Raw genomic sequence first — 55558 nt, 5'->3', positions numbered from 1 at the left:
TCCTTTCCCAGATCGCTCGCTTCAAGCTCCCACTGAACATTTAACGGCAATTGGGTTAATGTTATTGCATCAAGAGTTGTTAAAGTCTTTAGCGACATTTATATAAGATGTTGATTGTAAATACTAGTAATATTTATTATTGTTGCTAAATATAATATAGCAACAATTGTACTATTGCAGCTAAATCCTTTATTTGTTCTAGTGAGCTGATGAAATATATGTATGGTACATTATAAATGTATCAAATAGGACCAAATAGAAATAAGGGGTTTTACACAGAGTACATAAAATGTAAAGATATAGCACATTGACCTAACTCAACCCAAAATCTAGCTCATGAATGGAGGATTGTCCAAATCATATAAGCAAACCACCAGTCCAATCCTTAACAAATGTGAGGTTCTTACTCACTCTAACACACCATTTACGCTCAAAGGAGAGTCCAAATAGGGATGATCTTGGCTCTAATACCATGTAAAGATATTGTATTTGGGTCTAACTTAACCTCAAAATCTATATCATGAGAGGAGGATTGCTCAAATCTATATAGCAAACCATTTCGTTCCCCATTCAATATGGGACTCTAACGCCCAGTTTCACGCTCAACCCAACTGGAGCGTGGAACAGGAGCCCGAATGAGGAGCCCCATTCCTATATGCATTTTGAATAAAAACTTCTTTTGCTTTTTTGCAACTGCTGCACATTTCAATTGACGAATTCATATAAATGAAATATTATAGCATCGTCCGGGGAAGATGTTTGGCGAATCTTCCATTCAAAATTTGCTTTGTCAATCAAGCATCGTCATGTGTGTTGTTTTTATTTTGTTCCAATTTTTTTTTAACAGGACTGGATTTATGTTAGTTGCATTCTTACTTCACTGCTCTATAATCAAAACCCACAAAATTACAGTTACTCAATATACCTTCAGGCATACTTAGCTTTATAAACTTTCATTGGAGCGATGAAATCCAACTGAGAACCAATTTCAGTTTTTTATTTTTTGGTAGTCCACCTGCTTATTGTTGTGATTCTCTTTATTGGCTGAGAAGCGATACAAAGAGAGAAGAGGCTATACTCATTGACCGTCCTGAGTATTTTGATCACAAGACTAACATAAATCCAGTCCTGTTCAAAAAAATTTGGATTACCTCTTTAAAAATAAAGAGAGCAGAGGCATCAGTCCAATTCGTCCTCACCTAAATCATAGGATTGGGAAATACAAATAGAAATACGAGGAGGCTAGCTAGCATGTTTGGATTACCTCTTTAAAAATAGCTTATAAGTTGAGAGAACCTTTTGTTTGATGATATAAGTATTTTATTTTAATGTAATGGAAAATGTGTTATCTCGTTCTATTACATCTTTCCTAACTCCTAAGACATATAGTCGAGATTAGTGAATGTCGCTATTTGCGGCTTAAATTGAGGAATGACAAGTGCCTAATCTGCAAAAAGAAGTACTAAAATATAACTACGATTACATTTGTTCCAAGAACGGAGGAATTATTAATAAATCTATCTATATATAATAGGAGAAGAAAAAGTGACACGTGNGGATATATATCCATCACCAATCCTCCAAATCATATAAGGTTCACATCTATCTTTAATGCTCATTAGTCTTCTCCAAGTATGGGATTGATCAGGCTTGTCTTTCCTAGCCACAGGATGCATTCTCTTACAATACTTGGCCTCGAGAAATTGTTTAATGAGGGGTTCTTACTCACTCTAACACACCATTTACGCTCAAAGGGGAGTCCAAATAGGGATGATCTTGGCTCTAATACCATGTAAAGATATGGTACTTGGGTCTAACTTAACCTCAAAATCTAGATCATGAGAGGACGATTGCTCAAATCTATATAGCAAACCATTTCGTTCCCCATTCAATATGGTACTCTAACGCCCAGTTTCACGCTCAACCCAACTGGAGCGTGGAACGGGAACCCGAATGAGGAGCCCCATTCCTATATGCATTTTGAATAAAAATTTCTTTTGCTTTTTTCCAACTGCTGCACATTTCAAGTGACGAATTCATATAAATGAAATATTTTAGCATTGTCCGGGGAAGATGTTTGGCAAATCTTCCATTCAAAATTTGCTTTGTCAATCAAGCATCGTCATGTGTGTTGTTTTTATTTTGTTCCAATTTTTTTTTAACAGGACTGGATTTATGTTAGTTGCATTCTTACTTCACTGCTCTATAATCAAAACCCACAAAATTACAGTTACTCAATATACCTTCAGGCATACTTAGCTTTATAAACTTTCATTGGAGCGATGAAATCCAACTGAGAACCAATTTCAGTTTTTTATTTTTTGGTAGTCCACCTGCTTATTGTTGTGATTCTCTTTATTGGCTGAGAAGCGATACAAAGAGAGAAGAGGCTATACTCATTGACCGTCCTGAGTATTTTGATCACAAGACTAACATAAATCCAGTCCTGTTCAAAAAAATTTGGATTACCTCTTTAAAAATAAAGAGAGCAGAGGCATCAGTCCAATTCGTCCTCGATCACCTAAATCCTAGGATTGGGAAATACAAATAGAAATACGAGGCTAGCATGTTTGGATTACCTCGTTAAAAATAGCTTGTAAGTTATAAGTTGAGAGAACCTTTTGTTTGATGATATAAGTATTTTATTTTAATGTAAGGGAAAATGTGTTATCTCGGAGACAAGTTCTATTACATCTTTCCTAACTCCTAAGACATATAGTCGAGATTAGTGAATGTCGCTATTTGCGGCTTAAATTGAGGAATGACAAGTGCCTAATCTGCAAAAAGAAGTACTAAAATATAACTACGATTACATTTGTTCCAAGAACGGAGGAATTATTAATAAATCTATCTATATATAATAGGAGAAGAAAAAGTGACACGTGGTGTCAGTACCACAAAATTTCTCATTTATTTAGTTTTGAAAAATAAAATTTAAAAATAAGTTAAATTTAAAAATGTTTTTTTTGAAAAACTACTACTACGATTTCTTTTTCAAAATAGTTACCATAGTTTTTACATTTAAAAAAGTCTCAGATAAAAAAAATAAATAAATATATATATATAAAGGACGGATGAAACCCCATTATCCCATTTTCATCCACTTCTTTTCATCTTAAAAACTGCAGTTTTTTTTTATCAAAGAAAAAAATTTACTGTTTTAAAAAGACAAGTTGAAGTTTTTTTTTATCTAATTAAAACTGTAAAAAAATTTTGTTTGCTTACGTTTTTTGAATTGGGACTCCTTTTTAATGGGAACTTTCACAATTTTTGAATTGCAAATAACTACCCAAAAACTGCTTCTTTTTTTATTTTTATTTTTATGTTTTTGCTTTATTATTTTTGAAACCGCCTCCTCTTGAAGAGAGTAGATATAAAGGGAAAAATAATTATTTTGCTCTATTATGTTCTTCACAAATTTGCAGAGAAGATATAGAGAGAGCACTTCACTTTTAGATGATGAATTTTCTGATTCTTTTTTTTTTTTTGTACATTATTTGATTTATATCATATATAGACGTATAATACCAATGATACATCAACTTATCGAGAAGTAGATATATTTGATCAAGCATAAGAAAAATCGTCTAACAAAGTATATGCATCAATGTGAATTGATCTCTCTAAACTGACTTTTTGCTATCTACATCAATGCTAATTTCATGTCTATGTTTTTGTAATTTTTCTCACAGCTTTAAGAGGAAGCATAATAAAAATGATTTGTTTAGTAACATGTTTTTATTGAGGAAAAAAAAGGTAAGTATTATTGTTTAATATCTCTTTGGATTTTGTAATATCTTAATCATGTTTTTTGTTTAACTTATTCTCTCCGTTTTTCAAAATTAAAACGATAGTATATATTAAAAAAAAACTTAATGTAACAAGACGAGTAATAAGTGTTTTGGCATAAAGTTTATTAAATGACTTATAACTTTTTTTTCTTCAAAATCATGCAGGTATACTAAATTTGGATATCAAAAATTAGACTAAAGTTATCTAAGATTTTATGTTACCTTGGTAGAGATTAAGAGATAAATTAGGAGACATAACATAATTAATGTGATGCATTTTAAGTAGAGATAGAATAAATGTAAACTCTATTTTTATGAAAATAAGAAACAATTATTATATGCTAAATCATGAAATGTTTGATTTTATTTTGATTACAAATGTGTGCTCAAGGCTCATATCGACAAGAGGTTTAAGATGTCAATCCTTCAAGAAATGGTTTGTAGCAAAGGTGAAGACTAATAACCCCAAAATTACATATGTATAGATTTTTTTTCATATATACAATAAAAATTTAATCAATACATTCCTAATTTTCATCACATGTTATAGTGATGATAATTATTAAGCAATTTTAACTTATTTTGGCTTATGAGAAGCGTGTTATTTCTTTTGTAATAATGTTCACAAATTTAATTCAAAATTTATCAAATAAAGCTATCAAAAAAATGATAGCTATATATTGATAATAATTTGGATTTTCTCAAAAAATAAATTTACTAATTAAAAAAACTAACAAATCACATCAAATTGTTTTTTGAAAATCTGTATCGATAAATAAATTTAAAATTAGAATACATTTAACAAAAAATATCATTTTGAACAAAATTTGAATAATTTAGAACACTATTGATTTAATCAAAATGCCAGAAACTAAAAATATATTTCAAATTTTGTTCTACTTCTTTAATAAAAAAAATAGAACATTACTAAAATGTGGAGCACTTTTAAGTTTGATTTACGGTATTTAAATCATAAAAGAAGGCTTAAAAATTACTATTATTCTCACTTTTTCCATTTACTCTCTTCGCGGATAATTAAATTTTTACTCAATATGATCTTTTATATAAATTTTTTTGATTTATTAAATATGCATTATTTTTATTTTTTGTAGTTCCTAAATATTTCATATTCTTTGATACTAAATATGTATCACGCATATATATATGAGGAGGTTGAACACTACATCCACTATATCGAAACATGTGATTATAAAATATAAAATTATGATATTTAAAAGTGGAAAGAATACTAGTATATATAACAGGAGAATTATTCCATCAAATATTGTGGCTGTTCGCTAATATTAAATACATAACAGGGGTTCTGATTTTCCATCATATATCCTGCTTTATCACTAATAAGTTGACCAATTAAACTCGTGTGTTTTTCCACGGAGTGAACATCAGAAAGTCATCTAACAATGTCATTGTCAATGACCATCTTGGTTGTTTTGACCGAGTGAGTATAAAGGCGCTATATTGCAGCTGCATTTCTTCCTAACAAGCAGTTGAGTTTAAAATAGAAGACAAAGCAACATTTGTGAGAGGCGTCATCTCTTGCTCCTTGACATTTTCCAGAATGGAAATTTTCTCAATGAGTTTTAATTCCCACACCTTACTGGCAACCCATGCTGTGTTTCTATTCTCATCTACTCTCAAATATGCTGCAGCAGCTACTATATACTTGGAAACGAAACTGACGAACTAGCCTTACTTGAATTCAAGTCCCAAATAACTGAGGATCCATCAAGAGTTTTCGCCTCTTGGAACCAATCTGTTCATTTATGTCAGTGGACTGGAGTAAAATGTGGCCTGACACAGGAAAGGGTCATCAGTTTGAATCTAAAAGGGCTGAGTCCGGCAGGTACAATCTCAGATATCTTTCTTTGCTCAATTCTCTTGACCTGGCAGAAAATTCATTCCATGACGAAATTCCTCAACAACTCAGCAGGCTGTCAAGGCATCAAAACCTGAATTTGAGTTTTAACTATCTAACAGGGGAAATTCCAGTTAATCTATCACATTGTGTTAACCTCAAGAGCCTTGTGCTGGACCACAACACTCTTGTGGGACAGATTCCTTACCAAGTTGGATCTTTAACAAAGTTAGTGAGATTGTATCTCAGAAATAACAACCTGACAGGAATCTTTCCAGTGTCTATTGGAAATCTTACATATTTAGAAGAGTTGTATTTATCGTACAACAGTCTAGAGGGAGAAGTGCCAGCTTCTTTTGCTCGATTGACCAAGTTGAGACTGCTTGGATTGTCAGTAAATAGCTTATCCGGGGAGTTCCCTCCTTCGTTGTACAATTTGTCATCCCTGGAATTAATAGCACTTTCCTTCAACCACTTTTCTGGTGATCTCAGATCCGATTTAGGCCACTACTTCCCTAATCTCCAAAGACTTTACTTGGGGAACTGTCAATTCCATGGCTCCATACCATCCTCTTTGGCCAATGCTTCAAAATTGCTACAGCTTGATTTCCCTGTAAACAAATTCACTGGAAATATACCAAAGGGTTTTGATAACTTGCGGAATTTGTTGTGGCTCAATGTTGGGAGTAACCATCTTGGATACGGTAAGAATGACGACCTTGACTTTGTAAATTCTCTTACCAACTGCAGCAGTCTACAAATGCTCCATTTTGGAGACAACCAGTTTGTAGGTACATTATCTCATTCAACAGTCAACCTTTCTAGTCAGTTACAATGCCTACTCTTCTTCGGGAACAGAATTGGTGGAAGCATACCCAGAGAGATCTCAAACCTGGTGAATTTGAATCTACTCGACATGAGCAACAATAATCTTTCAGGTAGCATTCCAGATTCTATTGGAAGACTTGCAAACTTGGGAAGTCTTGACTTGCGTAACAACCTCTTGACAGGGGTAATCCCTTCTTCAATAGGCAACCTCACTGAACTCGTCTATCTTTATTTAGGATTTAACAGGTTAGAGGGTAACATACCTTTAAGGCTTTAACCTTGGGAAATTGTAACCAACTTCTAAGATTGGACATTTCTGAAAACAACCTGACTGGATCTATACCACAACAACTTATTGCTCTCTCATCCCTCACAAAAGTTTATGCATATTATAACTCTTTGACTGGCACGTTACCAGTGCATATTGGGAACTGGAGTCATCTTACTTATCTAGATTTTTCTTTCAACAATTTTTCGGGTATGATTCCACGATCTCTGGGAAAATGCTTTGTCCCTGGGGGAGATCTATATAAAGGGGAACTCCCTCTAGGGACCATTCCCGATTTAGAAGATTTGCAGGATCTCCAGTCCTTGGATCTTTCCCTCAATAACCTATCAGGGCCAATCCCTCACTTCATTGCAAATCTTACTTCCTTACTCTACTTAAACTTATCTTTTAACAATCTAGAGGGTGAGGTTCCTATCACCGGAATATTTTCAAATTTGAGTACAGATGGATTTGTCGGTAATTCCAAGCTTTGTGGTGGGATTCAGGAGCTACATTTACGACCCTGTGTTTATCAAGAAACTCAGAAGACACAGAAGAAGGATGTACTTTCCCTAAAGTTAATTTTGACAATTGTTTTTGCTGCTTCATTTTCAATCCTGGCCTTGTTAATAGTTTTCCTTTGTTGGAGAAGAAATTTGAAATATCAACCAGAACCAGAAGTTAGGTCAGAATCTGCACGTTTCTACCCCAATATTTCTTATGAAGAGCTCCGCATTGCAACTGGTGGATTTTCTTCTGAAAATCTTATTGGCTCTGGCAGTTCCGGAACTGTTTACAAGGGAACTTTTGCCTCTAATGGAATGGTCGTTGCTGTCAAGGTACTCAATCTACTGCATCAAGGTGCTTCAAAAAGCTTCATAGCAGAATGCCAAGCATTGAGAAACATTAGGCACCGGAACCTTGTCAAGGTCATCAGTGCATGCTCAAGTTCTGATTTCAAGGGAAATGAGTTTAAAGCTTTAGTCTTTCGGTTCATGCCAAAAGGGAACTTGGATGAATGGCTACATCCGGAAAGGGAGATACAGAAGAGTAATTTGACCATACTTCAGAGAATGAATATCATAATAGATGTGGCCTCTGCACTTCATTATCTTCACCATCAGTGCCAAACACCCATGATTCACTGTGATATCAAACCACAGAACATTCTTCTTGATGAAGATCTAACAGCTCATCTGGGCGACTATGGTTTGGTGAGACTCGTTCCTGGATTCAGTAGTGGATCGGAACTACATCAGTTTAGTTCACTTGGAGTTATGGGAACCATTGGCTATGCAGCTCCAGGTAAAGTTTCTAGGTGAACAGAAACTGTGAGTACACCATATGATTTCTTCTAACAATAGTGGTTTATTTATAAGCTGAATTTGCTTGTTGCAGAATACGGCATGGGTAGCAAGGTTTCCATTTTAGGAGATGTGTACAGTTTTGGGATTCTCATATTGGAGATATTCACTGGAAGAAGACCCACAGACACTTTGTTTCAAGCAAGCTCTAGTCTCCACCACTTTGTGGAAACAGCATTGCCTGAGAAAGTTATGGAGATTCTAGAAAAAAAGGCTTTTCATGGTGAGATGACAAGTATATCAACCAATGGAGAAGAATACTGGGGGAACATCAAGAAAGAACAGATGGAATGCTTGGTTGGCATACTTGAGATTGGTGTTGCATGTTCAGCTGAATCCCCAAGAGACAGATTGACCATGAGACAAGTTTACAGTAAGTTGACACTAATAAGAGAAAAATTTCTAGGAGCAGAAGACGTATGAAGAGGAGATTGAGGCCACGGGCTACAAGTGAAAGCATTGGATCTGATCTAAGATGTTTTACTAGTCTTACATTCTGTCTATTTGGTAAGAAAACATTGTAGTCTTTCTAAAACTTTGAAGTCGCTGTAATATTTTCAGCATGCAGAAGAACTACGGTAGTATCAAATTTCTTCTTACTTAATGGGTTTAGTTTAAGAACATCAGATGTTAGTTCTTAACTTCTACATTAGATGCATCTAATAAACCACGGAAAGGTAGTTACAGCCGAAGTTGATAAAATTAGTTAACTGAGCCAGAACTCAGCATCTACAGAAAGCTTGATTCAACCATTGTATTGCTTATTGATATTCCTACAAATATTGAAAAAATCAAATCTCTGTTTAGTTAACAATTCCCTCATTAACAAGAGACTGAAGATAAGCAAATTGACTAATGCTGTGTCAAAGAAAATTTTACTTATTGAGAGGGGAGAATTAGGCAGACATCCTTTGAGGTTTGAATTATCGAACGCAACAATACTCAAAGTGATTGTAATCAAATATTAACTACTCTCCAAAATACGATTCTATTGATACAGGCAATAAAAACTGGGGCTAAAAACACTAATGTCAAGTTATAAGTAAGCCCTAGATCACAGAAAACTGAGAATCACATTGAAATTACAAGGATTAACACACAGTACCTAAAAAGCATAGGAATTCATTTACAGTAACGGTCTGCTTTCTTCTTGACCCGGTCATCAAGGGCATCTTCTACGGACTTGGCTTTAGCATTCGGGTCGTACCCGAATTTCTTGGCTTCAACGGGGAACAAATCATCGTATTTCCTCCGCTTAGCGGCGTCAATCGTAAACATATCCTCAGGAGCGTCAGCTTGTTGCTCAGTAGCGGCAAGGGCGGCGTCACCGGTTAAAGGCTCATCGGAAACGACGTCTTCGGCAGACTTGTTCTTCTTTTTCTTCTTCTTCTTATCGATTGCTTTGCTGCGGCTGGCTACTGCGCCTCCTTTGAACATCAACCGACCTCCGGTCACTCTCTCGTATGGGTCCGACATGGATCCTTGCCTTCGATGCTTTGTTCTCTGTTTTATCGCAGCTACGAGCTTGAAGGGGATCTCTAAAGGGTTAATTCCTGCTGATTTTCCTAACTTCACAAGTAATAAGGTTTTGTAACACAAACTTTGAAAAAGGGAATATATTTAATAACTAAAGTTAGCTCAGTTTGTATAGAATTTTGATTTGTTTAGATATCAATTGAAAAAAATTATACATTTAATAATTATGACTTGTAATATTTTTATGAAGTTTTGTGAATTTGTTTTCAATTTTTATTTTTTTTGAATTCACACTAAATAATGATTAATTTGATCTTTATACTTGAATAGAGTTATATAAATTGAAACACGGAAAAGATAATATAATTCTAAAAATATCAAATTAAAAATATTCATAATTGCTGCAATGTTTTGAACCTGTTTTTACTCAAACTATTTTTTTCACATTAAAGTAACTAAATTTTATATGCTATAACAATTTAAGTCATTGGATTTTATCTACTTATTTTATTTGCTATAACAATAAAGTCTCAAATATAATCTTTGTCAAAGTCATCTGTAGCCCCTCAAAGTTGTCCTCATTATTCATTTAGACACCTCAACTACACCTAGTACCTATTGAATACCTCTACCATCCTAGATTTGAACCATCTAAGCATTTTTTATCACTTTTCATAAACTGTGTGGCGCGTGTATTTAAGCTCCCCACGTGTATTCGACGTGTATAGAATGACCATTTAACAATTACCACGTGTATCCGACGTGTATTTGTAAATGTCTTAATTGGGGAAGATTCCTAAATCGTTAAAATTGACAGAACACTTCTCTCTCTCTCTTCGTGATTTTTTCCAAATTGAAGCTCTCCATCTTCGCGATTTCCTCCAGATTGAAGTTGGATTCGTCTTGTTCGTGTTACAATCTTGAAGATTTCCTTGTGTAAGTTAGGATTGTTAATGATTTTTACATGCTTTGTTAAATGAATTCCAAAAAGCTAGGGTTTTGTAAAATTATAGGGTTTGTGATTTTTGCGAATATTCTGTCCCTTCTTTACTATTACCCAGAAAATATGCTTTAAAACTTNNGATTTACCATGGTGGAATCTTATCCGAGATATCTGTCCCTACTTATGTTGGAAACTGTGTGTTTGTACTCAGGTATATTATTAAGGACCACTTTTCCATTTTGGAACTATTGTATTATACTAAAGAATTAGGGTATGAAACTGTTGGAGGCTTTTATGTGAAGGATTTATTGAATAAAAAATGGGTCCTAATTACAACTGACCAACATCTCCTACACCTAATTAAAGACTTAAAACATGAGGACACTTTTGAAGTATTTGTCTGTCATGTATTAGATGAACCCTTACGTGACACTGAGGGACCTAGAGGCTATCTAACTAATGTTGGTGGTGAAGGTGTTGATGTTGACCTTGGTGTAGAGGGTGAGGCTGTTAACTTAGGTGGAGAAGGTGAGGCTGTTAACCTAAGTGGAGAAGGTGAGGCTGTTAACCTTGGTGGTGAGGGTGTTGATGTTAACATTGGTGAAGAGGGTGTGGATGATAACCTAGGTAGAGATGGTGTGGATGATAACCTAGGTGGAGAAGGTGAATCTGATTTCTTGAGTAGTGATTCAGATCTATATATACCTTCAGAAGATGGTTCAAATATTGATGAGGAGTTGAGAGCTTTTAGACAAGAAAAAAGAAACAAAAAACAGAGAAAAAAGGCTACTAAATTTGAAGAAATACCAGTTGGAGAGGCTGGTGGTATAGATAGAGACTTTGAGGATATTGGAAAAAATAAAACTGACAAATATGCAGAAAAATTAGGTGGAGATGAGGATTATATTGATAGCTCAGACTGTTGGAGTGATGAACAACTAGATGTGGATGTTGTTAGGGGAGTAGATATACCTACTAGAAGGAGAAGCAAAAAAAGTTAGGTATGATAAAGATTGTGAAGTTTCAATATTTGAGCTTGGAATGGTCTTTGAAGGTGCAAATCAGTTCAGGAAAGCAGTGGTAGATTATGCTGTAGAGTACAGGAGGCAGATAAAGTTAAGACCTAATGAAAAACATAGAGTGAGGGTGAAGTGCAAAAATGCTAACTGTAAGTGGTTGTTATATGCTTCCATTCACAGGGACTCAGGTGATTTCATTATGAAGAACTATCATCCTGTTCACAAGTGTATTCCATTAAACAGGAACAAGTTGTGTAATTCAAAGTTAATTGCTAGAAAGTTTAAGGATAGAATTGTATCTCAACCATACATAAGGATTTGGGAAATTCAAGATTTGGTTAGAAAGACATTGGGTCTTTATGTTGGTAAGACTCTTTGTTACAGGGCTAAACAGAGGATTATGAAGGAAAACATGGGTGATTGGAAAGTGGAATTTGCCAGATTATGTGACTATGCAGATATGATCAAACAAACCAATCCTGGAAGCTCTTGTTGGGTAAAAATTGATAAGGAAACTGAACCAGGAAAGAACCTTTTTGTGTATTTTTATGTGTGCTTTCATGCATTTAAGCAAGGATGGTTGGAGGGGTGTAGGAATATAATTGGATTTGATGGTTGTTTTCTTAAGGGAGCTTGTAAAGGTGAGCTATTAGTTGCTGTTGGAAAGAATGGGAACAATCAAATGTATCCCATTGCCTGGGCAGTTGTGGATACAGAAACAAAACATAGTTGGAGCTGGTTCATAAGGTATTTAATTGCTGATCTAAACTTGGGAACTGGTGAAGGTTTGACTGTAATGTCAGATATGCAAAAGGTATTGATTATACAATTTTTTATATTTTAGTTTTAATTTGATCTTTACTTCTTCAATTACTTATTTTGTACATATTTTTTGTTAGGGACTTATTCCTGTCTTGTCAGAGTTGTTACCAAATGCTGAGAAAAGGATGTGTGCTAGACATATATGGAGTAACTGGCATGTGAACTGGAAAGGAGAAGAAAGAAGGAAACAGTTTTGGAGATGCTCAAAGGCCTCATTTGAAGTCAAGTTTGGAGAAGAAGTTCATGCAATGTCCAAGCTAGGTAAGAAGGAAATAGCAGAGGACTTGCTACATTATGATCCCAGAAATTGGTCTAGGGCCTTTTTCCAAACTAACTCCAAGTGTGATGTTGTAGAAAATAACATGTGTGAGACTTTCAATTCTTGGATCTTAGCTGCTAGACATAAATCAATTATTACCATGTTAGAGGATATTAGGCATAAAATGATGAACAGACATATAGACATGATCAAATTTGCTGAAACATGGATATCAGACATTGCACCTATGACAAGGGCAATACTAGAAAGAAACAAGGAGTATTCAAATAATTGTAATGTTCAATGGAATGGGTTGAATGGTTTTGAGATTAGTGAGGGGGAATATTCATTTGTTGTTGACTTGGAGAAGAAACATTGTGACTGTAGGTTGTGGATGTTGAGAGGTATTCCTTGCCCTCATGCTATTTGTGCTTATTATTACTTGAATCAAGATCCTGATCAACATGTAGAGCATTGGTATAAGAAGGAAACATTTCTCAAGGCTTACATCCATTTTATCCAACCTATTCCCAATATGAGGATGTGGCCTAAAACTACAAATCCATCAATAGAGCCTCCAAAACCAAGAAAAATGCCAGGCAGACCTGGCAAGAAGAGAAGAAAGAGTAAGGATGAGCCAAAAAAATGGGGGAAACTTTCAAGAAAAGGAGTAAAGATGACATGTACCATATGCAAGAAAACTGGTCATAACAAAGATGTGTGTGCAAGAGTAAGTAATACTTCATATTCACATTTGTAAATTGCTTAAAAGTTTATATATATTATAATCATATATTTTATTTTGTGGTGATATAGTATACGAGGGGGAGCACTTCTCAACCTACAAGTCAAGGAAATTCAAGCCAACAAAGTTATTCTCAAATATGAGTAAGATTTGATTTACATATTCATTTGCATTAATTTTCATTGTATAAGTTATTCATATCTCCCTATTTTTGTTCAATAGGTTAGAACACAATCAAGTCAACAAAGTTCTATTTGTGCTGATACCACTGTTGTGCCAAGAACTACTCAAACAACAGTAAGATTAGATTTAATAATTCATTTACATTTTCTGATTGATCTACAAGTTATTCATATATCCTTATTTATGTTATATAGTCTACAATGGGAGGTCCATCGCATTCTACTTTCAGAACCACATATGCAACTACACAATCAAGTCAACCAAGTTCTATTTGTGCTGACACAGAATCTGTGCCAAGACGTCCTCAAAATAGGGTTCAAGTTGGGACTGGAAGAGGATTGGGAAGAAAAAAAGCTAATGTAAGAGGGACCCCAATTGTTACTGAAAGTGATAGTTCTTCTAGTCAACTGCCACCTTTATCAGGTCACAAAAGACCGTACAATTCTGCCTCATTTGCTGCTGCTACTGGAGGTAACAGAAGGCCTGCAACTGGTTTTGGTGTTTACTCTAATCCTACAACTGGAGCCCAAGTATTTAATGTATGTTTACTCTGTTTTGGTGTATATTCTGATAGCTATATTATGATCTTACCTTATCTTACACTTTCTTTCTTATATTACAGCCTGGTACATCAAGTGAGAAGATTCTACATGGGCCAACAAAATTGAAGAGTGCTTCACCAACCAATATAGACATTGGCTTTAAACCTCGTGGCCTAAAATGGAAGGGAAAAGATGCAGTCAGCACCTCACAGTTGCAACAAATGAAAGCAAACAGGAAAAACTAAAAGTAGTTCATTTAGAAAGTTGTTATGATTTTGGCCCATGTTAAAAGGGTCTTCAACAAGCTACTCTTTAGTTTATTTTGGACACTCGTGTGGTGTATTTTTGAACCATGCCTTTGTGTTAGCAAGACTATGTATTTTTGAACCATGCAAGACAATGGTTGTTTATTACCTCTCAATGCATTTGTGTTATGTATTTTTCAACCATGACTTTGTGTTATGTATTTTCAGCCATGCATTTGTGTTATTAGCTCAGTTTTTGAACAACAATTACACAGGGCAAGTCGATCCCAGAATTAATTTCATAACACAGAGCAAGTTAGAACACAGGGCAAGTTAACAAACAGAGGCAAGTTATAGGCAAGTTATAAAACAGAGGCAAGTTATAAAAGAGAAACTGATCAATTCACACTAGAAGTTACAAAAGAGACACTGATCAATTCACATTCAAACTTCCAATTTGATATAAAATATGAACTTAACAGACCAATTAAGTACAACACTAATTACGTGAAATAGCCTCCTAACTACTGCAAAACTAAACAATTAAGTACTACAATTTTGAACTACACAATATTAAAGAACCATTTTATAGTTAGCAGACAAAGAAAAACAATCACAACTCGGTTAAATTTGACATTTTCCCAATCCCTTTGGCGTTTAACTTCCTTGAGCTTCTTGTTCAATACCATCATCTTCTCTTCATTTTCATTCAATTGAAATTTCAAAGAATCCCTTTCTTCTTCAAGCTCTTTCACTTTTCTCTTTAGTCGATCAATCGGATTATGACCATCTATGAATCTATTCATTAAGGATGATTCATCAACATTTTCAAGTGACGGATCAATCCATCTAAAATAGACACATCCACCATTTTCCTACAAATCACATAACAGTAATAAATATACAAAAATGTTGATTTTTCAAATAATACAATAATAGTAGTCTTTGTTCAAATAACTACAGACCTTTGATGCTTTGCATCCAAAAAATCGACGACCTGGGTTCAATGGAGTCCTCGAAGTTTTCAGTCGACAATAATAACCACACTTACATACATCGACTTCCTCGATATTCACTGAACTTTGTGACATTTGATAAAACACAACTGATTTAGAAGAGAGAAACGTTGGATATTTAGAGGAAGAAGAGAGAATTGAGGATTAGGGTTCTAAAATGTATTTGGGGGAAGAAGAAGATTTTAATGTTAAAATATCCAAGTTAACGTTGGATGTCTTAAGTGCAGGGTAAAAAATGGGAGAAAAAACAATTCACGCGCCCGATTTGCGTGAATCACAAACGATTTGCCATGTAGGCAAAAAATGCTTAGATGGTTCAAATCTGGGGTGGTAGAGGTGTTCAATAGGTACTAGGTGTAGTTGAGGTGTCTAAATGAATAATGAGGACAACTTTGAGTGGCTACAGATGACTTTGGCCTATAATCTTCGTACTCCATATACATTTACATGAAGTTAGACAAAATATACCAGTAATTTTTTTAAAAAAAAACTTTCAAACTATATATTTTCTAAAAAGTTAAACTTATATATTATGATCACATGAAGATGGTTTTTAATAGTAAAGTAATAGGTCACTTTTACCTGGGATGATTTGTCATGTTTACAAAGGCTACTAATGTTATCCAAGGTACTGTACATAAGCACACTTAAACATTGTTGATCACTTTTTGTGTTAATTAAATAGTACAACTAAATTTTCTGCTTACTACACTTTTTTTTCCTTGCCAACAAGTTGGGTTTCTGTCCTCTTGGTTCTTGAACTTCTAAAAATTTAATCTTTTTTGTTATCCTTGCACCACAATGGGAAGTTCAAGAGCTAAAAATCCATGGGGTGTAATTAGAATCTTCTCCAAGAGATTCTACTGTGGCTTCAGGTTTTTTTTCTTTCTTTCTTGTTATTACTATTTTTTTCATTGTATTTTGGTTTATGGAACATTTCTAATTAAATGTTGATTATGAAATGTAGTGAACGAATTGTTGATGTTCCAGTAGATGCCCGCATTGTTAAAACGGGTTTTGACCCAGAAATCTCTCGTTTTAACTTCAAACTGAAGGATTTAGTAAGAGCAAATCAAATAGCAAAGGCACGTCAACTGTTTGATGAAATGCCTTACAGAAACACTAGCTCTGTGAACATGATGGTTTCGGGTTATGTGAAGTCTCGCAATCTTTTTCGTGCTAGGGAGTTATTTGATAGCATGTTCTCTCGTAATGAAGTTTCATGGACTATAATGATTGGTGGTTACTCTCAGAACAATCAGCCCAAAGAAGCTTTTAATCTTTACACTGAGATGTGTAGGTCGGGGGTTAAGCCGGATCATATCACCTTTGCAACTCTATTATCAGGTTTTGATGATACAACTACTTTAAAAGAAGTACTTCAGATTCATTCCCATATCATTAGATTTGGATTTAGTGCAAGTCTTATTGTTTTCAACAGTCTGGTAGATTCGTACTGCAAAACTTGCTGCCTCGATATAGCGTCTCAGCTCTTCAGTGAAATGCCAACTAAAGATTCAGTAAGCTTCAATGTGATGATAACAGGGTACACAAAATACGGTTTTCGTGAAGTAGCGTTGAAACTTTTTATGCAAATGCGGAATATGGATTTTCAGCCTTCAGGTTTTACTTTTGCAGCAATGCTAGGTATGAGTGTTGGATCAGAGGATGTTATTTTTGGCCAACAAATTCATGGACTTGCCATCAAGACAAGCTATGTCTGGGACATATTTGTTGCAAATGCATTGCTTGATTTCTACTCTAAGCATGACTATATAGATTTAGCAAAGAATCTCTTTGATGAGATGCCCGAGTTAGATGGTGTTTCGTATAACATAATTATCACAGGTTATGCATGGAATGGGCAGTATGAGAAATCGTTTGATCTCTTCAAAAGGCTACAAGGTACATCATTTGACAGAAAGAATTTTCCGTTTGCCACGATGTTGAGTGTAGCTGCGATAGAACTAAATTTATCAATGGGAAGACAAACCCATGCACAGGCAGTGGTGACAACAGCTGTTTCAGAAGTACAAGTAGGAAATGCCCTTGTTGACATGTATGCAAAGTGTGAAAAATTTGAGGATGCCAACAGAATATTTGCAAATCTGGCCTACAGAAATTCTGTTCCATGGACAGCCATAATCTCAATATATGTTCAGAAGGGTTTTCATGAGGAGGCACTGAAAATGTTCAGGGAGATGAATAGAGAAAATGTTCACGGTGACCAGGCAACTTTTGCTAGCACTTTAAAAGCTTCAGCTAATTTGGCTTCAGTTTCTCTTGGGAAGCAATTACACTCATCTGTGATCAGATTGGGATTGTTGTCTAGTGTTTTTTCTGGCAGTGTTCTTGTAGACATGTATGCAAATTGTGGGTCCATGAAAGATGCAATTGAAGTTTTCAAAGAGATGCCTGATAGGAATATAGTATGTTGGAATGCACTGATTTCGGCATATGCTCAGAATGGTGATGCTGAGGCCACATTTAGCTCCTTCGCGGATATGATTGAATCAGGTCTCTACCCTGATTCTGTTAGTTTCCTCAGTGTCCTAACTGCCTGCAGCCACCGTGGGCTTGTTGAAAAGGCATTATGGTATTTTAATTCCATGACTCAAGTATATAAACTTGATCCAAGGAGAAAACATTATGCAACGATGATTGACGTGTTATGTAGAAGTGGACGATTCAATGAAGCAGAGAATCTGATTTCTGAAATGCCATTTGAACCGGATGAGGTCATGTGGTCCTCAGTTTTAAACTCATGCAGAATTCATAAGAATCAAGACCTTGCCAAAAAGGCTGCAGACCAACTTTTCAAGATGGATGCTCTTAGAGATGCCGCTGCTTATGTCAACATGTCTAACATCTATGCAGAAGCAGGCAAGTGGGAAAATGCGGCAAAAGTCAAGAAGGCTATGAGGGAACGGGGAGTTAAAAAGGTCACTGCCTATAGCTGGGTTGAGATTGACCACAGAGTTCATGTATTCACAGCAAACGATAGGACCCATCCACAAACTGTGCAGATTAGAAGAAAAATTAACTCATTGGTTGAGCTAATGGACAAGGAAGGATACAAGCCTGATACAAGTTGTACCCTTCAAAATGTGGATGAAGAAATGAAAATAGAATCACTCAAATATCACAGTGAGAGGTTGGCCATTGCGTTTGCATTGATTAATACTCCAGAAGGATCACCCATTATCATTATGAAAAACTTGCGAGCTTGTGTGGATTGTCATGCTGCAATTAAAGTTATCTCAAAAATTGTTGGAAGGGAGATCACCGTGCGAGATTCAAGTAGGTTCCATCACTTTAGAGATGGATCATGTTCATGTGGGGATTACTGGTGAGATATGGATGGATGATTTTCAGATCATTTCATTCGGTTTGTGCTTTCCATAGTCTATAACCGGAAGTCATAAACATTTGGGGACTTCAGCAATTTATTCCTTGGATGATGATGCTAATCAAAATTTACTTTAAGGGATGGGCGTAGCCTAATTGCAGCTCTGATCCAAAGCTTGTGGTCGTGAACTGTTGCAATTATGGTCTCTCTAAGTTGGGCTTTTGAACTTCTGTAATGAAATGCATGAAGAACCAAGTTCTACTTTTTCTTGAAGAACATTCCATCTCTTTTCAAGAGCTCACTGGTTTTCTCCCTAAACCACAAATTATTCTTTCAACAATAAGAACAGGATTTCTGTTTGGAGATGAAGGTGTTCTGGGGAATACAAACATGAATTGCCAAGTCTACATCTTTCTCATCTCCAAGAGGGAGCTTGTTGGAAGAGCCTGATTCTAAAAGAGAAGCTGGCAAAGAATATATAATGTATATTATTACCATTTTTTGTTCATCAAAGACGTCATAAGAGGTGGTCAGTAGACACCTATATTTTATGCAGGTAACTCACTAATTGTTTACTCCCTCATTTCTATCATTTGACGAGAGTTGACAACAGTAAGATGTATCTATTCTAGTTTATATGTAGTAGACAACAAACTTCTCGTCTAAGGGTTCCAATGTTCGAGTAATTGAAAAGCTACCATTTAATCTGCCTGGAAATTAGGCTTCCTTTCTCTCTTTCTTTTTTTACCCCAAAAGAGGAAAGATAACAAGATTGGTTGACAATTACCTTACCTGCTGTCCCTATTTGGTCTTTAAAGGCAAATTGTTTTTTGGATGCATCTGGCTTGTCTGCGAACTTATGCGGTTATGCCTATAGTGGCGTGTATGCTATGTCTAACTATGTCATTGTTTTCCTTCCTGCATGGAGAGTTTTCTAAATAACTTGTACGATGGTTCTAATCAGATTTTTTTTAATCCACCACTTCAGGTGTTATTACAAGTCAATGTAGGTCCTGTTTCCTGTATTTGTCGTAAAAAGTAGGTTGTTCTTTGGTTCTTTTTTCTTTTTCTGCTTAAACTCCTTTTTGTGCAGTACTTTATGGATCAAAGAAAGATGCCCTTGATTATGTTAAATGGGTGAAGGATGACAAGCTTTTTCATTTGCTGGTCCAGAGATTGTTGTCATCATGGGGGCATACTTTTCCAAGATTGAAGCTGCAGTACAAGCCCTCTTTTTAGCGTCAGGTCACACAAAATGATTCACGTTGTCCCTGCATGTTGTAGTTGGTGTTTTCTGCATTGCCGGCTACTTCAGGGATAGTTACTTGAAAGGATCCCTTTTCTTCAGTGCGCGGATGTGTTAAAGAACTTCATTCTCAATTTTTAACTCAAGAGACTGATTACTCTTCAGCTTTTGCCAAAGGACTTCATGGATAGTTACTTAAAAGGCTGATTACTGTCAGTCTGTTTGCCATAGTAGCCTTTTATGCCCAGGATATGCCTTCTTCTACATCGACTTCAAACGGATAGAATTGGGTGTTTTTACAAGTCATTACAAGAGTGAGCTGACTGTGGCAAAATCACCTTGTATTGTTGGTTCTTTACTTCTCCATATAACTTGATACTTTGTCCTAGAGATCACCTTGTTTGATTTTCCCTCTTAGTTTTGACCAGTTATAGAACGCTCACAATTCGGTCAAAAAGCAACCTCTACTTGCTTCTGGTTTTGATCTGCTAGTATCTGATAAGATTCCTCAGAGTGTTTCATCCATGCGATTCTATATCTCGTAATTTTAATAGTTTCATTCTGTTTAGTTCTTTGCCAGATGCATCCTTCCATTTGTATCATTTTTGGAGCTTGAACAGTGGCTACTAGCATTACTCTCCAGGTGGTGGAGGAGGGATGTCTACTGTCTACTAATCTCAACTGTGCCTGGTACATACGGCCCGGCAGCTTAACTCATTCCCTCTTCCTATGGACAGTGAGTTGCCGCCAGGGATTAACTCTAGTATGTGTAACACGAGGTATATTGATTGGGTGAGTCATATGAAGAGATTGCAGATCTATTCAAATGTCGCAGAATTTCAGATTTTTGTTTTGACTTAGCACTTATCACCATGATATGTTTGACAGTTAACCTGAATTTTCTATAACAAAGAATTCAAAGGTGATTTCATCTTCTCACCCTGTAATCAGTACTTTCCATGACTATGTTAAGGATAGAGGGGTCCTGTCATCTTCAAATCCTGGATCCACCTTTACTTGGACCTGTAATGTGCTTGCCCATTTGACTTTGGCTATTCTTGAAGATACTTCATCTAGTTTCTCACTTTCAACTAATGGAATTACTCATTGCAATTCAGCCGATTTGAAATCCCCCTAAATTTTGTATATGTAATATAATGAACAAGTGCTTATTATCCTACTACTCTTCTGGGGATTTGTATTGCAGGTTGGAATAATCTATTCTTGTTTATTCCCTTCTTCATTCAGTCACAAAATCATAGTGCGTTTTCTGATACTTTAGTGGATGGGTTGTTGCCATGCATAACTTTTGGCAGTATATATACTGTATGGTTTGCTTCACTCTACTACCTAATAACTAACTTCCCACTTGTTCCTCCCTCCCATAATGTCTTCTAATAAATACTGTCATTGAAGTTTCCATTGTAGAATATTTACTATAAAAACTTGTAGTTAGTGCCTTAGTGGAGTGCAGCAAAGAATCAGTTCATTTGGTAAAGGAAGAATATATATAGTAAACAAGAGAAGAAAAAGGCTGTCTTGCTGACAAACAGTCCACTGTACCATGGCTGCCACTAAAACATATTCTCTTGCTTTTTGTACTCCATGATACTAATATAAAAAATATAAAGTCTAGTAGTACTATGTTAATACAACTTCTATATAAATAAAACTAGAGTGGCTCCAAAGTTCTTGATTGGCGCTTTTCCTAACAGACCGATAGACTTGAACCTTTTTCTTCTGGACTCTGAAATTAATCATCTTCAAGTTCCAGACAGCAATGTCATCCTTTGTGATTGTCTTTTTGATCCTGTCTATGCTACTAAACACAGGGGTTGGTGTCAACTTCACCGATGTTTTCGAGTCCAGCTGGGCACCAGACCATATTGCTGTTGTAGGAGACCAAGTTACTCTCTCCCTTGACAGTGCTTCTGGTAAGACTTCATTAATTCACTTCATATCTTATATTTTTGCCTATTCAAGGCAGTATAATTACATAGCCATTTGACTAATTATGTTCATATTCACAAAGGCTGCGGATTTGAGTCGAAGTTCAAATATTTGTTTGGGAAAGCCAGCGCAAAGATCAAACTAGTTGAAGGAGATTCAGCTGGAACAGTTATTGCATTTTATGTACGTGACAAAAACCACGTCAAATAATTATCAAGATCAATATATTGTTTCTTCAAACTATAACTTATGGCCTAATGCTACTAATTGCTGGAAATATGTGGTTTGTAGATGTCATCAGAAGGAGCTAATCACGATGAACTGGACTTTGAATTTCTTGGGAATGTTTCAGGGGAACCATACCTAGTACAAACAAATGTCTACGTGAATGGCACCGGAGATCGAGAGCAGAGGCATGGTTTGTGGTTCGACCCAACAGTGGACTTCCACACTTACTCTTTCTTTTGGAATCATCATTCTATCATGTAAGTAATTCTTACTTCAGCCATCTCCTAAATATGTTTGAGCTTTCCATGAAACATGTAGAGGTGCAACTCCGTAGGACCGAGAGTGTTACTATTTTAGAATTTTATATTGTCAATGTATATAAGTTAAATCTATGCTAACAATGACTAATTTTACTCGACACATGAAATTTTTGCAGCTTTTCAGTTGATGATATTCCAATTAGAGTGTTCAAAAACAAGGAGAAGAAAGGCGTTCCATACCCGAAAAATCAAGGCATGGGAATCTATGGATCATTGTGGAATGCAGATGACTGGGCTACACAAGGAGGGAGAGTGAAGACAAACTGGAGCCATTCTCCATTTGTTACAACATTTCGATCGTTTGTGATCGATGCTTGTGATTTGTCTGGTGAGGACACAATTACTGCAGGTGCAAAATGTGGCAAGTTAGCACAATTTTTGTGGGATAAGCCAGCCAAGAAGGGACTGGAAAAGACCAAAAAACGCCAATTCAAAATGGTTCAAAATAAGTACTTGGTGTATGATTATTGTAAGGATACTGCAAGATTCACTCAAATGCCTAAAGAGTGCTTGTATTAGAGAGACCAACACACTATTCTAGCAATGTCAATGTATCAATATGTTTCTATCTCGCAATATTGTAGCTTTTTAAGATGTTTATCCAATTTGCTAATCAAAAATTATCTTGTTTGGCTTCTTATGTGACACTCTTAACATTTAAGACAGTTCTATGGTTAAAAAAAAATTCAAATGTGCTATGAGTTTGAAATGTTAATTCAAATTTAACCAACAATAATAACTATGTCTCAATCTTAAATGAGTTGAGATATTGACTTATGTGAATCTTTACTGACCATATTTTTCCATTTAAATTCAACTCATGTCATCATCCTATATAATATATCAAAATCTATGATGAAGTCAAAATACTCTTAGAAAAGCAAAAGGTTCAAAATCAATGTACTAGGCTACTAGCAAATGTCAAACTTTTTTCAATTAGCAAATATCATGCTCAATTTATATGACTTACTTTTTTTTTTAGTCAGTCTTTAAAAGAATAACACATTTTTATATTAAGTAACAATTTAACTTTAAAACATCAATTTTACCTTTAATGAAATAATTTATAGCCACACAAATTACTATCATTCATTTTAGACTACAAGTTTTAAAAGTTTACTTCTTTCTTAAACTTCATACCGAGTCAAACTACCTCACATAAAATGGGACAGAGGGAGTAACATCTTCACTGCATATCACCACATTTCTATGTGAAGGATATAAGTGGACAAGTAATTAGGAACGGAGGGAGCAATAATGAAGTAAATAATTTGAAGAAGTTAGCCTTTCGTAAATTGGGCCTTAATAATTGGATGGCTCAAATAGAACAGAAGAATATTCCATTATCCGGTACCCGCCTTAAACCGCTGCAGTCTCCGTCATCTCTCCGGCGAGCAATTTTTCTCAATGAAGAAAGCTAAAGAGTAAAGAAGAAATTGGAGAAACAAGAAGTAATTCAAGTAAAACGATGAGTGCAATCCATTTGAGCACTCTCAGAAGCATTTCTCAGCAACCCTTTTCGCCATTCCTCCTCTTTCCACTTCCCAAATCCAAGCCCATTAACGATACAAGAATCAAAGCATCGTCAGTAAAAGAAGAAGAGGTAGAAAGGAAGATAGAAATTCGACTTTGTACAGAGAGGGCATGCAGGAAACAGGGATCCTTGGATACCCTTCAAGTTTTATCTGGAATTGCTCCTCCCTTTGTAGCGGTTAATTCCTGTGGATGTCTTGGCCGTTGCGGGGCAGGACCTAACGTCGTCGTTTTACCTGGTGCTGTATATGTCAAGCACGTTGGTACTCCTACTCGAGCCGCTGAAACTATGGCGTTCGTCTGTCTTGGTAGGGATGACGTTGAAGGAGAGAGTCGGAGAAGTTTGGAGGCTTTAGCGTTGAGGAAAAGAGCTGAAGATGAGATGGGTAATGGTAATTTCTCTGAGGCTCATGGTTTGCTCTCACAGGTGTGTGGTTTCATACTTCGCTGAATTACACTGAATCAAGTTTTGCTGAAGATATTTCTTTGAAATGCTTCTGATGAATGCTATGGATCAAAAAGTTAAGAGAGTGTTGTGGTGAGGCTGACCATTGAGGTTTTTTCTACTGTCTTAACTGGATAGTGTGCCCTGGAATGAATATCAATGCATCAAATACTACTCTGATTAGTATAGTGAATGTGAGGCCATCCAAGTATTTCATGATAAAAATTAATAATGGTGAAGAAACTATTAAAAAAAAGAAGAGAATGCCATTGATTCACATAATTTTCAACATAGAGATGGCACGGTTTATCAGAAGCTTGAGGTTTAAAAGTTCGTAGCAACTTTCCCTTTCAACTTAATTGAAGTGAAAAATTTCTAATCTCAGACGGATACTTATGACCTAAGTTGCACGAACTCTTCACTTTCGATGCCGCACCCGTGTTGGAGTCTCCGAAAATACACTACTTTTGGAGAATCCGACACGCACCCACTGACATTTTTGAAGAGTCCGAGCAACATAGCTTATGACCAAGGCGGAAAAAAGGATATCCTTCAAAATTTGAAAAGCCTAGACAAGATATGTATTATGAGGACATTTTTCCCCAAGACCTAGGGTTTCTAGCCAATCTATTATCTAGTCTGCTTCAAGGAGGTTCTTTATTTCCGATGTCTGATGTAATTTTACTTCTTAAGCACCTTTCCTAGTTGTCTTGCGAATTGAAGTACTGAATTTTATATTGAGCGGGTGATAATGAGAGAATGATAATGCTAAGCTGTAGATACCAGTTCATTCACCAGACTCACAGATTTGTGTTTTGTCAGTACCAGAAAGAAATTGTAAATCTCGTTATACATATCTTTTTTGCTAGTGCATTAGGATTTCTTCCAGCGGAAATAATCGGCAGCTAACATGATGCTATAATCCTTTCACTATTTCTATGTTGCCATCGATACTTATATTTTAAGCTTTACAGGTTTCGTTTAGATATGGCCTATTTGTTGTATCTAATTCAAGATTGATGCCTAAGGGCACTGATGTTGCCTCTTTTTTGTGCAGGCTATTGCTTTAAAGCCGTTTGGAGGTGTTCATATTATGCTCAAAGACAGGTTTATTGTGTTTAAAATCTCTTTTCTATGGGAAATTGGGACCTTTTGTAATCAAATAAATCAGAAGGATACCCTAGATCTCTATGTTATTCACATGATTGTGTTGCAATTTTTAGTGGAAGCAACATCATTATTCTGTTCCTTAAGCATCTGATCTGGTTTTAATTTTTTTTGGCTCTAGGCTTCCTTTCNATCGTTACTTATATTTTTAGCTTTACAGGTTTCGTTTAGATATGGCCTATTTGTTGTATCTAATTCAAGATTGGTGCCTAAGGGCACTGATGTTGCCATTTTTTTGTGCAGGCTATTGCTTTAAAGCCGTTTGGAGGTGTTCATATTATGCTCAAAGACAGGTTTATTGTGTTTAAAATCTCTTTTCTATGGGAAATTGGGACCTTTTGTAATCAAATAAATCAGAAGGATACCCTAGATCTCTATGTTATTCACATGATTGTGTTGCAATTTTTAGTGGAAGCAACATCATTATTCTGTTCCTTAAGCATCTGATCTGGTTTTAATTTTTTTTGGCTCTAGGCTTCCTTTCAGATTGATTTACTGAGTTTTCTTGAAGTCATTTGAAAAACTCTTGGATCACTTGATTTTGTACCAGTGTCCAAACTTATATATTTAATATTTTGTCACTAATGCCTTGTTGTCTAGATGATCAGAATGCATGTGAACAAGATGCTGAAATAAGTGTCTTCAATCAGGTCTGCTGCAGAGTTGGCAATGGGAAATTTGGCTGAGGCACTTGAAGATGCTAAGGAGGCGTTGAATATTGCTCCCAATTACCCTGAAGTAATTTGATTATCTGTTACCTCTGCTAAAGTACACACGAAAAGCACATGTTGTGCTTAAACTTAACTTGAAATGTTTGGTGCTTGAACTTAACTAACTCACATTAGTGTTTTTAACCATGAGGTATCAATTCCTTCATTTCCATTTCAGTATATAGCAGATACAATGTATGATTGCATAATAATGTACTCTCTTTCTGCGATTATTGTAGGAACTAGGAAGTGAACATCAAATTACTATATCTACACCTAATCCCTAGTTGCAAATATTTATTAGTTTTAATTTTTACAGGGTTATATCTGCCAAGGTGATGTTTTGATGGCTCTGGACCATGTCGATGCTGCCGAGAAGTCATACTCCATGGCTTTAGAGTTAGATCCGTCCATCCGTCGCTCAAAATCATTCAAGGTGCAGTTCATGTTTGTTGTAGTTCTAGAATAGAATTGGTTTTACTTTTGGCATCTGTTCTGCACTGCAAATCCTATGGCTTTAAGCTTATTTTTTTTAAGGTTGGTTTCCTTACATCTACTTTTGGCAACACCAAACAAGAATACACAATTTCGTAAGCAAATGAAGATGCTATTTTAGAAGTGACAGAAATCTGATATAGTTCATGCGGTAATAGTTTAAATACGGTTATAACATGGTAGAATTCTTTAGTCTAGCCTGTTGTGTCAATAATTAAATAAAACTCTTCTTTGATAGGTAATATCTAACTGATAGTGTGTTTCCAACAAGATAGGCTGGAATAGCACATAAATAGCAAGATTGTAATACTGCCACCAATATTGGAGGAACAAAATGATTTTAAGCTTTATATTCCTTAGTAGAACTGAAATGATTTACCAAGTCATGAATTTGCTACAAGTTACTGGGAAAAATTTTAAGCTTTAAATATCTAACTAAAACTAAAAATCTCCACATGCCCATGAAAAGGTATCACAACTTTTTGTGATTGTGGCAGTACACTTCGTGTTTTTCTGTAAGTAGAGAGATCTGCCCATGCACACCACAATGCTAATGCATGTGGAGGCTGGTGTTTGTTGAAATGTTTCTAAGCCTTCCAAAATCCAAAGTGCATATTTTATGACAAGAAAGAATTATGGGCCTGAAATAATTGTCAGCTGAGTCCACGCACACAGGGGAGAACTATCTGTTCCTCGTAATATCTGTTTCTTTTTTCACAACTGATGTATTATCATCGTTAACCATTTCAGGCTCGGGTTGCAAAGCTTAATGAGAAACTTGCTCTTGCAAATTCAGCATAAGTGACGAGTTTGTATGTTTGTACAAATTAGGATTACTGTCAACCTAATTTGCCTAAGGTATTTAAGTATTGCTGAGGTAGAACATGTTTCATATGCTGTGTTGTAGTTCATTGTCCAGTTTGACATTGTATATAGAATGATATCTGTAAACAGAAGTGACTCTACTGGCTGGTCAATGTTATATATGCAACATAAGGCAATTTTTTCGTCCTAAATCCTAGTTCATCTCCAGCTATGTTAACTTTAGCAATCTTGGAGGATCTAAACTATCTGTCATTAGGGCAGCAATCAAAGTTTTCTTCATATGTCATTCATATCCTGCTAAAAGGGTGGAGTAGAACGTACAAAATACAAGAGTCAAGTCTCTCTCTCTCTCTCTGCCCAATTAACGGTATACTAGTAAAGTTATAATATCAATCTAGTAAACATTTAGATTGCCCATTCATCAGCAATAAACTGTGTTGAAATTAGGTCCACAAAAGAAGATATCAAACTTCTTGACCCTATCCCACAACTTAGGAACTTTCTTCTTAACTTCAGCATTAGCATTTACTTTCTGTTCACCACCACCCTTTTTCAGATTTCCAAAACTAAAGCTCCTAGTAATCCCAGCAACAACATCTTCAGGAACTTTAAAGCAATATTTCATGTTAACTTCTCCTTTAACCTTCATTGATTTGGACCTACGCGTCTTCTCTTCTTCATGCTTCACAAGCTGATCATAATACTCTTTGTTCCTCTTCTCCAGCCCATATATTTGTCCTTGAAGATCCTCAATCTTTCGACTTAGCATGCAAACCCTATGATCCTCCCTCATCTTCAATATGCACCCCGCAAGCTCAGCAACCTTCCTCTTCATGAACAAAGATTCTGAAGACACCGCCTTGTTTTCCTCCATTAACGTAGCCACTTTGTATCCCAATCTAGCATTCTCATTTAACAGAATCAACCTCTCTGATTCCATCACATCCAGTAAACTCTTCTGCAACTCTATCTTCCTTGATGACTCATTGTTCTGTCTTTCCACTTGATTAAGCTCATCTAGGACGAAATCATAGTCCACATTTCTGATCACCAAGTCAGCAACAATCATTTCAATATCAAATTTGTCTTGTGTTGAAGGTGGAAAGGAAGGCTGAAATGATAAAGAACTCTCAGCATCAGAATCAATGATCTCTCCACTATACTCTTCCTCATCACAATAACCATTTTCATTGTAACTTAATGGTGGAATTGGAGATGAATATCGACGATGATTATGGTTCTTGGCTAGTGCTTGGCAGTAGCGATCAGCTAAAGAGACATAGCTATTGTACAGTTCTTGTAGCAAGGCCATAAGCTGTGGTCGTTTCTGGTAATAGGCATCAGCGCGTTCCGCAAAACTGTCTGGACTGCCTTTTTCTGGGATTTTAAGAGCCACCTTGTTCATCTTCTCATCCAAATCTAATGAGAACAAAAACAACTCAAATTCAATAGAATTAAATAAATTTTAATGATTTGAATTTACTTGACAGTTGAAGAATTTGAAATTTGAATTGCAAAAAGCACTGTTTTCATCTTTAGCCCATATCTTCCCCATGTGTAGGTAGTGACAAATTTGGATGTACATGAAAATGAAATCACTAGTTTTGACTATTGTCATCCCTAGTTTCAAATCCATGTGGTAACTATATATTTATAATCTATGTATACTGACTAGAAATTCTCCGTAATAAATATTTTATTTCTTTGTAGAGGAAATTACTAATTAATCAACAGTAAAATAAGACTCCATTCTTGTCTACCAAATTCCTTCCAACTTGTTTCCCCTAAAGCTTAGACAAATAATTTGGACAACTTGTTGATTATCATTGATTAATAATTCCTTAGATTGGAAAAGAAAAAGAATATCACTATATGAGGTGAAATAGTTTCTTTTTTTACATCTAAATTTATTCAAATATTTTATCTGGAATATTAATTAAAGCAAAAGAAAATGCACGGTAAAATTGTTAATAGGTATTTAAAGAAAATCAAAATGGAGTACTTAAAAAGAAATAATTCAAATTCACTCCATAAATTTTACGAGGTAATGTAACCCATAAATTCTTTTAAAATATTTATTTTAAGCCAAGATTAAAAGGGTAAAAAGACCACCATGTGAACTCTTCTATTTGTTTTTTGGTAAGCTTATAAGTATGTTAGAACATTCCATCAAAAATAAAGTCCAGTTCTTTTAAGTACATAAAACTAGATGTTATTTTTAATAGAACGTTCTAACAATTTATGTGAAAAATTTCCTCAAGAGGTATATATTATCACAAGTCAAAAAGATCTTTATATAATCTTGTGAACCACCAAGCACATGATTTCATACATAGAATAAGAAAAAAACAAGATTTAAATTACATTGGATTCTAGTACCCAAAAAAGAAAAATGGTTGTTCTGAAATTAAAAGCTACTACTCTTAGGTACAGATAAAGTTTCAGAAAAGAAAATAAAAACAGAAAAAGATTCTGTAAAGAAAGTAAAAATCATTTTCATTCTGCAACACGGCATCTAACAAAAAGTAAATATATGAGTCCCTCTATTTAGAATTCAAATTTTAAAAAAAAACTTATAAAAAATGGTTTTGTAAAGATTCTAAAGTATTTAGGTAGAAATTGCAACAGACATAAATAAGAAAAGGACAGAGTTTTTTGAAAATAACTTTCTGGTTTTATCATATTATATTATAAAGAAAGTGACATTTCATAACAGTATACCCTTCCAATATAGAGGTGTAAACACAATACTCATTTTCATTTTCCTAGGGAAAGATATGTTCACATCACCTAAGAATAATGGACCCCATACCCCCCCCCCCCAAAAAAACTACAACAATTAAACAAGACCATGGTACAATTTTCATTTACTTACATTTTACAAATAAAATTTCAAAATTGGACTTATTAGCTCGAATATCATGATCATAAAAAAAAATCTTGAAAAAATGACTTCATTGTGAACCATGTTGTGGTGATCGATACTTTTGCCTCCACTTGAATTTGAAACTAAAATGTAATGATCCTTAATGCACTTTACTGACCTCTAAACCATTCCAGTTGAGTACACAAAAGTTTGGATCTTTTAAGTGAAGATGAATAAAGGGGCATATTTATATAAAATAAAAATTAATATTCCAAGAAAGTTTGTACACAATTAATAAAGAAGAGGTAAAAAGAGCATATATATATATACGAATAATTTACCAGCAACGGTGCAAAGAAGCCAAGAGGGTCTACTGAAACTTCTCCTTTTTGTATAATTTGAAGAAGCCATTGAAGAAACTGGACTTAAAGCCTTTTTCTCTGTTTTCAGTTTTGCCTTCATTTCAACAGGCAAAATAGGGCCTACACTATTCAAAAAGGATTCCAAATCAGAAAATAATTTAATTTTCCTCTTTCATCAATTAATGACAAGCACATAGCACTACACTAAATGATCAAATTGAACTAACAAAGAACATAAGAAGCTCAAGAATATGTAAAGTCAAATTATCCTTTTAATTAATGTTTTGAAAGGGCATACAAAAAGAAAGCAAAAAACATATGACAAGTAAAACAGAGCAAACAAGTTAGGATATAAAAGCAGATAATGAGATTAAAAGATCATTTAAGCAACTTTAAAATATAAATATTATCATTAAATGCCACTATGATTTACACAATTTAATTACAAGCACATTCTCTTGCAACTTTTAATTTTCACTTTAACATCTTTAGAACATATGATCTGAGTTTGTGAGCAATGATAAAAGTTGAAAGTAGGTGCCGATGTAGCATAGCGGTTACCAGGTTCATCTGAATCCAGTACTTTTATAACATAAATCTACATGTAAAATTTCTTCAAAATTACGACAACTAGTAGATATGAACCCACATAACTTCAAAACTACAACAAGTATAATGCTAAAACCTTAATGATTGAACCCATAAAATTTGAATCATCAATCCACCTCCCCTTGAACCATGTAGTAAACACAATTTCAAGTGAGAAAAAAAAAACAGAGATTTTGCTTCAAGAATTAGCTTATTCAAAGCATTCTGAAAGCTATGAACCAGTTTTAAGCAAAAACTAACAGAGCAACAGAGAAAAAATTATTTTCAGTGGAGTGATGGAAACAGAGAAAGCTTACTGAACTTGAAATCATTGATCACTAAAATAAAACAGATAAAAAGAGATATATAGGTACCTCAAAGACTCAAACTAAGTTGATGATGCTGCAGAAGAACTTTGGGGGGTTGATTTGCATGTTTAGGCGGAGTTGCAAATCCAAATAATTATAGAGAGTAAAAAGGTGGCTTCTTTTTAAAAGAGAAATGGTCTTTTGGGCTTTCTGTTTTTTTGGGTTTTGTGGGAGGGACAATTTCTTGGGTTGGGGACAAGGAAGTCAAATAGTTTCCTGCATATAAAAGCCCGCAAACTACGATTTGATTTTTGGCGAATCAGAAGCTGCCACGTATTGGAAGTCCGTATTTGTGTATTTAATGTATCTGCTGGGAACAGAGTTGATGGACAGGTCAATTGATCAAGTAGCTGTTTCTACAGACTACACAGGTTCTAGCCACAGCCCTATGTTTGAAAAACATTTTTTTGGGTCTGCCATATAGTGTGAGGTGTTTGACAAATGCCAATTACATTTTCACTTTCTTTTTTTTTTGGTTTAGAATTTAGATGAATGAGGGATTGCACATTCGATTAATAGATAACTTCAAGTAGAATTCTAAAACTTTTAAGAATTTGAAATACAAAACTGCTCCAAATTACTCACAAAAGATTAACAACATCTCTAATTTGGCATTGGGTTATTCACACATAACGGAGACAGGAGTTTAAAAACAGTGGGTCAATTTCAAACCACCTCAAATATTTGGTTAAATAAAGGAGAAGATGCGGACAAGCAAGGGAGCAACATCTTTCTGTGCTATACATATAATGCGTCAGTGTAAGCAAGCAGCTATATGTCAAAAATTCTCTCGTCAATACTTTAGTAACGTCCTATAAATTTGTCATCCTTCGACAGCCAAATCCAATTTTTCATAGGAAAAAGGTTCAAATTGCTCTTAGGTTCACAAAGTAATCTACATTTACCCTCTATTTAAAGTTGAAATCGACTATACCTTCACGGTTTCACCGTTCAAAAAAGAAATTAGCACAAATTTGCCCTTACCTGCCAAGTGCCAACTCAGCTAACAAAATCATAATAAAAGGTCCAAAATTACCCCTATAATTTGCAAAATTGTGTAAAGTTGCCCAGATACAAGTATGGACGCGCTGGAACGTATTCATGCGGCAAAAGAGTTTGTTCATTTTTGTATGTTGCATACAAGAATTAACACAAAAACCTATAGAAGGTTTGGACATGGGGAAACGGATTCCACTTAAAACACGTAGGCGTCATCAGGCTTCATGCAAAGAAGACAAGAACTTCATGCCACTTGATATGTCATCAGTTGCATGTCTAGAAGCAAAAGCCAAAAATTTCTATCACGTAATACAGGTTTCTACTTTGTTCCTTTGAATTCTGAAATAGGTCAAGAGAAGAGAAGAGAATTGGAGGCATGGCAACTTTATTGAGTGCCGAAGAGCTACTCCTGGGAATTTCCATATCGGCATTTAATTTCTTCCCCTTCTATAAGCCTCTCTACTGCATCTGAAGGAAGGCCAACCAATTCCAGCGTCTTCTCCCAGACTTTGTAAGAAGTTTCAATATTATGGGCTTCTTCAGAAGCATTTGTGGGACGACAATCGTGGGAAATGTATGCACACACTGGCCAGTCATCTGCTTTCAGCATTTCACAATACTCGGAAATTTGAGGATCTGTAGCTGCAAACAAGGTACTTCGAGAGCCTGCAGCAACCAACTAATTTGAGTAATATGCATGGAGATGATTAGATAAATAATTAGACTACACATGCCAAATAACCAAGAAACTAAATAAAACAAGAGGCCACTAGAAGTCTAGAACTTTCCCTGGGACCAGCATCTAAGGGATGCACGAAACAAGAATGCACGCATAGCTCAGTTTTAATCTCTTCTCCCATTTGGTCTTTCTGATGAGATGCACTCTTGCCTTCTCCCTTTTTATACAACTTGTTTGTTTAACTAAAATTAACTTGCATGGTCCTTCAGGTTTCTTTTATATGCTCTTTCACTCATATTCCTTTTGGTCAAATTATTCTTAGTTGAGTTGTGTAGTTTTCTTACCTTATCTAAAAGTATATCAGTTCACAATTGCAGAAAATTATCAAATGATATTCTTACTTTCTGGAGTATAACATACCTTCTTCAGCATTAAATATAAAATAGGGTATTAGACGATAGCCAACTTGCAAAAACTTAGGAAGATCCCTCGCCTGCAATTTTATATGCAAACTTGTTAAAAAGTATCATATAAAGGAATGAAAAGAACAGAAACTGAAAAGAAGAAAGTCATATCCAAGAAATTTAGAACTCTAGCTCAAATAGGGTTTTCTCAAAAAAATTCTTAGGGGTAAAGGTACACCAAAGAAGTATGAAGGTGAAGTGATTAGGCAAGATATGGTAAATCTTCAACATACTGAGAACATGACCCTTGCTTGATAGGAGGGTGTAGAGGTTGAGAATTAAGGTACAGGGTCAGTATGTAGCCGGGTGTATTTCTTTTCCTTTCTCTGTGTATTAGTATTATTCTTGTTTTTCATTATGTTTCAATTTCTATTTCTACATATTGTACCTTTAGCCTCGATCATCTTATTATCTTGTTGTAATTTCTACTTGTTGCTTCTGCCTTTATCGTCCTTTGAGCCAAGGGTCTATCAAATTGTCTCTCTGTGTAAGGTCTGCGTACCCTCTACCCTCCCCGAATCCCACCTGGATTACATTGGGTTTGTTGTTACTCTTTAGGGGATTGGAAGCTTATAACTCCCTCTGTCCCAAATTATGTGGTGTTTTTCGCTTTCTAAGATCTAATTAGACTAAGGGCCTGTTTGGATTGGCTTTTGGCTTATGACTTATAAGCCAAAAGCCACAAGTTAGGATTTCTAACTTATGGCTTTTGGCTTATTTTTGTTATTTTGGCTTTAAAATAAGTGTTTATAAGCACTTTTAACTTTACCCAAACACTTCAAAACTGCTAAAAAGTTATTTTGGCTTAAAAGCACCTAAAATAAGTCAATCCAAACGGGCACTAATCATTGAAACTAAATTAGATTAGATCAACTCAATATTTTAAAATTAAAATTAAAAGTTAGACATTCAAAAACTATACGAGAAGTACTACAAGTTGCAATTCTTCTCATGTCAATATGATGAAAATGTATCTCAAGATGTTGGTCAAAATTTACTTAGTTTGAATCTCAAAAAGCGTAAAGTGCTACATAAATTGGGATAGAGGTCGCACCAGGCTTGCCTAGTACGGGTTATCTCTCCTATGTGGTTTGTGAGCTATTGCACAGGAGCGGGAGTTTTACCCTGTGCGCACCCAAAGGGTAGCGGCTGCGGGTTTCCCTTGTCATCACAAAAAAAATTGGGATAGAGGAAGCAGCAGAATAAATAAAGATGGAGGCACAGGGGCACCACATGAAGCAACGGCATCATCTTAATTGGCCTATTTTGGCATTTAAGTTGAGCATGTTAGGGCTGATTAGTGAAAGGCCAAGTCTAGTTGGGATCAGAACCTCTTCTAGAGAATCCTTTAAAATGAAACCATGTGAGGCTCTTCAAGTCAAACAGATATATGTGCATAAATAATGGAAGCTGGAAGTTTTTCACATGGAATCGTTTACATGTGTATCCAACCCCACCGTATGCAAGTATCCGGGTTGACTACGACTACCTTTTTAATAATCTCTAGTGTATATCAAAGGATTTACACAATTAATTTGAAAAAAGGATCTGTACAAAGTACTGCACTCATATCACTCACGTTTGACATGGGTACATCAAGACAAGGTATGGCAATAACATTAAAGATGGTAACTAGAGAAACAAATAGTGAAGTTATCAAGAACTTACAACATTGGTTAGAACAATTCCAGGAGTATTACATACTACACTTATGCCAGATTCAGCAGGTAGTCTCTTATGAAGGATGCTACTGAACATAATCTGCACTTCCGAACCACAGTGGATTAGTCACTGGAGAGCAAAATCAACAAAGCCGGATTTTATTAGAACTCAAATGGAAACACGTACTACGAAGAAGGAATAAGAGTTTAGCATCTTAAGTTCAATTTTAACTATCATAAATCCTAGATGATTTTATGCTTGAAATGATTACTAATAAGAAGCTATATACAATGTTCTATACTTGATTTTTTGCTTTAATGTATCCTGCCTGGTTGTTTACTGCTGATGCAAAGGCTTCCCAATTTATTATTACATTGATGATTAGAAGTGCACAAAAAATTAACCAAAAAAGAGTACTCCCTAGATGAACTTGCACATTTGTATTGGCGCAACTTTTGACAAGCAGATGAACATCTCCCTACAGAAATCAATTTTTGGATCAACCTGTGGAATTAAGAGAATACAGTAATAGCTCTTAATGGACATGCAACAAAGTATCGAAGATGTGCCTTTGGATGTTTGCATCCCAAATTACCAAAAAATAATGTCTTCTAGTTTCTGATAACTCTTTGATGGGTCCCATCCAACATATTCAAATTGGTTTTTTATCACTACTCAAGATGATCTTGACCAGACTCCAGAGCGAACCCACTTTTAAGCACTTAATGCCTAATAGATGTAATAACTATTGGAGTGATGATGGGCAATTAATCTCCACTAGTATTTCCATCAGCATAAATTGAGATTAAATAGGAGAGCTTCTGAAGGGTAAGAGCAACTATTGGCTTTAGCGAAGCGGAAACAAAAGAATTGTTCAATAGGGAAGGGGCATATCATATGGAAAAACTCAGGTACCTAAGCTTTATTTACTAGGCAGAATGCAACCTTCCTAAATCGTGAAAAGAAAAAATGAAATATAATTAGGCAGCCACTTGTGTTAAGGTGTGCTGTGGTCGAACAGGATGTAGCATCTCAATTAATGCTAACACAACAAGCAAAAGACCATTAGCAAGTAATAGCTGACAACCTTTTAGAAAATACCTGAGCAAGCTTGCTGCCTCCATAGCCCACTACACTGGTGTACTTTCTCTTTCCGGATACAACATTCATATCTTCTGGATCGACAAACCCAACATAGTGCATCTACACAGATGAAATAAACTATATTCCTGTCAGTAGCCGTAACATAAGCCATAAACTGAAGTGGAGGCAATCACTTAAATTACAAGATAAATTTATTTCAAAGCAACTACATCCACCCCTCCTCAAACTTTGAGACTTGGTTTCGTTGGAGAATAGCCTCAATAACTACTGCTCCGTTCTTTTATTTCACTTTCAACCCCAAATTTGGCATAATTATATAGGATTTATTAGCTACTGCGTTTGCTTCATCTTTTTTCATATCCGATATAATGATTTAGGTCATAAAACCAATAAGCAAGTAACTTAGACCATAAAATGAACCAACATGTTCAAGTAAAAGCAAGACTAAGACAAAGCCTGACCAAAGAGTTACCAACAATCAATATTTTAAATTCCAACTAAGAGAATAAAGAAAGGCAAGTTCCAACAAGCATACTAAGCAAAGAGAATCAAGAATGCAAATATGGATACATCATCTTTCAGGTATGGCATTATAGTCAAATTGAATGAGTAAATCAAACAATAATTATCACCACAAATAAATTGTCCGAAAGGAAAAGTTCAAGCTCACAAATTTTTAAGGGCTTTCGACAGTTTTTAAAACTTGAAGTCAAAATTACTCTTTATCCACCACCTCGTTCCACTATGCAGCAAAGTCCAGCAAGTCCTAATAGTATGTATCTTTTTTTTCCTTATATATATTAACACATACACCATAAATATTCAAGAGCAAAGATCTAGGACTGATGACTTCAATATCCCAACCGGTAAAATATCTTTTTTCTGCTCAGACCGTTCATGAGGAAGGCAAAGGCATCCAAATCAAAAAGGCTGAAATAATGAAGTCTATGCTAAACCACCTCCATATTGCTGTATATCATTGCTTTGGAAAAGCCTGTTGTTTAAGCTATTTCAAATTAATGCATACTAGATAAAATGTTTTCACCAATGCTGAAACTTCAGTTTGCAACTCATTTTAAATTATCCATAATCATGGAAAATCAAGATCATTCAAAGCAGTAACTGAGTGCCGAAAGTGAGGAGACAAACAATTGAATGTATAACATATCCATCTATAGCGGGGGCATATTGCTAAGACTTACAGTAGAGTTCACGTTAATAATTCGGCTTGGGGAACCTCTAATAAGTGATGGTAAAAGCAATATGGAAAGCATAGCCGGAGCTAGATGATTCACTTGCATGTGCTCCTCATACCCATCTTTTGAAAACTTCTGTGGTTCTGTAGAAAACAACACAATTCATTAGCCTAAGTTAGAAGGGCAGAAGCACAGTCTCACAAGTCTCCAGATAAAAGAATGTGCACTCACTCAGCTATCAATCATTCAGTTTCCATCTAAAGGAGAAAACAGGTAAAAAGCTGTACCAATATTTCTATTGCAGACAATGTATTGTCCCTGTTAAAACTGCTAAATGCACCCCCACTAGCCAAGCATTAGTGCATTAGCATAGGAAATCCCTAATGCAAGCCAAAGCCAAAGCGTGAAGTCAGGCTAAGGCAATTAGATTAATACAGGTGACCAGCATACGATTTTCTGGTTACCTATTATCATGATTGGGAGTTCTGGTACACACATGAATGTGAACTGTGAACATGATAAACATCTAAAAATTTCTAGGAACATATAATTTCCAATCTGAAGGTGCATATTGAAATATTCAATCATAAACCTAAAGTTGCTACAAATCTACAATAACCAATTCCAACAATACACAACACTAAGCTGTGTTTTGACCAAGACATGTAGACAAACCGTTGCAACTCGTCCTAGGATAGTAGAACATTTTACATTAATTTACACTATAAATCATGCTTGAACTGAACTCATAAGATGTAAGCATGACAAGGTGATTATCCAGTAAAAGACCCAGATGCTGCTCTACAGGCTCTTCTACTTCAGAATCAGACATGAGACATCCTTCATTTTATCCATATCAAGCAAGTAACTAATTGAATAGAATTTCTCCTTCTGAATCTTTCTATAACATTCCATCCAAAGACTAGGTAGCCGAAAAGAGATACCTTGCTGATGTTCTTTCTTTTGATCAAGGTATAAAATTTTATAAACAAAGGGCATTAAACACCCCCTAATAGAAGTAGTATACCAAAAAGTAGAAATCTTACAAACTTTGCTGAAGTTCTTATTTGACATTAATCATAAATCATCTTTTCATATTTACCAGGTAGCCCTAGTGAATTCCATAACTTCCGAACTGTCTGAAGCTGGAAATGGACCATTTAAGATTCATTATTATCTCAAGTCTCAACTATTGAAAAATTCTTAAGACTAACCATGTAGAATAAGAAAATCACTGATGTGTTTGGTGTTGCATGAATCTGACATATACACTAACTCTTTTTTTAATGATTTGACATATACACAAACTTAACACATATAAAGATTTAAGGCCTTGATTTTCAGAGGCTTAGTTACATGGAAACAGGTATTTCTATAAAGCTTCACATATACCATAAACTTCAAAACTAAGGAAACAAACAGAAATCTTGACCACATGATGAAAATGCTGAAACATGCAAACACGCTATGACATTTGACAGATTAGAATTGGATATCAAGTTAGAAAGGGCAAGCTTTTATTTTTTATCTTTAAGTAAGAAAGGCTCCATGATGTAGCTGAAACCTAATAGTTGTCTCAAGGTGTCACAGCTCAAGTATCACACAAGAAGAGTGCACATTTTGGTTACTGCCAGTTAATAAGAAGAAACTAATACCGCACTAACCTCCAATTGAAAATATGCCGGCATTATTGATGAGAACATGTACTGGAGCCATGCGGGCATTCCATGCTTCTGCGAATCGTGCAACAGAATCCAAAGAGAGAAGATCAAGCTCCATGACCTTGCAACAAATGTGAATTATATTCAATTAGGACAATATTTTCATGACATTGAACAAGAATCATTAACACCAGCTAAAAATTTCTTGAAACTAATACATTTGTAATAAACTAGCATACAGCTGTACTACTTCCTAGCCATACCCATACTTGATACTACTATGAGATGAAAGATAATATACCTCAATGTTGAGTGGAAGGCCCTTGCCAGACCATTCTCCCTGCCATTTCCGTATTAACTCCTGTGCGCGATTGGTGCTTCTGACAGCCATAACAACATGTGCTCCTGCTTCTGCCAACTGCCTGTCTAATGCAAAAGCAGAATTTTTGTACATTAGAGAAAATGGACTAGAAAACTTCTTCCAAATCCTTGTATCTGAAAGATGAGTAAGAAGAGATTTTCAACAGAATAATGAAGATAACAATATAAAGAAAGGGCACATAGAAAATCATATGGTGTAACATTATTTATCACGGAAGAATAACGTATCAGACCCTGATATGTGGATATCCTTAGGATAATCATGTTAGGTAACACATACTGTGGGATCAGGGATGTAAATTGGATGAGAAATTACTCGCAGCCAGATATGAAACAAAGATCTACTCCTTTTTTGCTTTGAGTTATCAAATATGAAACAAAAAGCAATTCGCAGAAGAGATAGAAAATTGAATGAGTCTTAGTAAAGCTAGACCACAATTAGATGGATCAACATTCAGTACTTTTCAGCTCAAAGACTATCAGCCACCAAATAAGGATTAGAGAAAGCAAAAAAGGAAACACTGATAAGGGAAGAAGATAAATTCTGATTCAATTTTCTTTGTTTCAGGAGCACAAAAGTTATTCATATCTCCTCCTTTTACCTTAAATAGGTATTAGTATATGCTTGGATTCCATTCTTTCATTAGCAGTTGTCAAGTTCAAAGTTATTCTATTTATTTGTTATTTATAGATAATTGGCTAAATGCATTTCACAGCCTTCTCACAGCAATAGTAATAAAAGGTTGGACTGTTTACATGTTCCAGATTGTTTTCCAATGGGAATCAAGGCAAGAATAATTGTTTCATCAGGCACATAAATAGAGCAAGTTATTTCATCCAAAAGTTTAAATGTGATATCCCAAAAGGACATCTTTCTCAATAAGGAAATATCCAAACTTGACAGAAAATAGCATGTTACTGACGAAACATTAAATAACAAATCATTATCTTTTTCATAGAGCAATCTCATAAGCCATCTTGCACTCTTGAATGGCCCTAGAGTCGGGATTCTGTTTCACATTTTTCATCCTCTTGAACTACTAAAGGCACCAGAACACTTCCCACATGATTTGATATGTAGCTGATATCAAGTGTGTGGTGCCATTTACCGTGAGATGTCAAGCTTCAAATAAAAAGGGCATTACAGGAGATACAAATACTAGACAAATGTGAAGACATTGTTTCCCAAGCTCTACACCATTTAATGGTACTTTTCGGTGAGTTACAGTCAGTTAAAGAAATTAAAATTGAATCAAATTCACTATGATATCTCTTAGAGATAACCAAATCAGAGGAGGACAAAGATTGCTAGCATTATTGGGAATTAGAAGGAACACTAAACGCTCGGGACGATACATATGACGAGAATATTCTTGGCATTCCAAGCAAACAACAACCGTATCCATTCCTGTGACCTGATGGTGGAGTGCCTAAAGCAACCTACTAACTCCGAATATGACCTCAACGCCAAGATTTTAAAGACACCAAATGACCTCCCTTTTGAAATCTGTTCCCCTTCTGTGGTAATCCAAAATGGCTAATTAAAGTCCACCAGGAAAGGTATTAAACTACAGAGTTTCTTAAACTCGAAAGCAAACCTAGAACAAAAATAAATAACCAGTTCTATCCCCTGTACATGCACAACTGCAGCTGATTGAAAGTCAGTTTAGAAAGTTTCATCTAGGACAACCATTGCAAACAAGTATTACGAGTTAGTAATGTATCCCAGTATAAAGTTCTGTCTGCAAGGAGAACAACTGCAAGTTTCATACTGAAGTGCACAGTGCAGCTTCAAATAGCCAGTAACTTCCTGAGCAACATATCCTATTAAATTGAGACTTCAATGAGAAAAGGGAATAAACACCACAAAATTCATTTCTCCATCTTCTTTTGTTGACAAACCACAAAACAAAGAATAAAAAAAGGAAAAAAAAATCTAGATGGCACTTCAAAACAAGGCATTATCACAATTCAAATTAGTTTAAGCTCTTATAACGGCGGACTCTAAAAGCTATTTCTCCACTAGTTCACTACAATCAATAAGCAAATCCATCTTCCTTCAGAAATTACTCAAATTAGCAGCAGAATCTCAAATTTTCTTCAAGCAAAGAGTAATAAGCATAAAGTAAAGCATACCGAGCGATTTCACGGCCGATACCGCTAGTAGAACCAGTAACGATGCAAGTAAGGTCATTAATAGGAGGAAGAGGCATAGGATTCTGCAAATGACTGGCTAATATCCTTTGAAAAAGCATCTCGTAAACCAAATAGAACCATCCTCGTAACCATTCCATCCATCCTAATGCTTTTTTCTTCGCCGTCTTCAATGGCTGCTTAGCTTCACTAGAAGTTGTATTCTTCTTCTTCTCCGCCTCCTCGTTCGCCATCTCCTTTCTCGTTGATTCTAAGCTAAACAGATTCTCTCCCTCGCACCTCACTCAATTTGCTCCGCAACTGTCGTTAGTGATATTTACCTTTCCTTTTTCTATTAGTATTATATATACGGAGTTTTTGTCATTTTCTTTCGCTCTCACGGGACTCGTATAAAGAGAGATGGACCGTATAGATCCGTTCCAACCACTCTTTATTTTTGTGGTTGACCTCATATGTGTGATGAGATTTGAAATTGTTTAGCACACCACCTTTTTATTTTTAAAAGAATAAATAAGATCCTCATTCTGATATAAACGATCTTTTTGAGCGTGATTTGATAATAAATTAAGTAGAAGAAATTTTTTATTCTTGTGGTCTTAAATTAAAAATATATATTAAATGTATCAAAATATTCTTTAATTTTATAAGTGAAAAGTTATAATTAAAGAGTTGATAAGAAGAGAATGCTATGTTTTTTAAATGAACTAAAATAACAAATAGAACAAACAAATTAAAGCAAAAGGAGTAATGATAACAATAAAAATGGCGCTGACCCACATATATGGATCGATCTTGGTGCTGTATCATATGACAATGAAATTATGGACAGACTATGGAGAAATTGGACATAAAGTCAAAATAGTCGTTGGCCAAGGATTTATCCCTCATCTCCCACTAACACTATTATTTCCACATATTTGGTGCCCCATGGATTTACTCTCATCTCCAAGTTTTGGGTACGTCACCATCTCACTGGAGTGTGATTTCGGCTTCTTAGGAGCTAAAGGTTGTTTGATAGTTGATTTAGAAGTGATTTATACATGTATTAAATTCTGCATAAATAATAACATGTTTTATAGTTGCTTAGGAGTTTAGCTTTTTCATAAATAAAACTAATAACTGATCCCTACCTAAAATAATATACAAATTCTCTGCCTTCCAGACAACACCTAAATTGTCTTACGTTTCGACAAAAAGTTGGCACAGGCAGGGGGGTGCGTCTTCCCCAGATCTGCCAAAAGCAATCAATTGTCACATGCAAGAAATCACATAACATCAGTTGCACAACTAGTATAGTTTGAGAGATGAGAGTGGGGGGCGCAACAGTCATGGTTGGTAGCTGACAAGCATGGTTCAAATGATATTAATGTGGAGATATACTCGACCAACAAAAACTTAGAAAAATATACACTTCCTTTGGCGCTAATAGTCAAGCCATCAACTAACACAGGAATGGAGAGGAGCCCGGATCTTATGTGTCATGAATAGACATTCATACAACAATCAAAGCATTTGGTTCAATGAAACCATGTCAAATATTTTACCTACATCAACATACACACACTAAATGAAAGTCAGGGCCATGCAATTCTGTCATTCATGAGATCACATGGTTTCAATTTGCATCTGGTGAACACGTACAAGATGCCACCAACTTTCCTACTCCAACACACAAGAAATTATTTCCCCCTACATAGAAAAAAAAACATGAAATAAGTAAAACAGCCGTAACATCCCCCTCCTTATCACCCCAGGTGGAGGTGGGGGAGACTTGGAAAGAAAAAAGATCATAACAAGTTAACAACAGATAAGATATAATCGCCATATTTGTTTATGAACTGTGATTTTACGTGCATCAGGAAAATAGAATAACAATGACATACGTGTTCATCATCAGAGTAATGTTATCGCCTTTCAGAAGAATCCGCCCTGCATAAAACCACAGAGGAGATGAAAGTTAGTTCCTCTGGAAATTATGGGAGAGGGTATAAAGCTAGAGTCAAGGCAATGGTCACCCACCCAACTGCTTGCTGGTTTTCTTCTTCACATTAACTTCCTCAGCATCGTCCAGAACTAAATTCATGTACTCATCAAAACCCTAAACAAACACAAACAGATTTACCTATTAGTCAATAAGTACCAGACAAATCACTGTTAAACTGTGTAGAGCAGCAGCATGGAAGGATATAGATACAGGATGCAAATGAGTGAGGTACCTAGCTTGATGACTTTACTAGCCAAAAGGATGCAGGTGATGCAAGAGGCAAAACCAATATTCAATTCTTTTGATTTATCCCAAAGGAAAAAGATGCAAAAACACAGTAATTCAAGTGCATCCATTTGAACTCATTTGCTCATTTATGAGTGTCAATCATTTGCAAACAACCTTCGTCAAAAACTACTTCACACAATGACCAGAAACAGAAAAAGAGCTGCTTCTTAAGATTTGACCAATACAGGTACATGACACCAAAAAGTTAATTCAAAAAACTTTTTTGTGCATATAATGCGCAACAACTGATGATCCAGCTATTTCCCGGAGTCTAAACATATCTAAGAAAACAATTTATAATCCAGATTATTCTTTCACATCTAGAACCAGCTTAAGAAATCCATAATAGATTTTTTCTTCGTAAGGTAAAGAGAAATCCCAACTATGGATTATTCAAAAAGAACAAATATCAAGGTCTATAAGAGTTCAAACCGAAAACCTTTCAAGTTGGTATATTTTCACATTCACATCCAAGGTAAGCTTTTGCTTTTTTTTTTAATAAGAGACTGTAAAATCTTCCAAACAAAGACTATTATAGTACAAACCTTTATATGTTAGGGTACGTACATCGGAAGATCTACAGAGCCAGAATAGATTTGGTGACTAAATTATCCCTAATGATCACAGGAAACTTACAGGGGCCCGGGGTTACAGAACAAAACACAGCACTAAATATTACAATTACAAGGATGAAACATATATACATGCTTCAATTGTCAGGAAAAAAATTCAAAACTTAAGAAGCCAGCAAAGGAGCAAAATTTACAGCATAACAACATTTACACAGCTTGCAGAAAATACTCCTCCATTCAATTTTATGTGATACGCCCTCCTTATTAGTCTGCTCCAATAAGAATGGCACCTTCCTAAATTTGGAAACAATTTAACTATTCTATTTTTTAACTCAATTAACTATTCTATTTACCCCTTAATTAAGGCATGTTGTTATAGCCATACATATGCCACGGCAGGTTTTAAGACCACCAGTTCCAAAAGTCTTACTTTCTTGAACTCTTAAGTTGAGTCAAACACAACATAAATTAAAACATAGAAATTTTTAAAATGACCCAACCATCACAAATCTGCACAAACTAACAAACCGTCAAAGTGATTGGCTTCATATTCACTAGTCAAATCCTAGAGGTCTTATGATACAAATCTGCTCACTCTACAAGCTCTGTAAAACCAGGCAACAAATAATAAATGAAGATAAGTCAGCAACTATTACAGTAAAAATTTGAGTGACTAATTCTTTTAGAATGGTAAGGTTGTATAAATGAAGCCCCAATATTGTGCGAACAATTACATTAAATTCAGTTCCTTAACAATTACTGTAGGGAAGTGAGAAAATCTAACATCCTGTCAACTGTATTAACATATTCTAGTTTTACACTTTACACCAAAAACCCAAAAGGGAAATACATCTGAACTTCAAAAGTTTGAACGTTTCATATTTGCTCTCAAACTTGAATTACTAATTCAAACTACTCGGACTTAAGTCCATCCCAAAATCAAGCTACAACTATCAGTGCCATAAGAAACTAGAGTTATGTCGACAGAAAAAATAAAAAAAAGTTAGGCCTTGCTTTGCTCTAACAGGAACAGCAGAACTATCCAGGCATACATTTTGTGTAGAAGGACCCAAATGACAGATTGTGAGCCCAACATGCACTGGCAATACATATACATAATCATGAGCTTGCTACAGCACACACAAGATTTCCATGAGTCTTTTTTCATCCAGTATATTCAGTATGACTTTCTAGGCATACTTGACGGATAAAAGGAACTAATATGGGTTGTTAACAAATATGGACTACCAAAATTTCTATCATGAATTTACTAAAAGCATGCACCAGATTTTTTATTGGCAACTGATAATTACTGCAAGATGGTTTGGGCTCAGAGTTGAATCCATCAATACAAATGAAGGTAATATGATTTTTGAATACAAATTTGGTGAAAGAATGTATTTAACTTGGAAAATATCTAAACTTCCATAAGCTGGATGCTTAGAATCCCCCAACCATAGAATTTGACATGGAAATTGTTTTTTTCTTTGTTTCTCTTTATTTTTCTCTTTATACTGCCTTCCAGTTTGTTGGAAAATTTAATCCACATTTATAACCAAATCTTCACTTTTTTTTATTGAGAACTCCATTACAAAAACTAAGTCCTTCACTCCTTCCACAATCTACTAAATTGAACATAGCACATAATAACTTTGTATAGACTCTTGAAAGCTTTACTAAAGATCAAACCTATCGTACATCTAAAGAAGGTATTTGATTACAGATAGTTAACCGGTGTTTTAAACTAGTCATCAGCTATTAAAGTTTAGCAGAAAATGCAAACATGGAATCAGTAAAGAAATTAGAAGTTCAAGACAGAAGAAAGTGAGGACCAAAAAGCTTTCACCAATCACCGCTAGCTTATTAAGGAAATACATGTCCCTATTTATATGGTAAACCACACAAGACAAAGAGTCAACACTGGTGTTTCCCTCTTTGAATCCTAGTGACGCAATAACCCAAACCTCAAGTTGGAAATGAATGGTTCTACGCCTCCTTATAAATACAAGTCATGCCAATTGCCAGACACGAACTTTATGTTACAAATTTCTGGCACCTATTACACATTAAGCTAGAACCTACATAATTCCAAACACCCAAAAGAAAGTATGCATTCTAATAGCTAGAACTGTTGGTACATAGTTTTCATAATTACAAAAAGGATCTCTGAAGTACCACATATCTTCAGGAACTTTATAAATCTGTATAATTTAATTTTTCTGATAAGTAGCATAAATGATTAGACCTACAAATTAATGGCAATTCTCATTCTTAGTGGTTGATGGATTACTCTCCACTCCACCAGGTCAAGAGTTCAATGGTGGTATGGCGGAATACGTGATCGGATGATTAGAACTAGAAGAGGCACATGATTTGTCTGTGCTATTACTCAAAAGATAACTTAGGAAACTCCCTTTATTAAGGGAAACAGTGGCGATTTAGAGTGTGAAACTGCAGGGTGATGATTAAATGAGTAGTTAATGGAAAGACCTAACAACCCTTGGGGAATTATCTGGGAAAACACATAATGCAACATCCACAATGCAATTACATTGTTGTAGTAAAGAAACTTACAATGATACGTCCTTCAATCCTCAGATCCTTCTGTTCAAAAAGCCATATTTGAATCCGAGCTTTCTGTATATAATAATTTGCACGTCAATTTTAAGAACATTGAGCTCCCATCAAGTAATAGCAAAAAAAAAAAAGAGGAATAACTTACGCTCTGAAGAAACCTGAAAATCAGGTTCTGCAACAAACAAAAGAAAACACGTTATCCAAAATGTTAGTGCCGAGTGAAAATGAAAAAGTTAACAGTGAAGATGAGGAAGAGTGAACGAACTTACAATGGGCTGGGTCATAATCCTTTGAACTTTGGTGCTAGCCATGGCTGGAATTCCTGTTTCTCCGATCAACTAAGCTCCTTTTTCAGTCTCAAGGAAAGCAGCTAAACCCTAGCAAATACCCTAAGCCGTGAATCGAAATGGCGCCTAATGCCGTAGCATATACAAATATGAATTCGGGTTTGGGCTCGCGGAAAACGTCTCTCTTTTGCATCTGGGCTTTTATTTTGTTTTCACTGGACTGCACGGGTAATGGGCCTGCCGCCTGCCCCATCCACTTGTGTTTCACGATAACACAAGAATCATCATTTGTAAAATTACCTTTTTTATAATAATCTAATTAGTCAAATTTCTATGTATTTTAATCAATTTCATTCTATATGAAAGAGAGTTTGTCTTGAACGATTAAGGGTATATTTTGTNCTATAGTTATAAATATTACTTCCTCTACCATATTTCATACTTAGGATACACGAATTTGAATCCACGAGATACATGTATCTGCCGAATTGACAATTAATTCTGAAAATTTAAATTAATCAAATCCCTTAACATAAGGCGGAAATCAAGGAGTGTATCTATGTTTAATTAATTTCATTTTATTAGTCTTTGAAATATAAAATTAATTAATATTATTAATAAAAGATAAAAAAAAACATGTATATTTTTGTCATTAATATCATTTTATTACTCTTCAAATAATAGATTTATTATTTGATGTATCTATTATCAATATATGTTGTATCCAACAAACTAAACACTTAGATACATGAGTATCATACAAGTACATTTATATGTATCATAGAAGTATCTAGTATTATTTTTGTGCATTTGTTATGTATCTAATATTAATTTCATGTATCTATTTATATCATCTAATATTTAATTTCATATTTATATGATCTAATATTAATTTCATGTATCTATTTATATGATTTGATTTTAATTTCATATATTTTTTATATGTATCTATTATTAATTTGATGTATCAAGTATCAATTTCATACATTATATTCAAAACATGTATCTAGGATACATTGTAAGCATATACATATAATGTGTATCTAAATATGAAATGTAACTGGGACACATGTATTTAGAAACAAATGTAGATTAGTATCTGTCTTATTTATGAGAAATTTATTGTTCATTAAAAATACCCATAACAATATTCATACTATTTTCTGAATTATGAGCCACTAAAATGGAATGGAGAAATAACAATATAAAAGACCTACAATAAATCGGCTAGAAAAAATCTAAAGCATCGAATTAAATACATGATACGATTGAAAACAAATATACAATAGGAAAAACTAAAGAAAATCTTACTTTGCCACTTTAACTAATGCTGATTATGTAGAGTTTGATTTGAATTTAGCACATGCAAAAGGGAATAAAAATAATTAAGGAAGAAGGGATACGTGTGGAGTGGGAATGAGATACAAACTTTTTTTGTGATAGGGGTAGGAAACGTTTAATGAAGAAGAAGAAGGGGTAGTGGTGGGATACGTGAGGTATCTGTTTTAGGATTGGGGAGGGAAATGGCTGAAAAGAATAAAGAGAAATTAATTTGAATTGTTAGTGTCCTACTAATCGAGGAGATGTAATTTTAAGATAATTATACATTATCATTTTTAAAGGGATTGTGTATCTGATTTAATTTTTTTTAAAATATGGTATATTTTTTAAAAGGTGGTATTCTATGTAATATTTTTAAAGTAGAGATAAAATATGTATATGTGGTAGTTAAGTATGTCTAGATAGGTAGTTTTTCCTTGTAAAATTACCTTTTTTATAAAAATCTAATTAGTCAAGTTTCTATGTATTTTAATCAATTTCATTCTATATGAAAGAGAGTTTGTCTTGAACGATTAAGGGTATATTTTGTAATTTCTTTATTTAGATTGTCATTTAAAGTCCTTTTTAAATTATCTAGCTTTGAGTTTTCACGTGTTTCAACACCCACAAAAAATAATCCATGTGGTGGATCTTATTAGAGATGTAACAAAAATAAAAAATTTATGTTTCAAAGAGAAATCTAAAATGTCAAACTCTTATGAGCTTGGGAAAGAAATTACAATATAAAGTTGATAATTTTTTTTGTTCCGTCATTTTCTCACATATTTTGCTTTATCCTCCTAAAGTACTCAATCAATTCTATCATATATTTTTTTAATTATCATATATGTCTAATGTCATATGAGGTCTGAAAAGTTTGAGTTAAACTCTTGAAAGTAGGCTATCATATATTCTTTTACTAAAAGTTTTTGGACTGGTTTTTTTTTTTTTTCCGTCAATTCACATGTTATATCGTCAATAAAAAACTCGGTCTACAAAACAAGGTATAATTATAGATTTTTTCTATGAAACATGAAATAATTTAATTTTCAAGTTACTTTAATATTTGTGTCTTGGAGTTTAAATATAATTTGTACATACAACTAATTATTGATTTATTAATATTGTAGTCAGAAGTTGTAGCTTGAGCTCTTACGACATATAATTCAAAGTAGCTTTATCAAGACTATATTACCCTCTAACAGCTTTATCAAGACTATATTACCCCGTAACTATGAAAGTAAAGAGGAGCTTTTGTAATTGCCTTTTTTGTGACTTTCGACTGAATCTTCAATATAGGAAGGAAAGACCGATAACACTTTGATTTTTACATATTTAATATGGCATTGACACCAACACTAATTGTTAGTTAGACTGACGGTGGTTTTGATCCCTTAAGAGTTAAGGGAATTGACGAAATAAGCTCATTAGATTTCGTTATCTTGGGCCCTATTTTTTTAATATTTAATTAATAAAATATAAATATCTTTTGAAATTTGAATTTAAATTGTTGTTTTATACTAACATTTGATATATCAACAAGTCAATATATAATAGGTTTTATTTAAATGCCCACTAAACTTCCTGATAGGCTGGTAACCACTAATTAACCACCTATAAATTGCAATTTTTTAAAGAATATACAGCTACACAATGCGAGTTTCTGTTTTAACTTCAATAATTATTTTGTCTTCCCTTCATGATTCTAGTTTGGTGCAATGTTTTTTTTTAGTAACTGAGGTGTTCGAACTCTATATATGCTTAGACAAATGAGAAAAAAATCACTTATTAACTCGATTGCTAAGACACACGCGACAATTTGGTGACTTTTTTAGGAAAAAATGTTAGTACTTACTTGAGCAATAGAGAATATATAGCAAGGAAACGAGCTAAACTCAAAGTACTGTTCTATTGAACTTAATTATTTTCATTCACAATTTTACACATACTTACACTAACTGGACAATATAAAGTCACCTGAAAATGCTGAAAACACTCGTAAATTTCTTATAACTGAAGCACAAGTACTACCCAGAAGATGAAAAAGTTTTTTTTCGGTGGCCTTTTTTTTTAGATGGAACTAGAATTTTGAGTTTATACCTACGGACTAAATTTTGAACACAAATAGAGTCTCACGAAAGCTACTCTGTTCTCCCAAACTCGTAAGCAGAGTACCTCTGCTTTGAATTCTTCTAATTAGTAAGCAGTTAACGTGTCCGATTAAGCATATTATAATTAACAGATTCTTGCCTCTGCAGCAACCTGTCTTGATTGATTTTCTTAATGAAATCATCAAATTTCTTGTTGGACTCCTCTGTACTAACAGAAATATCCCCTCTCAATCCCCCAATTCGAGACATCGATAAAGCATCGTTAAATGTCAATGATTTTTTCAGTTCCTTTTTCTTCGTGATCGCCTCCCATGTTGCCTCTAATGAATCACCCTCTAATTCCCCTTCTTCAATAATTTCTTGATAATTAGTTCTTGTAATTGTCTCATGATCTGATATATGTGGACTAATGATTTCACGGGCCTCAGTCAAATGAGATATGTCTCGAAAATTATGCAATGTTTGTTGACTACTATCGATTTTGGCACTTACCGGATCCCAACTTGTTTGAGAATGAGGCAGAGTAGTTTTTGTTTCTGTTGTTTGTGCACTATTAGCTTTAACCCTTAGTCCATCCCTACTTATTTGAGACCGAGGCAGAGTAGTAATAGTTGTTTTTGGACTACTATCAATTTTGGCACTTACCCGATCCCAACTTGTTTGAGATTGAGGCAAAGTAGTTTTTGCACTATTAGCTTTGGCCCTTAGTCGATCTCTACGTGTTTGAGACTGAGGCAGAGTAGTAGTTGTTGTTTGTGGACAGTCAAGTTTGGTCTTTAGTCGCCCCCAACTTATTTGAGACTGAGGCGTAGTAGTTGTTGTTGGCATATCATCTTGAATATCTGGATGCGAATTGTAGCGATTGAAGAAAGACATAAGGGTGTCCATTGCAATTGCTGAATTAGTTCTATTTGGCATATACTCCTCTTTTTCTTGATGATGTACTTGTGGCTGAATTTGGACCTCATCATAATCAACATCCTTTTGATCATCTAGAAAAATATCGATGAATTTCTTGATTGTGTGTTGAAATTTGGAGAAAGTTAAGATAAGAATGACAACAGAGTTGATAAAAAGGCAAATATAAAATGGAGATGACAAGAAGCTCTTCAAATAATTCAAGATTTCACTTAAATTAACAAAGAACATGTTAAATAAGTAATAAGGACTAATAGTTTTTTTGAGCATGAAGAAAGTAGAAATAAGTCCTGTTGATAAGAGAAGAAGCTCCATGGTTAATCCAAACTTTATCAAGGATGCCATGGAGCAAGAAAAATGTGTTGTTGGTTAAGTCTAATGGGGTGGGGGGGGGGTTAAGTTGTTTAAAAGAAATGCACTTATATTAAGAGAATTAAGTGGAATGATTAGAGTAGGGATTTTCTTTACAGGGTAGATAGGGAAGAGACAGAAATATATTGAGTACAATGAACACTCTGCTATAGACCCACAGAATATTATGATCAAGTAAGGTTGATAGAGGCCTTTTAATAAGGTGACAGTGATTGAAATTATTGCCCTACTTATCTACCCTTTTAACTTAATTAATCTTTCTTTCTAAGCTTTCTATTTTTTCTAGTTGTGTCTGTGTGGGACATAGGAGGGGGTTGATGCAGAAAGAAAGGAATAAATTGCCTTGGAGCCTTCTTGAACGGTGTCTTATTTACTTCAGGAATACGTTGATCAATAGACTGAGCTACAGAGGGTAAAAAATGAGGGGATTTCCGTAACTAATTTAAACGAAACAAGTTGATTCCCTTGTCCATATAATTTCCAAGGCTCCAACATATGATAGTGAAGAAATTGTCTACTATTTTTATCTCTATTGGGAATTGAATGTAAGACATTCAAATTTTCAACTCGCTTCATTGATCACTAGATCACATCCTTAGCTACTTCGACGTTCAATTGTCATATTTGAAAAAAGAAAAACAAATATTTAACTACTAAGAAAGCGAGAAAAAGAGGTTCAATTAGGGTTAGTTCAGAAAGATTTTGAAGTATTTCTATTCAATATTTGGTTGCTTAAAATCCTATGTCAATATTAAATTATTATGATTAGACCTAATTAAACTAATATGATTTCTCTTTGCGGTTCAATAAGTTCTATTTGATCAACTTCTATAGAGAAATTGATAACTTCCTTTGTCTTTAAGAAATCTTCAACAATTTAAGAATACATAAAAAGAAAATATATATAGTAATAGAAAAATGCTTGTCGATCAATAAAATACATTTCGGTGTAAGATTTCAAAGCACATAAATTATTCCAATCCTCTCCATTTTTCAAATTTATTATGGAGTGGACATTTCAAAATGATAATAGGAACTATATATGAATGGAATGATATATATCTAAAGGTAAAAAGTAAGAAAATAAAATAAAACCAAGGTAAAAGCAATATACAAAATAGTAGACCTTTTACATTTTACGGTATAATTCATATAATATATGTGAAATATGTATGTAAATATCTATTTCAATTCTTTTTTCTCTAAAAAAAATTTTTTAAAAAAATCTTTTTTCTCTGAATATCTTACTCTGCATATCAAAATTACATAATTATACCGAAAAATCAAAATCGAAATATCAGAAGAAGAAAAAAAGAAACCTACCCGATAATGCGATGTATACCAAATTATACACCCCTAGAATTAATATTTTGAAAGTTGACATCCAATATTGTATGAGATACATTATTTGTTTAAATGTCTCTCATGTTGTTGTCTATGGAAATTCAAATCAAGGGGTCACATAACTTTGTCCCTCTTTCACATGAAAATAATATAAAAGGTGAAGGTGGCTAAAATCCCATTGCCTTAGGTCTCGCCTGTCTGGTATTGAGGAACACATATTCCCCCTTTATTTGATAAGTCTATTTCTTATTTGGATTTATCATCAACTACTCCATTAATATTGAATACTTCCATTAATGAGATTAATCTCTTCGTTTGAATTTGTATATATGATTTTAATTAGATACAGAGTTTTAAGATTAAATATACTATACCAAACATATACTAATAAAAATATATCTATTAAATTAAATAATCATGATATAACCAAGCTGCAGTCGTCCATCAACCAACCACCCTTAGCCCTTTCATAAAAGCTACTGGTCCAATGCATTGACAGATCAATGTTTGGCAATCTGTGGAATAGACTATACTTCCTCGGTTCCATTTTATTTGTCGTGTTTTATTGCGTACTTTTCAAAAAAGAAATAACTAAAGAGTAATTTAACTAAATTATCCTTATAGTACTTCTCTTTTTCTTAATACGGTCTCTTTTTTGCACTATATTTTTAACTAAGGGTAACAATATAGAGACTGTTATGACTCGATTTCGAAAACTAAGGTTTCGAGCCCATTTTCGCAACTTTGGCAATTTTTGTTGAGTTTTGGAAAAATTTATAATTTGGAAGTCGCCACTTAATTTTTTAGGAAAATTAAGAAAACCGTTTAAAAGGAGAATTTTGAAAGAAAGTAATTTAAATAAAACCAGAGTCGGGTAAGGGTTCAAATAATTCTCTAAGGAAGGGTTTAGGCATCTTAGAGAGTCCGCTAACACGCGGTTGACCGACGGATTTAAAAATTTGGCTAACTTTGTAAAAAAAGGTTACTTATAAAAATCTCGTTTGAAACTTAGATAAAAATCTCTTGATACTTCCAGAAATATCAAGAATAATCTTAACTTAAAACTTTTATCCATAGTCAAGTTTTGCGCCATATAATTATTTCAAACTCATAAACATGGATTAAAGGGCCTTGTTTAACAACTATGAAAGGATATTAAAGATCCTTAAGTCATTCATACAAAGTCCTAAGTTAAATTAAAAGAAAAATAATTTATTTTAAGAAACTTAAAATAATTTATCCTATTCAAAAATTTGAACTAAATAGTTAGTTCAAACTCATAAACATGGATTCAAAGCTTTTCGATAACTATGAAAGAACATGAAGGTTCTTAAGTTATTCTAATAAGCTTAAATTGCCTAACTTAAAATGAGTTTCGAAATTCAAAAACTTAGATAAACATATCACCCCAAGGATTCATCTAAATTAATGAAAAAAGAGGTTAAAGAAAGTTAGCATCAATGATAATAATAAGAAAATATAAACAAGACATTTTCGACCCATATTAAGTCCCCTTTGGAGCTGAATTGCCGATCTGCTGCTTGCTTAGTTACTGCTGGTGTTACGGTATAAATTGGACTTGTTAAAGTCCAAGAAATCTCAATTTTTAGCCCCTCGGGGGACTGCTGCTACTGCTTTGGTTAAATGGGACTGTTT

At 34.6% G+C, this 55558-nt stretch overlaps 10 protein-coding genes across 15 annotated transcripts; 5 read left to right on the top strand and 5 right to left on the bottom strand.

Annotated features, from left to right (window-relative positions):
* The first annotated feature begins 5370 nt into the window (after positions 1-5370).
* Positions 5371-8559, top strand: LOC125858698 (putative receptor-like protein kinase At3g47110). The gene is given in 6 exon segments (XM_049538521.1): positions 5371-5469; positions 5472-5667; positions 5670-6059; positions 6234-6766; positions 6769-8068; positions 8162-8559. Coding segments are annotated over 6 exon segments (2907 nt in total). The 3' UTR covers positions 8551-8559.
* A 520-nt stretch (positions 8560-9079) lies between these two features.
* LOC125860821 (uncharacterized) lies at positions 9080-9708 on the bottom strand. The gene has a single exon (XM_049540847.1). It carries the CDS (start codon positions 9601-9603, stop codon positions 9250-9252), a length of 354 nt encoding a protein of 117 aa, XP_049396804.1. The 5' UTR covers positions 9604-9708; the 3' UTR covers positions 9080-9249.
* A 985-nt stretch (positions 9709-10693) lies between these two features.
* On the top strand, positions 10694-13406 carry LOC125858697 (uncharacterized). The gene is made up of 5 exons (XM_049538520.1): positions 10694-10757; positions 10961-11263; positions 11357-11542; positions 11601-12379; positions 12465-13406. Exons 1-5 carry the CDS (start codon positions 10694-10696, stop codon positions 13404-13406), a joined length of 2274 nt encoding a protein of 757 aa, XP_049394477.1.
* A 2632-nt stretch (positions 13407-16038) lies between these two features.
* LOC125859675 (putative pentatricopeptide repeat-containing protein At2g01510) lies at positions 16039-22105 on the top strand. 4 transcript variants are annotated; one of them, XM_049539469.1, is made up of 5 exons: positions 16039-16252; positions 16345-19282; positions 20542-20764; positions 21805-21906; positions 22005-22105. In XM_049539469.1, the coding sequence occupies exons 1-2, from the start codon at positions 16179-16181 to the stop codon at positions 18728-18730; spliced, it is 2460 nt and encodes an 819-aa protein (XP_049395426.1). In that variant the 5' UTR covers positions 16039-16178; the 3' UTR covers positions 18731-19282; positions 20542-20764; positions 21805-21906; positions 22005-22105. The 4 variants fall into 4 exon arrangements, with proteins under 4 accessions (XP_049395426.1, XP_049395425.1, XP_049395424.1 ...); XM_049539468.1 differs by having other exon boundaries at positions 19900-20764; XM_049539467.1 differs by having other exon boundaries at positions 19820-20764.
* Positions 21143-23106, top strand: LOC125859677 (xyloglucan endotransglucosylase/hydrolase protein 9-like). The gene is made up of 4 exons (XM_049539471.1): positions 21143-21906; positions 22005-22105; positions 22214-22407; positions 22587-23106. Exons 1-4 carry the CDS (start codon positions 21753-21755, stop codon positions 22987-22989), a joined length of 852 nt encoding a protein of 283 aa, XP_049395428.1. The 5' UTR covers positions 21143-21752; the 3' UTR covers positions 22990-23106.
* Positions 23107-23790: 684 nt separating this feature from the next.
* LOC125859347 (uncharacterized) lies at positions 23791-27833 on the top strand. 2 transcript variants are annotated; one of them, XM_049539077.1, is made up of 5 exons: positions 23791-24430; positions 25859-25908; positions 26266-26353; positions 26645-26761; positions 27571-27833. In XM_049539077.1, exons 1-5 carry the CDS (start codon positions 23939-23941, stop codon positions 27619-27621), a joined length of 798 nt encoding a protein of 265 aa, XP_049395034.1. In that variant the 5' UTR covers positions 23791-23938; the 3' UTR covers positions 27622-27833. The 2 variants fall into 2 exon arrangements, with proteins under 2 accessions (XP_049395034.1, XP_049395033.1); XM_049539076.1 differs by lacking the exon at positions 25859-25908 and adding an exon at positions 25506-25555.
* A 51-nt stretch (positions 27834-27884) lies between these two features.
* Positions 27885-32006, bottom strand: LOC125859346 (kinase-interacting family protein-like). 2 transcript variants are annotated; one of them, XM_049539075.1, is made up of 3 exons: positions 31836-32006; positions 30853-30998; positions 27885-29064 (listed from the first exon to the last, which is right to left on the bottom strand). In XM_049539075.1, exons 2-3 carry the CDS (start codon positions 30971-30973, stop codon positions 28067-28069), a joined length of 1119 nt encoding a protein of 372 aa, XP_049395032.1. In that variant the 5' UTR covers positions 30974-30998; positions 31836-32006; the 3' UTR covers positions 27885-28066. The 2 variants fall into 2 exon arrangements, with proteins under 2 accessions (XP_049395032.1, XP_049395031.1); XM_049539074.1 differs by having other exon boundaries at positions 30853-30993; positions 31836-32005.
* An 866-nt stretch (positions 32007-32872) lies between these two features.
* Positions 32873-42470, bottom strand: LOC125859756 (dehydrogenase/reductase SDR family member FEY-like). Its single transcript, XM_049539569.1, has 8 exons — positions 42112-42470; positions 39896-40016; positions 39598-39715; positions 37940-38076; positions 36735-36836; positions 35640-35732; positions 33928-34000; positions 32873-33494 (listed from the first exon to the last, which is right to left on the bottom strand). Exons 1-8 carry the CDS (start codon positions 42360-42362, stop codon positions 33232-33234), a joined length of 1158 nt encoding a protein of 385 aa, XP_049395526.1. The 5' UTR covers positions 42363-42470; the 3' UTR covers positions 32873-33231.
* A 1056-nt stretch (positions 42471-43526) lies between these two features.
* On the bottom strand, positions 43527-48016 carry LOC125860625 (uncharacterized). The gene is made up of 6 exons (XM_049540621.1): positions 47820-48016; positions 47696-47722; positions 47548-47610; positions 44149-44227; positions 44013-44058; positions 43527-43818 (listed from the first exon to the last, which is right to left on the bottom strand). The coding sequence occupies exons 1-6, from the start codon at positions 47859-47861 to the stop codon at positions 43809-43811; spliced, it is 267 nt and encodes an 88-aa protein (XP_049396578.1). The 5' UTR covers positions 47862-48016; the 3' UTR covers positions 43527-43808.
* Positions 48017-51063: 3047 nt separating this feature from the next.
* Positions 51064-52672, bottom strand: LOC125859344 (uncharacterized). Its single transcript, XM_049539072.1, has one exon. It carries the CDS (start codon positions 52529-52531, stop codon positions 51365-51367), a length of 1167 nt encoding a protein of 388 aa, XP_049395029.1. The 5' UTR covers positions 52532-52672; the 3' UTR covers positions 51064-51364.
* Between the last annotated feature and the right edge of the window lie 2886 nt (positions 52673-55558).

The sequence above is a fragment of the Solanum stenotomum genome, chromosome 3 (assembly GCF_019186545.1).
Source record: "Solanum stenotomum isolate F172 chromosome 3, ASM1918654v1, whole genome shotgun sequence".
Lineage (NCBI taxonomy): Eukaryota > Viridiplantae > Streptophyta > Magnoliopsida > Solanales > Solanaceae > Solanum > Solanum stenotomum.
The sequence above is the reverse complement of the archived record's forward strand: the minus strand, read 5'-3'. Positions and strand labels throughout refer to the sequence as shown.

Bases quoted from the DNA above. Each gene is read 5' to 3' on its own strand.
- LOC125860821 (XM_049540847.1), bottom strand. From the start codon at position 9,603: ATGTCGGACCCATACGAGAGAGTGACCGGAGGTCGGTTGATGTTCAAA.
- LOC125858697 (XM_049538520.1), top strand. From the start codon at position 10,694: ATGGTGGAATCTTATCCGAGATATCTGTCCCTACTTATGTTGGAAACT. The intron at 11,264-11,356 runs GTTCAAATATTG...AAGAAATACCAG, and splicing joins ATATATACCTTCAGAAGATG to TTGGAGAGGCTGGTGGTATA. The intron at 11,543-11,600 runs GTTAGGTATGAT...TGGTCTTTGAAG, and splicing joins TAGAAGGAGAAGCAAAAAAA to GTGCAAATCAGTTCAGGAAA.
- LOC125859675 (XM_049539469.1), top strand. From the start codon at position 16,179: ATGGGAAGTTCAAGAGCTAAAAATCCATGGGGTGTAATTAGAATCTTC. The intron at 16,253-16,344 runs GTTTTTTTTCTT...TATGAAATGTAG, and splicing joins AGATTCTACTGTGGCTTCAG to TGAACGAATTGTTGATGTTC.
- LOC125859677 (XM_049539471.1), top strand. From the start codon at position 21,753: ATGTCATCCTTTGTGATTGTCTTTTTGATCCTGTCTATGCTACTAAAC. The intron at 21,907-22,004 runs GTAAGACTTCAT...ATATTCACAAAG, and splicing joins CTCCCTTGACAGTGCTTCTG to GCTGCGGATTTGAGTCGAAG. The intron at 22,106-22,213 runs GTACGTGACAAA...TGTGGTTTGTAG, and splicing joins GAACAGTTATTGCATTTTAT to ATGTCATCAGAAGGAGCTAA.
- LOC125859347 (XM_049539077.1), top strand. From the start codon at position 23,939: ATGAGTGCAATCCATTTGAGCACTCTCAGAAGCATTTCTCAGCAACCC. The intron at 25,909-26,265 runs GTTTATTGTGTT...GTCTTCAATCAG, and splicing joins CATATTATGCTCAAAGACAG to GTCTGCTGCAGAGTTGGCAA. The intron at 26,762-27,570 runs GTGCAGTTCATG...TAACCATTTCAG, and splicing joins GTCGCTCAAAATCATTCAAG to GCTCGGGTTGCAAAGCTTAA.
- LOC125859346 (XM_049539075.1), bottom strand. From the start codon at position 30,973: ATGAAGGCAAAACTGAAAACAGAGAAAAAGGCTTTAAGTCCAGTTTCT. The intron at 29,065-30,852 runs GTAAATTATTCG...TGTTCTCATTAG, and splicing joins GCTTCTTTGCACCGTTGCTG to ATTTGGATGAGAAGATGAAC.
- LOC125859756 (XM_049539569.1), bottom strand. From the start codon at position 42,362: ATGGCGAACGAGGAGGCGGAGAAGAAGAAGAATACAACTTCTAGTGAA. The intron at 35,733-36,734 runs GTATTTTCTAAA...TCGGAAGTGCAG, and splicing joins GAGGCAGCAAGCTTGCTCAG to ATTATGTTCAGTAGCATCCT. The intron at 34,001-35,639 runs GTAAGTTCTTGA...ATAAAATTGCAG, and splicing joins GAATTGTTCTAACCAATGTT to GCGAGGGATCTTCCTAAGTT.
- LOC125860625 (XM_049540621.1), bottom strand. From the start codon at position 47,861: ATGGCTAGCACCAAAGTTCAAAGGATTATGACCCAGCCCATT. The intron at 47,723-47,819 runs GTAAGTTCGTTC...TGTTTGTTGCAG, and splicing joins GGATTATGACCCAGCCCATT to AACCTGATTTTCAGGTTTCT. The intron at 44,059-44,148 runs GTGGGTGACCAT...GGTTTTATGCAG, and splicing joins GAAAACCAGCAAGCAGTTGG to GGCGGATTCTTCTGAAAGGC.
- LOC125859344 (XM_049539072.1), bottom strand. From the start codon at position 52,531: ATGGCATCCTTGATAAAGTTTGGATTAACCATGGAGCTTCTTCTCTTA.